The following is a 72089-nucleotide window of genomic DNA, read 5'->3' on the forward strand; positions in this document are numbered from 1 at the left end:
CATGAATGATCTGAATGAGTGGTCTTCCATGTCTCCACTGCAAATAAAAGGCAATGTCAGTCCCCCTCACACCTGCTAGTCCTGCATTCATGCTTGGAGCCTCTGTCTTGGTATCAACATCAGGACCCTGGGATCTTTCCTGGGACCCAAACAAGCATAGGAAGCTTATTCAAAATTGCTCTGCTGTTAGAAGCTGGCTAGCACTAGAGAAGTCCATGATGTAAGTGCGTCAGAAATATTCTGCACTTCTACAGCCTTTTGTAGGGCAAACCATGGAATAGAAATGGAAGCCCATTTATTTAGGGTTTATCTGTTTACCCACGCCTCAAATAGGAACTAGCATGAATGCTCTCAGCAACCAGTTGTTGGTAAAAGGAGAACCAGATAAAACAGTCATTAAAGTAATCAATAAAAGATTCAATTGATCCCACTTAGCAAAGTGATTAACTGAATCCCCTTAACTGAAGTGTGTATGCCTAACTAATTACACTTGATATCTTTCTGATGCTAACTCCATTTGTTGACACAAAGGGTAAGGTGGGCTTTAAACACTTTCTTCTATATGTGTTAGGTATTAAGAGGAGATGACCTCAGCCAGTTCTCTGAAGAATCAGGGGTTGCTGAGAGTACAAAACCATGCTTTATGCATAAAACTGAGCTACAAAATCTAATGTAGGCCAAGTATTCACCATATTAAGGGCTATATCATTCCCATAGGGTAGAGTGAAAAGATGGTTTTCTGCTCTTAAATTTCTATGGTTTCCTGATCTTGAGGTCTTCACTTCATAATTGAGCTGTATTTGGCTGATCTCCAGTGCAGAGTGGAGCAATATCAAAAAGACAGAAAGATGAAGATCTGTCATTGTCTTCATTAGAAGAAATCTGAAAATTAGGAGTCCGAGCTGATAGTAAAGACTACCCAGAGGGATGGGATGACCATAGGGACTGTGCTGAGGATGCATTATAATGTGTGATAAACACTGTGAAGCAGTGTTGCTCCAGGAAATGGTCCAATACAACATAGAAGCAACTTTTAATGTCTTCTAGTCACAAGCTGTTCATATCTAATGTATATTTTACCCAGTGTTTTCCAGTTCCAGAAGCAGAGGATGCCTTTATCAACAAGCAGAAGGTGCAGAAGGAGGTGAAGGCTGCACCAACAGAAAATGCCACGCTGAGCTGCGAGGTGACCCAGGAGAAGACGGAGGTGAAGTGGTACAAGGAGGGGAAACTAATCACCTCGAGCAAGAAGTTCAGGGTGGAGTCAGAGGGCAAACAGCGTCGGCTGGTGGTGAGCCAGGTGGAGAAGAAAAATGCAGGGGAGTACAGCTGCGAGGCTGCTGGCCAGAAACTCACCTTCAGGATTGATGTAACAGGTGAGAGAAATTGTTTCAACTGTATTGAACCCCCCAACAAAGAAGGGGGGGGAAAGTTAAGTGGTTTGACACATTCAACCCCAGCATTCAGTGATGTAGACTGTCCTTAAATTCTGTTTAATTTGTGTACATTCCTCTTTGCCTTCTGAAGCAGAAGACTTGGGTAGCCTCAGCTTAAGACAGGCTGGAAATAATTCGGGAATTTCCCTGGGGATCTCAAGTAGATGCAATGATAGCAAAATGAGAAGTCAATAATTACAGGGGAAATTGAAGAATATTAAAGGTATCTTCAGGGCACAAGCACACCCCTGCAAATGCTTCTTCCTAAATAGTGTTAGAGACAGCATTTGGTCACAATGCTAGAAGACGGCACTGGTGGTTTCTATTAAATTAATGAAACCTGCAATTAAAAAGGTTTTCCTGTATTTTCTTTTGTTTTCTTCTCTATAGCAGGTACAAAAGAAATGCTTAAAAATAGAATGGCTTCAAGCTGGTGCTTTTCTTTCCAGAAATGGAGGAAGGCATTCTATTTATTAGGAGAGTCTGATAAGAAAGTGGAAAAAGGCTTTTTACCAGGGTCTATAGCAACATAAGAAGGGGCAATGGTTTCAAAAGTGAAGAGGGTAGACTCAGTTTGGACATGAGAAAAGTTCTTTATGATGAGGGTGGTGATACACTGGAACAGATTGTCCAGTGCAGGTTGTGGGTGACTCATCATTGGAGTGTCCAAGGGCAGGCTGGATGGGGACCCTGGGCAGCCTCATTTAGTGAATGATGTCCCTGACCACGGCAAGAGGTTGGACTGGATGATCTTTAAAGCTTCCTTCTATACCCAAACCATTCTATGATTCCATAGGGGAAACCATTTTATTACTGCCTCTGAAAACTCAGGAGATATTAGAACTGTTTTCAGAAATAAGTAGGTGAGAAAAATACATTTCCTCACTATGACTTAATCACAAACAGAATTTAATATTGACCCTCACCTGGCTTTTGTTGGCAAAGCAACTTACAGCTGTCAGCTTGTTTGGACAATTTAATGCCTGTCCCCTTGTATGAAACAGACTTTTCAATGACTGCGTATGCTGGTGTGCTGCTGGACAGTGGGGAAAGGGGTGTTGTTTTCTTTTTGAAGATTTTGGAACATGATACTGGTGGAAATGAAAACAAGTTTAGGGCTATCTAAGCTGTTTTGGTCTGGCAGGGAGGAAGTTCTTCACTGGCAATTGATATAGTTCAGATGTTAACATTCAGTTCATAGCACTGTCAGGAAATGTGAGTGGGAAAGCTGTCCTCAACGGTACAGTCCAAAGACTAATTTGGGCACTTGGGGAAGGCTGTGTAGAAAAGATTCATGTCTTAAATGTGCCCATTTGCCTTCAATTCCAGAAGCAGAAGATGCTTTTATCAACAAGCAGAAGGTGCAGAAGGAGGTGAAGGCTACACCAACAGAAAATGCCATGCTGCGCTGCGAGGTGGCCCAGGAGAAGACAGAGGTGAAGTGGTACAAGGAGGGGAAACTGATCACCTCGAGCAAGAAGTTCAGGGTGGAGTCAGAGGGCAAACAGCGTCGGCTGGTGGTGAGCCAGGTGGAGAAGAAAGATGCAGGGGAGTACAGCTGCGAGGCTGCTGGCCAGAAACTCACCTTCAAGATTCGTGTCACAGGTAAGACAGGTGTTGTCTGAAATACAGCAGAGAACAGTAGAGTAGAATCTAGTTTCCATTATACAGTGATCCAGTTGCAGTAGTCTGTGCTGAGGTTTTTTCCCCTATACTTGATTGCCTGGGTTTGTAGAAAGTATTTGGTTTTAGTATGGCACAAAGACCTGTTTCAGTCTGTCTGTAGAATAATAACTACTGATATATGTACAGTGGAAGCAATATTCAAGATATTATTCAAATCTCTCCTGTGCCTGAGATCCCAAACTGTAATTCTTGTTCACCTAAACATTTGACTAAGATAAGTATGTGCAGTGAGGCTGGAGTGCATGTTCTACGTGCAGCCTTTCATGGCAGGAGAAGCAGGAACTTCTCCTAGTAGTACACTGCCTTTTTACTATGCCTTTTGTTGGAGGCTGCATCTGGATAGGTGAGTCTGCTACTCACAGTAAGAGACCTGGTAGAGCTGACTATTGCCAGAGCTCAAAGTAAGATAGATATCTGCAAATCACACACAAAGAACAAAGGACTGCGTTGGTGAGCATATTTCCATTGTGCCTTTGACAGTCACAGTTGTGGCAATGGTAGAGGCCATGAGGAGTCTGTTCAGGAAGCCAGGAGTACTGTTCTGGGTCATGAAAAGGCAGCCAGTGGTTTGACTATCACATGTTTATGTGTTTTGATGTTTCACAGTGGGTCTTAAGTAAAAGGAACTCAGGTTTTGGTTGCCTGCAGGACAGATGTTCTTTTGGGTTCAATATGTTTGCATAGTGACTTGCAACCATGGGACTGGTGTTCAGGACCCTCTTGGTTCCTTCAGTTCCTAGGTTCTTTCTTGCCTAGATTTGACACTTTGTTTCAACAGAAGAGCTGATATTCTCTATGAAGGCTATTAGTTTGGGCACAAGTGGTAACCTAAACCTGTTCCAACCTGTACATACAAACCTGCAAGATGGTCTCATTTCAGTCCTTCTGTTTTTCTTTTCTTCCCTCAGAGCCAAAACCTGTGTTTATAAACCAGGAGCAGGTGCAGAAAGAGGTGAGTGCTGCCCTGGCAGCAAGTGCCTCCCTCAGCTGTGAAGTAGCACAGGATCCAACTGGAGTAAAATGGTTCAAGGATGGAAGACTGCTTGCCTCCTCCAGAAAGTTCAGAATGGAATCTGTGGGCAAAACACGGCGTCTGGTTGTGGAGCACCTGGAGAAGAAAGATGCTGGAGAATACATCTGCGAGGCTGCTGGCCAGAAGATGACCTTCAAGTTGGAAACAACTGGTGAGCATTCGCTTTGGGAGCACTAAGCAGCTTTTTATGTGGCTTAGAGGAAGACTGGCTGTCTTCTACCCTGTGGGCATGGAACAGCCACAATTCCCCCCGGAACAACATCAATGACCCACACCACAAGTTGGATTCTCCTTTTTAATGTAGTGGTAGCGAGGTGAAAATCTGGCTGTGGAATATTTTTGACTAAGGAACTTCTACTTTAATTTCTAGATGCGCTGAATTACCCTCTGGAGTGTCTTTCTGAATATATAAGCAACCATGGGTGACTATGATCCTGATTTATATCTAGGTTCAGGCTTACTTTTTCAGTTAGGTTAGATCAATAGCTCCAGAGAAGATAGGGAAATACAGCAGTTCACTGATACCATGTGTCAGAAGAATGCAGCTCAGTGCTGGGCAGTTTGCTGCTTCATTCCCTCTTACAAGTTGCACCCAAGGCTGGAAAAGACCACTGAGATAGCTGAGTCCAACCCAGCCCACCCTCACTGGACTTACTAACCACGTCCCCAGTGCCACATACCCGTGGCTCTTGAGCACCTCCAGTGACTGCGGTATATCAGCGTGGTTGCTTCAGTTGTGGGAGTTTTCAGACACTGGCTGTTGTTCTAGCGAGACAAAAAACCAAAACTGATGGAACAGTGTCTATACAGGAAGCAACTGGCTGTCCTGATGGCTGCCAACAGTTTTACACAAGGTGTGTCATGCAAGCTTGCATGAGTCTGGTTTAAAAACTTGCTGTTCTGATGGAAGGAGAGGATGTTGGTACAGGATAACTGCGGGATTTGTGCTCTCCCGACATCCAGTTGCAATCACAGCTTATTGTTGCTATAGAAAACAGCTTCTCTGTAGACAAATTGAGTTAGTTCCAATAAGTGGCTGAAGCCCTAAGTGATCCAAGGTGAAGCATGATCCAAACTGGAATTTAACTAATTGTAGTAGGGAATCCAAGCCTTAATGAGATGAGTTATTTAAAATATGAGTCCTCTGTGATAAAATGTTTGCTCATTAAGACCGGGATGTGGTAGCATTGTGGTGGAGTGCTTGTTCATTAGGACCGGGATGTGATGGTGGAATATGGAGGCCACAAGGGTTGCAGAACACTCTAATTTTATGGGTAGATTGTGTACTCTGCATAGTTACAGGCAAAGCGCGCCCCGATGGATACAAAGTTTCACGGAAGGACCAACCAAGGAACGACACACCAAGTGGAACGATCACGACCGACCAATTAAAGGACAATACACTCGGGATGGACCTTACAAAAGAAGTTGCAAGGGGCGGGAAGGCGCGGCAGTTGGAGGAACGAGGATTCCCCTGTCGCCCAGCGCTGAATTGCCTTTTTGTTTTACCCGCTACAATTAATAAAAGTTTCTAATTGGAACATTATCGGCTCATTGCTTGTAAATTGATGACAATTTGGCGCCGTGACTCGGACGGGAATACTGGCGTGGGTACGAGCCTGAGGGGGCGCCCCGCCTAAATAGGCGGCCTCGGCTCCTATCCTCCCGCCCTACTCCTGCCGACGATCCGAAATTTAAAACACAAAGGCAAGGAAAAACCGGTTAACCCTTTAAATTTCGTGCACGAAAGTCCGGACGAAGACGCAGGACAGGTGAGTATAGTCCGGTCTGGGTTGGGAATCCGGCGTGTGGCGAGTGTTGTGTGCTTGTGAAGGGGGGCCGGCAGCCGGCACTAACCCGAGCGAGTGTGGACCCCACAGTAGTGCGGTTCCCATTGCCCGCGAGGGCGTGGGCCACGACCTGGGGGAAGCGAGTGAATGCAACACTGAGTGAGGGCACGCCGAAGGGTGGGTACAGGGTATAAGCGGGACCCTTTCACCACCACAACCCCTAGGGCTATGGGCTCTATGGAGGGTTATTCTTTGGTGTTCCCCTAGAGCTACGAGCACTAGGGATGATTATTATTCAGGTGTTCCCCTAGAGCTACGAGCACTAGGGATGATTATTATTCAGGTGTTCCCCTAGAGCTACGAGCACTAGGGATGATTATTATTCAGGTGTTCCCCTAGAGCTACGAGCACTAGGGATGATTATTATTATTTAGGTGTTCCCCTAGAGCTACGAGCACTAGGGATGATTATTATTTAGGTGTTCCCCTAGAGCTACGAGCACTAGGGATGATTATTATTCAGGTGTTCCCCTAGAGCTACGAGCACTAGGGATGATTATTATTTAGGTGTTCCCCTAGAGCTACGGGCACTAGGGGGAGCTACAGACGTTGAATAAAACAAGAGAGCAAGAAGTAAAGAACGAGATGGGGCAGTGTAAAACTAAACCACCCACCCCTTCTAAACGACCATCCATTCCTAAGGACTCACCTTTAGGGTTCATGCTAATTGCCTGGACGCACTATCCAGGAACAAGAAATAAAGATAAAGCAAAGATGATTTATTATTGTATAGAAATTTGGAGCGGACAACAAATTGGCCCGGCAGTATGGTGGCCTAAGTATGGTTCTAATGAAGATTGGGTACAACAGCAATTAAATTTTTGGGTAAACTCCAAAACCCCTTTCAATCAAGAAGAAAGTGACTATGCAGCAGTATGGGTCACTCGCCCAGAGGGTTTAGGAGTCCCCATTTTTAATTTGACACGAAAAGAAAAAGATGTCGAAAAACGTAAACCTCGAAGGGAAGAGGAGGCCTTAGTGGGACCCCCACCATATGCTGTACCACCAGCAATTCCCCTACCTTCTCCTCCTCAGTTGGATCATGGGCAGATGGATTCGAGAGAGGGAGAAGTACAAAAGATAGAAGGGGGAGGGCCTGTGACACGGGCAAAGGCACGACAAAATAACCTCTACCCTTTAAGAGAAATGCCCATGGGAGGTCCACAACCTCAGATGGGGTTTATATCAGTGCCCTTAAATTCAGGGGATGTTAGAGATTTTAAGAAGGAAATGGGTAATATACTAGAAGATCCCCTGGGGGTGGCAGACAGAGTAGATCAGTTCTTAGGGCCAAATGTTTATACCTGGGAGGAACTACAATCTATTCTAAGTATACTGTTCACAGCAGAAGAGAGAGGTATGATTAGGCGTGCAGGGATGCGCATTTGGGATGCTCAACATGCCCACGGGCCTGCTGCGGATATTAAATGGCCCTTACAGAATCCGCAATGGGACCATCAAAATCAACATCATAGGACTCACATGCAGGACCTGCGAACTATCATTATCCAGGGCATTAGGGAGGCAGTCCCAAGAGGTCAGAATATAAATAAAGCTTTTAATGAAAGACAAAAGAAGGAGGAAACACCCACTGAATGGCTAGAAAGGTTACGCAAGAATTTACAACTATATTCAGGATTGGATCCCGATACACCGATAGGCCAGGCTCTGCTCAAAACACAGTTCGTAGCTAAGGCTTGGGAAGATATCCGCAAGAAACTAGAAAAGATAGAAAATTGGCAGGATCGGGGGCTTGATGAACTTTTGAGGGAAGCTCAGAAGGTATATGTAAGAAGGGAGGAAGAAAGACATAATAGGCAGGTTAGGATGATGGTAACAGCGGTCAGAGAAAGTAGGGAATTGGAAAGGAAAATGGGGGGATGGACGCAAAATCGAATTCCAGGACAGCAAAAATTTAGGAAGCCTGAAAACAGGGAGGAGGAGAGAATATAAGATGGACTGTACTCCCCCAAGGCTTCACAGAATCCCCTAATTTGTTTGGGCAAGCCCTAGAACAGATCCTGCAAGAGTATCAGCTAGATCCTGATACCAAATTAATACAGTATGTAGATGATCTATCAATTGCTGGAGAGGATGAGGGAAAGGTTTGGAAAGAAAGTATTAAATTGCTGAACTTTTTGGGACTGAAAGGACTTAAAGTATCAAAAAGGAAATTGCAATTTGTGGAAGAGGAGGTTAGATATCTAGGGCATTACCTGAGTAAAGGAGAAAAGAAGATAGATCCTGAAAGGATACAAGGAATATTGTCCCTGACGTCGCCAAGCAATAAGAGACAAATAAGACAATTGCTGGGATTAGTGGGATATTGTAGACAATGGATCGAAAATTATAGCAGTAAAGTAAAGTTCCTATATCAAAAGCTCAGTACCGATGGATTAATAAAGTGGGATAGACAAGATGAAGAGAATCTACAAAAGCTGAAGGAGGATCTCATCAATGCCCCTGTCTTGAGCCTGCCTGACTTAAAAAGACCCTTTTATTTATTCGTTAACATAGACAGTGGTACAGCGTATGGGGTTTTAACACAGGATTGGGCAGGGAAGAAGAATTAAGAGAAGGGGAAAAATTATTTGTGGATGGATCCTCTAGAGTAGTGGAGGGAAAGAGAAGATCAGGTTATGCAATAGTAGATGGAAAGACCCTCCGGGTATTGGAATCAGGACCCTTGAGTAACACTTGGTCAGCTCAAGCTTGCGAGCTGTATGCTGTTTTACAGGCACTAAAAAGATTACAGGGAAAAGAGGGCACTATCTATACCGAATTTCCTAAAGTAGGAAGATATAAATATGTATTAGTCATAATAGACCACCTCACACATTATGTAGAGGCATTCCCCACAACTAAAGCAACAGCTCAGGTAGTAACAAAAATATTACTCGAACAAATCATCCCTAGGTATGGGGTAACAGAAGTAATAGATTCAGATCAAGGACCACACTTTACATCAAGAATCACTAGAAATATAGCTGAAGCCTTGGGAATAAAATGGGAAGAACATACTCCCTGGCACCCACAGAGTTCAGGGTGAGTAGAGAGAATGAATGGGGAACTAAAAAAGCAATTGGCCAAATTAACACTAGAAACTAAGCTCTCATGGATAAAATGCATTCCCCTTGCCCTCTTAAACCTTAGGGCCCAGCCCCGGGCTGACATAGGAATATGCCATATGATGCGGGAACCCCTAAAGATCACCCGGGGGTGTTAGATAAGAACATTCAAGCTTATATCACGGAATTAATGAAGTATAAACAGGAATTGTGGAAAAAGGGACAATTGACTCAAAGACCCCCTCTTGACATTACCCTCCATCAGATAAAGCCTGGAGATTGGGTTCTGATAAAGACCTGGAGAGAAACCACACTGCAGCCTCGCTGAGAAGGTCCCTGTCTGGTATTATTGACTACCAATACTGCCATCAGAACTGCTGAAAAAGGATGGACACATGCTAGTCGTGTTAAGGGTCCAGTACAAAATCACGAATGGAGAGTCACTAGTCCAGCGGGTGATTTGAAAGTAAAACTGTCACGAAACCCTCCGTCAAGGAAAATGAGAACATGAATTAACAATGATTGTATAAACGTATCAGTATAGAATTTAATGTAGAAGGGAATATTTTGACTATTGTGAATGCAACTGTTGGGATATGTTTTAGAAAGGTAGTGGACCCACTGCGAAAACAGGAATACACAAATTGGTTATTAGCCTTCAGAGTGGCCGTGGAAATTTTAATAGAAGGGGGTAAACCTGGGGGTGAATTTGGATCCTTACCAGCATCACTTAAGTGTATAACCAGTGGGAAAAAGAATAGGGTGCAGTACCCCAAAGACCCACTTGAAAGGGAAGCAAAACCAGCCCCTCCTGAAGAATACTCTTGCTGCCGAGAAGATTATACACCCCATGGCTCGAGGCAACCGAGTCGATGGGCGAGGCAGAGGAGATAAAACATGTGGAGGAGTCTGCTCCATTATGAATGAATCCAAAATTTAGGATCCAGAAGATACCCCAAGACTGGAAATAACTCCCCCGAGCAATTAAAGACTCACTACTGCAGTGGGAAAACTGCCTATCTAAAACTAGCTCAATTGATAATAATATTAAGTCTCATTAATGAGGGTTGGGGTACAGAGGTACAGACACATGAGCCATTTAAGTGGTCCCTAATCAGAGGGGAAGATCAGAAGGTGATAAGCACAGACGTGACCCCAGGCGCTCCCATCCTTAAAAGTCAAGTATGTGACTTAGTACCAACACAACCATGCCTGAATCGCAAGGCAATCTATGCTTGCCCAGCATCAAATCCAGGGAAAAGTTATTGTAATTACCCAGGGGAATATTATTGTGCATACTGGGGTTGTGAAACGGTTTCACTGGGATTTCTGCCAGGGGGGGGACAAGATGAATATATAACAATTAGTTGGGGTCCCTCAGGTTGTACACCTCCGACTCATGGGACTCACTCTGGTGAAGTAACATGCCAACATTTAGAGATAAAAATCCTTAAAACAGAAAACACAGTGTGGTGGATAGGAAAGACTTGGGGGGTACGAATGTGGGAGCCTGGAAGAGACCGAGGGGGCCATTTCCTTATTAAAAAAGAAAGAGTTCCGCCAGACCCCCCAATAGGTATAGGACCTAACGTAGTAATAAATAACAATCAGAATAAGACAGAAGCTGTTACTGTAGGCCCGACCGAAGCAAGCCCTTATATTACCGAATATGGCACCCTTTGGAAAATAATTCAGTCTAGTTTCAAGGTGTTAAACAACACCTACCCAGAATTAACTAAGGAGTGTTGGCTATGCTATGATATAAGACCCCCTTTTTATGAAGCAATAGGGTCCGTAGCGAAGATTAGGAGAAGAAATGGGACTAACCCAGCAGAGTGCCTATGGAAAAAGGGAAGGCCTAATGTTCCAGGGATAACTCTAGCACATGTTACTGGAAATGGTGTGTGTGTGGGAACTGTACCTCTAGAAAAACGACATCTATGTAATAAAACTATAGAAGTACAAAGTCAGGAGAAACCCTCAGACTGGCTCCTACCCGCAGACAATGCTAAATGGATATGTGCCAAATTAGGGGTCACTACATGCTTATCGACTAAGATATTTAATCAAACCACCAATTACTGTGTACAAGTAATTATAGTTCCACGAATCATATATCACCCTAAAGATTATGTGATCAGTCAACAAGAAACCTCTGAACATCACCTGATTAAAAGGGAGCCATTCACAGCCCTAACCGTTGCAATGCTATTAACTATAGGAGGGGCCGGGCTGGGGACTGGAGTAGCATCTTTAATAAACCAGCCACAGGGACTGAAAACCCTTAGACAATCTGTGGATGAAGATCTACAGAAAATAGATGAAGCCATCAATGCGCTTACAAAATCGGTACGGTCTTTATCAGAAGTAGTGTTACAAAATCGAAGGGGGTTGGATCTTCTCCTATTGCAGCAAGGGGGACTATGTGTGGCTCTTAAAGAACAATGTTGCACCTACGTTGATCAAACGGGGGTAGCAATAGATACAATGGCTGAACTAAGAAAACAGTTAGAACAAAGAAAAAGAGCCCAGGAGTCTCAAAGAAGTTGGTATGAGAGTTGGTTTAATGGTTCCTCCTGGTTCACTACATTATTATCCACAATAATGGGACCAGTTATTATGATAATATTAGGTTTGACCTTTGGACCCTGTATTTTAAATAGACTAATCGTTATCGTTAAGAACAGGCTAGAGGCAGCCCACCTAATGGTAATTAGAGAAAGATATGAACCCCTTGATGGGGAACGAGAAGAGGATGCTCTAGAATGGAGTCGACAAGAACTAAAACGGTTTAATGAGCAAAACAAAATAGTACAATAAAAGAAAAGGGGGGACTGTGATAAAATGTTTGCTCATTAAGACCGGGATGTGGTAGCATTGTGGTGGAGTGCTTGTTCATTAGGACCGGGATGTGATGGTGGAATATGGAGGCCACAAGGGTTGCAGAACACTCTAATTTTATGGGTAGATTGTGTACTCTGCATAGTTACAGGCAAAGCGCGCCCCGATGGATACAAAGTTTCACGGAAGGACCAACCAAGGAACGACACACCAAGTGGAACGATCACGACCGACCAATTAAAGGACAATACACTCGGGATGGACCTTACAAAAGAAGTTGCAAGGGGCGGGAAGGCGCGGCAGTTGGAGGAACGAGGATTCCCCTGTCGCCCAGCGCTGAATTGCCTTTTTGTTTTACCCGCTACAATTAATAAAAGTTTCTAATTGGAACATTATCGGCTCATTGCTTGTAAATTGATGACATCCTCCATCTAAAACAGCATTGAACTCTTACTCTGGTTTATGATAGAAGTGAGAGTTTAACAGCAGAAGTCTGAAGTTATGCTCCATATTTCTCATCACTCAAGAGAATATTTGAATATATGAATTCCTTTGGCTATGTTAGAGCTCATAATGAGGTCAGCTGATGTTCTTTAAATGCTCGGAGTCTAGCAATGTGGGGAAGTGGACTGCTATTTGCTGTTGAGCTTTAGGCTAAGAAGCCTGATTTTAGAGGACTGTGGACTTCCCCTTTCCCTTCCCCTCTCCTCCCCTTCTCCCTGGACTGATCCCACATGGTTTGAGAATGATTTCAGATCAAGGTAAATGAGGAATCGCTGTGTGAAAACCTGTTGTTTTACTGCACTATAAGAGACACTTAGTCAAAAGACAAGTGTGTGTTCCAAGCTTGAGATTGCAGGAGATCCTAGAAACAACTCAGCTGCTCAAACCTGTAGTCTGGCTGAATCTTTTATTGTCAGTTTTGGTCAGGAGGAGATGCTTGAGTAAGACAAATAAAAGGTCACGGGTAAGTTGGTCCTTCTTGTGATATACTTCTAGGCTTTCATCAGGGAGAAGCTTAATTAGTCCAAATAATCATAGCAGAAACCACACCAAGAGCATGAGAGTGAAATTTATACTTTCTTGACGTGAAGGAAAATTTTACCTGGTTCTGCCATTCCCCAAATATTTGTTTCCTTATGACAAGAAGAACTTTGCAGAAGTAATTTTTTTTTTCAGTCTTGCGTGCAACACAAAAAGGGGTAAAATCTAGGAGGCCACCTGAAATGTTTTTTCCATCTGGAAGGATCCATTTAACAGCACCCATGGACCTGGTTATGAACAAAACTAAGTTCCCAACTAAATCCACATTCTTCTTTCTCCTTCTCAGAATTGCCTGTGAAAATCAGCAAACCATTGGCAGACAGTAGCGTCATTGAGAAGGACAAGGTCACATTTGAGTGTGAGCTGTCCAGGCCCAACATGGACGTCAAGTGGTTCAAGGTATGGCATGTAATGGTATTTTCCTTTCTGACTTCTCTGGAAATGAATGAGAGCCTTTAATTTCACTTCCAAGGGATGCGAGTCTGAGCTTTTCCTTGATAGCTTTTTCACTGCTCTCTTTTCTTTATGCTCTTTTATTTGCCCAGATCAGCACTCTTTGTTATTATGTCCTGAGTTCATTTATCAAGTTGAAATTGAAGTTTGTTTTGGTTTTATTGTGAACTTTTTAGGTCATGCTGCACAAAATATTGTTGGTTGAACTACAGTACAGTCTTGAGCTTCAAGTCTAACACAGAAATTCTCAGCCGGGATTTTGTAGCCTTGTTGTGAACTGGGTTTTTGGGGTGAAATCTCAGTTTTCTTTGCACCTGACAGTGTGAGAATTTGCTCTGGCACTTTGTGTACCTCCCTGGTGCTCAGCTGTTCCTTCCCTTACTTGGGGATAACGTCATTTATTCAAGGTGATGTCCAAACAGGCTTGTTAACAGTCCTCCGCAGTGCTTTAAGCTGTCATATGTCAGCCAGAATTTATGCATGTTCTATAGCCATTCCTTCATGTTGAAAACACTGCACTGTGCTTAAGCTTCAGCATATGTTCCAGTAAGCACAGTTCCATTAATTCTAGGGGAGTGGGTGAATTAAGCATAGATCTGAAGGCTCCCTTTGCTCAGTGCAGAGATGGAAGGACTAATGGAGATCTGACTTGATATTTTCCCTTCTAGGATGGGAAGGAGCTCTGTCAAAGTAAAAAAGTGGGCATTACTTCCCAGGGAAATAAGAGAAGTCTCATTATTCACAAGTGTGAATATGAAGATCAGGGAACATCCACATGCTGAGCAGCCTAAGACAAGACATCAGCTACCCTAAAGGTTCATTTTATGTTTAACTGAAAGAGCAAATAAATCCTCTTGTGGTATTTTGCACCACGGGAAGAAATGCTTCATGGGCAGTTTGGGCATTTCTTGGTTAGTCCTTTTGGATACCTTTCTCTTTCTTCTTTATGCTCAAGACAGATTTTCCCTCCATGTGTTGCATTGGTTAAACCCCAGTTTGTAGCTCATCATTGGGCTCTGAAGCATCAGACTTGTTACTGAACACATGGGTCTGCTGTGCCCTGGTAGATGCCACCTTCCCAAGGGACGTATGAAAGGATGCTTTTTTCTGATTTCCTACTAGATGCTGTCCTCATGTGGCCACTTGGGTTCAGTGTTAGCATGAACATGAACATGTGTCCTGTCCCATGACTTTGGTGAACTCTCATTTTCTCTCTCATTCTGCAACCAGGTTGGGTTGCTGTTTCAGTACTGGCTGTTTTATGTAGCCATTCCATTTGTTCTGGTTTACGTTCTTTTTTATTTTCTTCTTTTCAGGCATCATTTCTATACAGTAGACAAAGCCAGCCTATTACATTTGATTTACAGTTTTTAGCTTTTGCTGGTAAGCATTTCAGCTCTCAGGCAGTTTTACCAACAGCTTTGAAGAGCTGAAATGAACCAGCCTGGACACGATGGTCTGTTTTTGTTGGTGTAATGAATTTATGAAGTTAAACTGATTGACCCCATAAGGTTTTACAGTGTATGACTCACGTCTGGCAGAGTTATCACAGCAATGAGTTTATATACTTAGCATTTCAGGAGGCAAATGGTTGGGGATACTCTTTCATTTGCTTGCGTCTCAGAGTGAATCACTAGTATGTGAACCATCCTTCATCTCCTTTGTATTGCTTTTGTGTGTGTCTGTGTGTGGTTTCCCCTGTGAATTTCATTCTTTCCAGTTATATGGAAGTTCTCTTTTGAGCAGTGAAATTAGATGTTCCATCATCAGTCATAATGGTAAAGCTGAGTTGCCACGTTATCTGTGTCCTTTCTGTCTGGCGTCTCAATAACTGCTGCCCCACCACAATATCTGCCTAATACTTCAGCTCCATGGATGCCTCCTTGTGCAAACTGAGAGCCTGTATTTGGTGTGCATAGATCTGGGCTTACATCTGTGCTGGTAAATGCACTAGTGCATGGGCTAAGCAGTCCTGCCTCCTGTGCTGTGGGCATTGAGATGGGGCTCCTACAAGCTGCCCATTGCAAGATATTTAGAAACTAATTGCTGCGGAGGTTTCCATCCTCTTTTCAGACTAACTAAAATTTGGTTAGTGGGATCAAAACAGAAGGGGCAGGGAGGGAGAGCTGACCAAGGACTACTGATGGAACAACTATGAATCCTTGGTTCCTCAGGATTCCCTGCATCAGCAGTTGGCAACAGGAGTAAGGGGGCTCAGGAGGACACTGTGGAGTAGTGTGAAAAATGAGCGAAGAGAGTTACTAATTGATGCCTCTTGGAAAGTAGTCCAAGAGTGGTCCTCTTCCTAAACTCTCCTCTTGTGTGTGGTTTTATCTTTATGAGGTGTTCATAACAAGTGATGTGTAGATCTCCCTTATCTCATAATGTCTTTTCCTGCCTGCAGTGAATATGCAGGATACTGGATCATATACCAGCTTCTTTGAATTACTGCTCATGTCAGGAGATAAAATCTGCCTATTCTTTGAACTAACACTGGCGAGGGTTAGTTATTCTGGCTACCGAGAGAATGACACAGCAGATTAAACTCTTTCATTTCCTTCTTTGTCAAATGCCTTTTCATCTAACTGTGTGTCCCATAGAAATTCAGAGCAGTGTTGGCTGAGGGAAGTGGAAATATTTATCTCCTGTGTGTATCTGCCACCCTATTTAGACATGCTGGCAGAGCGCAGAGATTGGAGGAGTTGGATTAGGCAGTAGTTTCCCTATTGCTCACAGAACCACTTTTTCTGTGGTCTCCCAGCTACCCTGTGCCCAGTGGCCTATGCAAGATGGAGCGGAAAAGGCTCATTTTATGAACAAACAGGAACCTTTCTGGTCAGATTAATACCTGTGCTCTTTTAGAGAGATTTAGATACTAGAGATTTTAGGTACTGGAATAGGCTCCCCAGAAAGGTGGTTGAATCGCCATCCCTGGTTGTGTTTAAGAGCCTTTTGGATGTGGTACTCAGGGATATGATTTAGTGTAGGGTTTTTAGAGTTAGGGTACTGGTTAGGCTGCGGTTGGACTTGATGATCTTCAATGTCTTTTCCAACCTGGGTAAATCTATGATTCTATGCAGGAACTCTTCTCCTGAGGTTAATCCAAGTTGTATCCAGGCCCTTCAGAAGGAAAGGGATATAGCAGCACAGAAATATGGCCTGATTCTGACATAACTAAATGCAGACCTGGAGAGTTAAAAGGGATTGTGTGATGTTCAAAGGATTTTGAAGCAAAGATGTCCCCTAGGTAAGATTTGTGGCTGACATTCCCCATACATTGTTTGTAGGCACACAAGCTAAGGAGAGACTAGTGATGAGCATGCAGAGAAGCCAATGATTCAGACAGGTTTGTAGTGACACGACATTGTAGAGTTCTGTCTAGTTCTCCTTGGCATAGTTTGGAAAATAAAGATGAGGTAATTGGTGGTAACCAATATGGCTTCATCAAGGTCAAGCCATGTCTGACAAACTTGGTGGCCTTTCATGATGGAGTAACAGCATCAGTGGATAATGGGAGAGCAACTGACATCATCTACTTGGACTTGTGCAGAGCATTTGATCCCGTCCTGCATGCCATCCTGGTCACCAAACTGGAGAAAAATGGTTTTGATGGATGGACCAGTTGCAGGATAGGGAACTGTCTGGATGGTCACACTCAGAGAGCTGCAGTCAATAGCTCAGTGTCCAGGTGGAGGGTGGTGTTAGGACCAGTGTTATTTAACATTTTTGTAGGCAACATGGAGAGTGGAATCAAATGCAGCCTCAGCAAGTTTGCAGATGACCCCAAGCTGAGCGGTGCTGTTGATGTGCTAGAGGGAAGGGATGCTACTCAGAGGGACCTGGACAGGCTGGAGAGGTGGGCCCTTGGCAGCCTCATGAACTTGAGTGTGGCCAAGTACAAGGCCCTGCACCTGGGTCAGGGCAATCCCAAGCACAGGCACAGGCTTAGAGGAGAATGATTTGAGAGAAGCCTTGACCCTGAGGAGAAGAGTTGGTGTGGAGGGAGGTGTCCCTGCCTATAGCAGGGGGACTGGAACTAAATGACCTTAAAGATTCAGTCAGTTCTATTGTTTTTCTACCCTTAATTTTGCTTGAAAGGTTTTAGAATAAATGAGATTCTGGTTTCCATGAAAACTGTTTGCAGGGAGCTCCATTGTAGCTAGTAGGTCTGTCTTTAAGTTCAAGGGCAATAATGCATTGACTGTGTTGAAGAGAGAAATGACTCAGGAATGGATGATGGTTTAGAATAAAACATAATCCTACTTATTTTCTATGCAAATATGTGTAAGGAAAAGATGCTGCACTCAGTTCTGGAAATACCCTGACAAATATATCTCTACTGTTTCACAGCTGGAGATATCAAGATTGTTAAAGCACTGGAAGATGTGGAAGTGAATGAATATGGGAGTGCATCTTTTGTCTGTGAGATTTCACACGATGAGGTTCAGACCCAGTGGTACAAAGAGGACAACAAGCTGAAGGCTGATGACAACATCAGAATGCAACAAGATGGTAGGGTGTAAGCGGGGGGTCTTTCTCCTGAGTGGGGGGTGGGTTGGAGATCAAGCATATAAGACATCTGAAATGAAGTGAAGAAGGTTCAGAAGCGAGTTCCCCTTTTGTTTTGGGACTGAGGTTTAGGTGGAACAAGTGACATGGTGGGATGCTTAGTGTGGGAAGTGTGATGCTATCCCACCATCCCACACTGCTGGGAGCAGGTAGGAAATGAGTGCAGTTATTTCCAATGTGGGGGTGAACAGGGCAGTCAGTTCACCTCTCCAAAGAGGTTTTGTCTGACTGTGAGTGTGATCCTTCTGTATCAGATACTTTGAATTTGACGGTGGCCGCATTTGATCAGTCCTTGTAGAAGCCATGTTTAGATTCTGCTTTGGTCTGCTCCATTTCCAGTTCAAAGTCGTTGGACACTAAATGAGACAGCTGCATCTCAGTAAAAGATGTGTTTGAATAGCTGTGATGTGCTTACTATTCAGATTTACAGAGCTGAGGTTTTGTCCTTGGCTATAGCAAAGAAGTCAAATCAGGTGAAATTAATTGTATTTCTGAACTAGACAAGTTTAAGTTTGGTAGCACCTAAATTTGGTGCGGTTTGTCATTGATTTCATCTGAAAGAAACTTGCAGGCTTTTTATCTGCTGTTGTCCCCAGCGTAAGATTATCCATTCACATCCTAAAGTACTTGTTATATTTTCAACTCACTCTTATTTGAATAAAAGCCTCAACAATTGGGAGCAATTTAATAAGCACAGAACAAGAGCTGGACCTTGCATTTGGTAGATACTGTACAGTATTACTTCATAGAAATGTAGTCAATGGCATTCCCTATAGACAATCGTTTGTTTTATCTTTAGAGTCGTTCAAAGAACCATTGTGAACTTGACATTAATTGGAATGGAATACACGCAAGAGACTTTCCTCTTCTTCCAATTGTCCTCATCCTTTCTTCTCTTCCACCCCTGCTTTGCAGATTACCATATAGAAATCACCAGGAAGTTGGAGGACAAGACAGCTTTGGAACGTCATTCTGTCATCCTGTCCTGTGACTTCAGGCCTTCTCCAAAGGTTGTGAAATGGTTCAAGGGCCGCACACCCATCGAGCCCTCTGAGAAGTACAAGATCAAGAGGGATAAGCATTCAGTAGAGCTCAGAATTCTGAAGCTGAAGCCCGATGATGCTGGTGTGTACAAGTGCAAGGCAGGAATTGCAGAGACTGAGGCCACGCTGACAGCTGAAGGTATGAGCAGGGAGGGTGGCCTCTTCCATGTCCTATTTCACCTCAGATTTCTCTTCTTGAGGTTGACTTCTGCCGTTCTCTCCTGCTAACTTTATACATGTATTATCTTCACATAGATGATTACACAAAGATCATCTAGTCCAACCATTCTACCACATCCCAGTATGATTTATAGTAACAGTGGTAACAGTTCACCTTGTTTCCCCACAGCCCGCAATGTAGAAGTAACGAAGCACCTGCAGGATGTAGAAATTGAAGAAGAGAGCTCTGCTGTCTTCTCCTGCGAGCTGTCCCATAATGACGAGGACGTGGAATGGTTCCTGAATGGCAACCTCCTTTACACCAACAATTACAATGACATCAAGAACGTTGGCAATTGCTGCACACTGACAATGAAGCAGGTTAAGCCTGAGGATGCTGGCACAGTGACAGTGAAGTCAGACAAGGTGTCAGAAAGCGCACCTGAAGGTGATAGGTGGGTCTGATCACACCCCTCCTGGATGTAAGAGATGCTAAGGAGCTCCAGTTCATTCTATTGTGCAGCAGTCCTGCTTCTAAAGCTGACCTCTCTGGGGTGACAAGTCATCAGAGGCTTTCTTCCAGTGGAAGGTTCCATTGCAGCAGATATCAACGAAGGAGGATGGTTTTGGTGTCCTGCCAAAGCATTCCATTGCTTTTTATCATCATTTTACTTAACACAAGGAGAGTTACAGGAGCAATTTCTTTTACTGCTTCAGTAACATGCAGTGTCAATGCTGTTGTCTCCAAGGATTTATGACTGAAGGAGAGATCATTCAGTGTGTGTTTTGCCTCTGGGATGACTAATGACCAGGCTGTGAGCAACCTGATCTAGCTGTGAATGTCCCTTTTTATTGCAGGGGAGCTGGGCTAGATGGCCTTTAAGGGTCTCTTCCAATTCTAAGGAACTTGTGCCTGAAGTGCAGAAGTGGATGAATTATACCACTTCTTCATATCCTCCCCATGATTACAGAGGAAATACAACAAAACAACATGCATGGTCTTACTGTTGTCATTTGCTTGAATACGAAGACGTCTCTTTTTTATGGTTGAGATTTTTGTTGATATGGGTCAGGAGGAACTCACACTTTTTAGCTTTCTCAATAGGCAAAAAGTTCCAGTTGCTGCAAGCCACCGAGGTAACCAATAGAGGGGCCCTGATCCCCCTTGTGCCATCGGGATGCTCTGGCACGGGATGTGCCTCAAATTCAAAGCTCCTTCCCACCTCCCAAGGAAAAGCAAAGCAACTCAAGCATCTCCAGCAAAGCTGCCCAGCAGACAGCAGGGAATGCAAACAGCTTCTGGCTGCTCCCCTGCACTCCTGTCCTAAGTAAGTGACCCCTCGAGGACTGGATGGGAAATCAGTGCATGACACACGTGAGTGTGCACAGCATTGTGCAAAGCAGTGGGGATCCATGTGTGTGTGTGTATTTGTGCATGGATGGTGTTGTACACACATTTGTGTCCATGAGTGTACAAACCAGTGGTGTTGCTCAGGTGTGTGTAGGTCTGTGGGTATGTGTGCAAGGACGAGCATGCACATATATGTACGTGCACAGGGGTGTGCAGAGTGTTGGAGCTGCACAAGGACATTGTGGTACCGGTGTGTGCGTGCACTTTGGGAGTGAAAGGAAGGGGTTACACATGTGTGAGTGTGTGTGCGCACAGGGCTGCACTAAGGGATGTGGTTGTGTGAGTGTGTGTGAGCACATAGATAGTGCGTGGATGCGGTGGCACAAATGTGTGCTTGCACAGGGCTGTGCTGAGGAGTTGGGCTGCACACAGGTGCACACAAAGGGATGTTTGAACCCTTTGCCCCTAAGAACAGTTTTCCAGTGTCCCTCGTCCAAGAATTCTTTGAACAGCCTGCAGCTGACTCTCCTGAAGCTCAGGGTCCTGACTTTGCTTTTTGCCAGGCCCGCATTCCTTGAGATGAGGAACTCTAGGAGGGCATGGTCACTACAGCCCTGACCACCTCCAGTCTTAACCCCTGCTGTGCAGCATGTCCAGTAATGCTTCCCTTCACAGAATCACAGAATTACCCGGGTTGGAAGGGACCTCAAGGATCATGTAGTTCCAACCCCCCTGCCTAGCAGGGCCACCAAACATACACATTTACTAGATCAGGTTGCCCTGGGCCCTGTCCAACCTGGTCTTGAACACCTCCAAGGACGGGGCATCCACAACCTCACTGGGCAGCCTGTTCCAGGACCTAACCACCCTCTAGTAAAGAACTTTCCCCTAACATCCAACCTAAATCTTCCCTCCTTCAACTTAAAACCATTTCCCCTAGTCCTGCTATTATCAGCCCTTTCGAAGAGTTTACTCCCCTCCTGGGAGTAAGTTCCCTTCAGGTATTGAAAGGCTGCAATGAGGTCACCTCGCAACCTTCTCTTCTCCAGGCTGAACAAACCCAACTCCCTCAGCCTGTCCTCATAGGGGAGGTGCTCCAGCCCCCTGATCATCTTTGTGGCCCTCCTCTGGACCCTTTCCAAAATTTCCATATCTTTTTTGTACTGAGGGCTCCACACCTGGACACAGTACTCCAGATGGGGCCTCACAAGAGCAGAGTAGAGAGGGACGATCACCTCCCTATCCCTGCTGACCACCCCTCTCCTGATGGAGCCCAGGATCCCATTTGCTTTCCGGGCTGCCAGAGCGCACTGCTGGCTCATGTTAAGTTTCTCATCTATCAGGACCCCTAGGTCTTTTTCAGCCGAGCTGCTCTCAAGGACAACTCCTCCCAGCCTGTACAGGTGCCTGGGGTTCTTCCGGCCCAAGTGCAAAACCTTGCACTTTGCCGTGTTGAACCTCATTAGGTTCACCCGAGCCCAGCTTTCCAGCCTGTCAAGGTCCCTCTGAATGGCATCTGTTCCCTCCACCGTATCGACTGCACCACTCAGCTTGGTGTCATCAGCAAACTTGCTGAGGGTGCACTCCATTCCCTCATCGATGTCATTAATAAAGATGTTAAAGAGCACCGGTCCCAAGACAGACCCTTGAGGGACGCCGCTCGTTACCGGCCTCCACCTGGACATAGAGCCATTGACCACCACCCTCTGTCTGCGGCCTTTCAACCAATTGCTTATCCATCTAGTTGTCCACCCATCAAATCCACCTCCCTCCAATTTGGAGATGAGGATGTGATGGGGGACCATGTCAAAGGCCTTGCTCAGGTCCAGGTAAATGACATCGGTCGCCTTCCCTTCATCCACCAACGCCGTCACTCCATCATAGAAGGCCATAAGATTAGTTAAGCATGACCTTCCCCTGGTGAAGCCATGCTGGCTGTCTCGGATCACATGCTTGTTCTTTATGCGATCAAGCATGTTGTCCAGGAGGATCTGTTCCATAATCTTCCCAGGCACAGAGGTGAGACTCACCGGCCTGTAGTTACCCGGGTCGTCCCTGCTCCCCTTCTTGTAAATGGGAGTGACGTGACCCTTCCTCCAGTCATCCGGGACCTCACCTGACAGCCACGACTTCTCAAATATGATGGAGAGCGGCTCAGCAACCACCTCAGCCAGCTCCTTCAGGACCCTGGGATGCACGCCATCTGGCCCCATAGACTTATACTCATTCAGTCTAAGGAGGCACTCTCGGACTTGCTCTACCCTTACAGTGGGGAGGGATTTACCTCCTTGGTCCCCACATGGAGGTATGGGGGTGCAAGACTTAGGGACGTGAAAAAGACTAGAATCCTGGCCACCAGTGAAGACCGAGGTGAAGAACTCATTCAGCACCTCAGCTTTCTCTTCATCTGTTGAAGCCATTTCTCCTTTTAAATTTACCAGAGTAGGCACGCCCATTTTGGCCTGTCTCTTCTGGCCAATGTACCTGTAGAAGGTTTTCTTGTTGTTTTTCACATCCCTCGCCAAGTTCAGTTCTGCCTGAGCCTTGGCTTTCCTGATCCCACATCTGCAAGTTCGGACGGCATCCCTGTATTCTTCCCGGGTGACACAGCCTTGTTTCCAGAGCTTGTACACCCCTTTCTTCACCCTCAGTTCTCTTAGCAGGTCCTTGCTGAGCCATGCCGGTTTTCTACCTCTCCTGCCCACTTTCTTAATCAGGGGAATGGAGACCTCTTGTGCTGCCAGGAGGGCATCCTTGAACAGTAGCCAGCTCTCCTCAACGTCCTTATCTTTGAGGGCAGCGCGCCAGGGGATCTTGGCCAGCATTCCATTGAGTAGCTTGAAGTCTGCTCTTCTAAAGTTGAGCATCCTGGTCCTGCTCTTTGCCAGGCCCACATCGCTTGAGATCACAAACTCAACCAGGGCATGATCGCTGGAGCCCAGGCAGCCTCCAACCTTGACGCCTTTGATGATCTCCTCAGCGTTGGTGAGCAGCAGGTCCAGCAACGCTTGACCTCTGGTCGGTCTGTCCAATACCTTCCCTTCTGCTTGGTGTGCTTAATGCTTGGCCCACAAAGTTATTCCCAGTGCAGTCCAGCAGTCTCTCAGACAGCTTGCAGCCAGCCATGCTGATTTCCCAGCCTGACTGGAATCCCCCATCAAGTTGAGAGTCAGTGAGCGCGGTGCTTCTGGTAGCTGCAGTAAGCAGGGCCCATCAACAGGCTCCCTTGACCAGGCGGCCTGGAGCAGACCCTCACCTCCAGAAGCCCATTATTGGTTCAGTCCCGAATTTTACCCGCAAGTTCTCAACGTGATCGTGGCTGTTCTTAGTCCTTTGCAGTCAGCTTCTTCATAAAGAGGGCAAATACCTTGCCCTCCGGAATTCCATAGTAACAATCATGTCTCCTTTATGTCAGGTGAGGTGTTTTTTGTTGTTGTTGTTTTTTGTTTGCTTGTTTGTTTGTTTTCCATTTTCTAGGTAGAAAATTTAATTTCTGAGCCAGGAGAAGAAGAAGTGCAACATGTAACAATCTTCCTGGCACTGTGCAGTTTGCATGAGTAGCCAAGTGCTCCTCAGGTAACGTGTGCTGCAGAGCTGACCTTGGTGGCAGGGGTTGTGTCTTCATTTTCTTCCTGTCATGTGGGAACATAAGAAGACTCTTCAGAGCAGGAGCTGCAGAGGAAGATGAACGGCATGAGAAGGTAAGGCTAGGAACCAAGGACACCTCCAGAAAGAACAGAAAAACTAAGTCATTTAAGATGCATGATGGCCGTGTGATACTGTCCGTGACTGGAGGGGAAGCACATGGCTAGGAATGACTGATGGCTCTGGTGGGATGAGTGCCTACGTGCGCCGTAAAGGAGAGTTTGTGGGATGTTCTGTGGACATGTGAAGGCTGTGGGAAAGTTAAGAGAGAAAACGTGTGAATTCACAGAAGTGGTATTAGAACCTGGAATAAACCATTTGGATCACTCACATCTGAGTCCGTGCCAGATTGTCGCACTGTCAGAACCTGAGGCCTGGGATTTTCCTTTAGTAGTGCCAACTGCCTGTTGTAAATGAGAAAAGATATTACTAAACATAGCTTCCCTCCTTGTAGTTTTGATATTTCTGTCTTTGCATTCCTTTAGCACCCAGGGTGTTGATGCAGCTGCACAAATCCGCTGTACTGTCCTCCTGTTTTGCATGGAAGAATGGTAAAATAGCAATCTCTGGGTGAAATTTTGTTCAGGCGTTTTCCTTTCTGTGCCCCTAGGAAGCAATGGCTTGGAAATGGCAGTGCCGCCTGGGAACCCACACAGCAACCCAGTATCTCATTGTCTGGGTCTGTGAAAAACCACAATGATGACAAAAGATGTTTCAATTCTGTCTGTGCTGTCAGTGCAGCCCTGAGGAGCGGTGTGGGCATGGCATGGCAGGGAGAAGGGATTTCCCTTCCAATGGGAAAGTGCCTGTTCATGTGTTGGTATGTAACCGCTCGATGGCCTGCTCCATGTGCTTCTGAATGGGCAGCTCAACTTTTGTGTCACTCAGCCACCTGTGGCAGAGGTCAGGATTAGTGCCTTTCAAGGAGCTGAGAAGCATTTCTTGCTCAAGTCCTGCTTCCAAGCTTAACCACCTACAATGAAGTAGATGTCGTTTTTCTGGTGTCCTTCAATTCCGTGTCCGCATTTTCCCAAAAGCAAAAGAATTTGGAGTTAACCAGCTGCAGTGAAGTGAGCGATTTCAGTGCCTATTTCTGATGGTGGCAATGAGTTCAGAGGTCACACTTAATTGACGGTGCCTGTTTCCATTCTGACAAAGGCTGTAGTTTCAGCTGACTTCCCGAGGCTGCCATGTGTGGTGGTGACACAGCCTTGGGCTTGTGCGTTTGCATGACTCCCACCTTTCCTTTCTGTGTCTTGCAGGTCAGCTGGTGCTGGAAGCGGCCGGTATCTGAGTAGGAATGAAGGTGAGTGCAGGAGCAGCTGCTGAGGGGAGGAAGGAAGTCCATGCTAATGAGCTCTGAAGCATCTGCGGGTCCGGTACCAGAATAGGCAGCAGTGATGCAGGGGGCTCCTCGGCAGGAAGCTGGCTGATCCAAATGCTTGCTGAGAGTTTGGAAGCCCAAACCCTTATGGTCTCTGTAAGGGTGGTTAATAAAAAGATATTAACCAAGATGGTGGTAAATAGCCTAAGGTTATTAGCAAAGGGAAACTCACCAATATCGATACCTTGACTAGAAAGCTGAGGCAGCCTCAACTAGGGAGCAATCTCTAAGACATGCTGTCTCAGTGGTGGTCAGCCTTTAAATGAGGTCTCAGAGGAGGTTGAGTCGAGGTCCACCCCTTCTGGGAGCACAGCTAGATTACTCTCACCTGTGCTCCCGCAGCTGACCCAATACTTGCCTCAGCTGATTAATCAGAGGTTCAAGCTGTGATTTCCCATACAGTCTCTAAGCTGAAGGCAGCATCTCCTTGATCTGATGGTGGTGTGCCTGAGTGAGGGAGTGATCCAAGCTGGATGCAGAAGAGTCATCTTAATTTCTCTGCTATTTTACTTCAGATGACACCTATTGGGTGTTGGTTTCTTAAAATTTGGATCTAGGAGGTGGTCTCTTCCTTTGCTTCTGATGAAAGCACAGAAGTGCAGCAGGAGTAGAAGACAAAGAGGTTTTCTTGGTGACAGGAACACCAATTATTTGATTCAAATGTGTAACTGATGTAGATGGTGAAGAACAGATCTGCCTCAAAGACATGCTTGATCACATAAGAAATGAGCATGTGATCCAAGACAGGCAGCGTGGCTTTAGCAGGGGAAGGCCATGCCTAACCAGTCTGGTGGCCTTCTATGATGGAGTGACGGCATTTGTGGACAAAAGGAAGGTAACAGATGTCATTGACCTGGACTTGAGCAAGATCTTTGACATGGCCCTCCACCACATCCTTATCTCTAAACTGGAGGGATGTGGATTTGACAGGTGGACCACCTGGTGGATAAGGGATTGGTTGAAAGGCCACAGACAGAGGGTGGTGATTCATGGTTCTATGTCCAGGTGGAGGCCGATAACAAGTGGTGTCATCCAGGAGTCTGTCTTGGGACCAGTGCTTTTTTACATGGTTATCAGAGACACCAATGATGCAATGGAGTGCACCTTCTGCTGTTTGCTGAGTGGTGCGGCTGACGCAGTGGAAGGAAGGGATGCCATTCAGAGGGAGCTCAACCGAGAGGTTGGCCTAGGTGAATCTAATGAGGTTGAACACAGCAAAGTGCAAGGTTTTGCACTTGGGCTGGAGGAATCCCAGGCATTTCTACAGCCTGGGAGGAGCAGTCCTTAAGAGAAGCCCCGCAGAGAAGGACCTGGGGGTCCTGGTGGATGAAAAACAGAACGTGAGCCATCAGCGTGCTCTTGCAGCTCAGAGAGCAAATGGTCCCCTGGGCTCCATCAGAAGAGGGGATGGCCAGCAGGGACAGGGAGGTGATTGATCTTCATGATCCTTGAGGTCCCTTCCAACCCGGGCCATTCTATGATTCTGTGATTACACTCGCTGTCAGAAAGAATGGCAGCTGTACAGAAGCTGGATATATTTTGGGACAGTTCTTGTAACCAGTTGATTTTAAGACCTTGCCCGAGTCAAGAGTCTAAATTGAGTGTCAGAAGAAAGCTGGTAAAGTGGCTATTGCTCATTCTTTTTCATTTGCTGATTCTTTCATTCGGGTTCCTTTTCCAAAGGAGATTCTGGTGATGGAAGCAATTGAAGAAAGAACCAAAGCAGCTCTTGCCAAGAGTGCTTGAAGTCCCTGTGGAGAGAAGCAAAGAACTTGGGCTTCCTCTGGGATGCTCCCCACCATGTCTCAGGAAGGAGACAACTGCTGTTCCACTTTCTGCTCTGTGTGTGGAAAGGTACGTCTGGGTTTTCTTCTACCTGTTTTTCTTTTTCTGGCTTTGAAGGAGAAGGGGTGGAGCAAGAGGAGACCCACTGGTCATTTGTTACCTCAAGAACAGGATGGATTCTGCATTGACTGTGAAAAACCTGGGCTAGTAGCATGGGCATGTTTCAGGCTGGACTCTACTTTTGCTACTTGGTTTCCTTTTGGCTACAGGGAGACAGCTGTCTAAAGGTGTGTTTTCAGACCCACTCTCCAAAACCATGTTTCATTGTTGCAGGTGGTTCAGTGTGCTCTTGCAGGGTAGATGCTGTAGTTTGCTGTAGAATCTAAATGTTTTCTGTTCCTAGGGGAGGACTGGGAGGAGGTAGTGAGAAGAGAATTCAATGCCTTAGGTGTATCTTAGTGAGAAATGTTGGCATGAGGTGCTGAAAGTCTTGAGTTGTCAAAGGCCAGTGATGCTCAGACTCCTTAACCTGCTGGAGCAGGGTGGAAGCAAGGAGTGGGCACTGCCGTCCCACAAGCTGCACTTGGTTCTGGTCTGCCAGGTCTGTGCTGGCCTGGATTTCTTCTGAGAAGTTTGTTGGAGCTGCTTGGAGTAGTGAAGGGTGGGGAGGAAGTGCTGCTCAAGAGCTAAGGCTCTGCATGATCATCTTGGATGGTTTTAACCATGATATCTGAAGACATAGTTTCCATCAGAATGATCCCAACATTGTGCGAGTGTCTCAGATGTATGAGAGCACCCGCCTCCTCCAGCTGAGCCATAGGAAAGCTAACTGTGCCCAGTAATTACAGCTTCTGCAGATTGAATATGCTTCCAAGTGTTTTCCTTAGTGATCAATAATGTCCCAGCACTCTGAGATTCCATCTCTGGCACAGTCTGGAGCATCTCTGCAATCCTTGGTTGCTGGAGGGCACGTGGTGAGTGCATGGACAGGGTGGCACAAACGCGTGCGTGTGCTGAGGAGTTGGGTTGCACACAGGTGCACACAAAGGGGTGTTTGTGGAAGGTGTAGGCACGTAGGTGTTCCCAGGGATGGTTTGCACACGTCTGTGAATGCAAAGGAGGGCACACGATGCAGAGTGTGCATGGGGGTGTGCAAAGCAGGCAGGGTGGTGAATGGGTGTGCGTGTGCACATGGATAGGGGAAGGTTGGGGTTACAGGTTGACCTGTGCTGAGGTGAGTGGGGACTCACGGTGTTGCTCAGTGGTAGATTGGTTCACACTGAGTGCTAACAGGAAACTCGCACACCCTTTTTGTTTCAGCTGTGCCAGCGCTGTGATCCCTTGCTGCAGGGATGGGGTGTTGGAAGGATGGTGTGCGTGCCGAGCTCCCATCTCTTGCAGGAATCAAGTGTAGAGCAAAAGGGATGTTTGGGCCAGGTGACTGTAAGAAGGCTGGCTGCTTTGGATGGTGGTAGCTGATGGAAACAGGTGCTCTGGGGACCGTTCAGCTTTTAACAGAAGACAGGGGTCCTGCAGCAAGAACGACTAGGTTCTCAAATGGCTTCAGACGTGCACACCGAGTACATCCCCGCAGACATTTACCGGTAGGTGGCTCTTGCAGAAGAAGATTCAAGCAGCAGAACCTTTTGCTCAGCTACAGCACACAAATGCTACAAAAGCAGGAACAACCTGCAAGCTCTGGGTCTGTTTGTCTTGCACAGGCATGCACTAACTGCGTTTGATGGTACCCCCCATCCTTGATTTCCTTCCCTGCTTCTTGTCTGATGACGCTGCTGAGCCAGGAACAAGCTGCCCAGTGTGGCAGAGCATGGTGCAGAGCTGTGCTGGGACCTCCTCCCCTTCATCTGCTGCAGATCAGTGCCCCACACGTGCCATTGGGATGCTCTGGCACGGGATGTGCCTCCAACCCAAAGCTCCTTCCCACCTCCCAAGGAAAAACAAAGCAACCCAAGCATCTCCAGCAAAGCTGCCCAGCAGACAGCAGGGAATGCAAACAGCTTCTGGCTGCTCCCCTACACTCCCGTCCTAAGTAAGAGACCCTATGAGGACTGGCTGGGAAATCAGTGCATGACACACGTGAGTGTGCACAGGATTGTTCAAAGCAGTGAGGTTCCACGAGTTTGTGTGTGTGTGTATCTCTGCTGTTATGAAAGCATGGGAAGACTTACTGAGTCCCAGATAATTACTTATCCTCAAATGATTTTTCCTGGCCAAAGTTAGAGCCTCTCACAGGTAATCGAGATCAACAGGCTGTTGTTGCACAATCAACAGACACAATCTAGATGATCAGCTGAGGAAAATAAAGCATCATGCGAAGGGTACTAGATAAGTGAGCAGCTTGAGATCTGCGCATTTATGTGATGCTCATGGTCTTAGACAATATTTGCCTAGAGAGGTCACATTGAATGAAAGCAAACTCTAAGATGAATGAAAATATGCACAGGAGAAGAAGCCTCTGAGGCTTCTCAAGTGTTATGACCAGAAGACATAAACTCTGTTAAAGCAAACGTTTCTCTCTATTTTTTGTGTTATTCCAGGCAGGCCTTGATTACCGCCTGAACACATGCTCTGGAAGCCCAGCTTATGCAGCACCAGAGCTAATCCAGGGCAAAGTGTCTATTGGCTCAGAGGGATGTAGAGCGGTGTTTGTTTTCCCCTCTTTCCCTTCCCTCTCCACAGAGCATTTAAAGGCAGTGGAGCTTAGGTAGGCTCTCTTGGTTTCCCTTCTGAATTCTGCTAGGTTGCATCGCTTGGTAGCTCTCAGAAGCTGTCAGTGGCCACAGACTAGAAAAGTGCAATTGGTCTCAGTTCACACAGCTGGCTGGTTTGTCTCAGGCTAATCCTGAACTGCCTCAAGCGACTGCTTTGGGGCTCTACAGAACAGCAACTTCAGAGATCTCTTTCTATTACTAAGTGTTTGAAAGAGCAATTTGCTCTGTTAATTATCCATCATTTCTGTGCAGTCTGTTTTGTCAGACTTGTCTTTAGCTTCCAAGTTGTATGTGAAGAATTGTTTCCGTTGTAATGCACAATGAACTAAAAACTGAGAGATGAAAATGTGAAGAGTTTTTCCAGCTTTGATTTCATGTCTGGAATTTTGGAACCCACTACTTGCAGTTGTTAATCTGTCCAAACTGGTCTGGTTTGGGATGCCCTCGTACTTCTTGAATCGCTGTTAAAGGCGGAGCAATTCCTACAAGTGCCATGGCCCCACTGTTGTTCTAATTCTTGTTTCTTTGTTTTCCACACGCTGCTTTTCAAGCCTCCTTTTTCTTTACAGTCAAAGTGAGAACTGCACTGTGTCTGAACCTTGTTGTGCCTCTACATAAAGAGAACCGAACAGCAGCAAAGCCTGACAGGTGACTGTGCTGACAGCTCTCGTAGCCAGTAACACGTAACTGTGCTAAATCCCTTGTGACGGCTTTGATTTCATTTTTGCCAGTGAAATCCTTGTAAAAGGAACTGCAGCAGTGTGATGAGCTAAGGTGAAGATGCTGGTTTTAGTAGTGCTCTAAGCTGAGTGGAAGGGCAATTGAATGAGGGTTATATGCTTTCTCTGGGACGATAAGGTTTTATTTCCTGAGGGAAAGAGCCAGCTTTTCATGGGCTATATGTGGGCTTTGGCAAGGGCAGACAATCCAGTCTGTCAGGAAGCCATTTGAGGTGCTTCAGGTTTGTAAGCTTGTCTTTTTGTTTCTCAGGCGGATATTTGGAGCATGGGTGTAGTGCTGTATGCTCTGCTGTGTGGGTTTTTCCTTTGGATGATGACAATATGATGGCACTCTACAGGAGGATACCAGTGGGTATCAGTGGTGCTAGAATACACTGAGAAGGGAAATAGCTGAGCTTGACAAGAGGCCTTGCTTTTCGGATGGCAGAACATGCTGAGCTGTGGGTAGAAAGGCCACAGCACAGTCTGCTGAATATTGTCCCTGTTTTTGCTGCTTTGTCTACCAGTATTTTGTGGATTTGGTTCTACGCTTGGTTGGCCTATGTGGCACTGTAGCCTAATTCTGTACCATGATAGCATACAGAATTTAAGGAGAAGTATTTTCCTGCCAATGGGCTGGATTTTTTTGTATCTGGTTCTTCAACTGGCTGCTCCCTATACTATCTGTAGTAAAAATATAGACACATCATTTGATTTCCCTGAAATGAATGTTCCTAAATGCCAGCTCTTCTCATGTCTACAAAGATCAAAGTTCTGCATTTGCTATTAGAATTTCCTCTTCCAGAATCAGGAGGTAATGTAGGACCCCACAGATTGCCTTCAGAATCCAACAGTTAGTTCTGTTTCCTTTCGGAGTGCATAACAACCTGAGCACATGAATTGAATGACGTGGCTTGTTAGTCTGGTACAAACTCTGCTGTACACTGAAACCTGGTCCATTTGTAAGCAGGACTTTGTCCATCTCTGCAGGACAGCAGAAAACCCTTTGTGCTAATCATGATGCCAAGAAGCAGAATGCGGCAAATGGCAGATGATCCAACTGCTTCAGGTGTTCATTTCCTTAAAACTGTGAATAGTTTTGGACTGAGAGTTTGTAAGCAGAACAGAGCTCTTAAAGCTGTCAGAGATTATTTCTGCACTGTTCAATTGTATCTGCCTAACATACACCGGATCTCAGAACTGCATTGCTTGAACTGGTGGAACTTGTTGAAGTGAACTGGGATGAGCAAGTTTTAGAACTTAGTCAGAATGCTGTAAAAAATGGATAATCTCATGAGTATTAAGGTACAGGCTTGCTATTTCTGCACTGAATTTGTTTTTATTTTACATGGCTGTGATCTGAAAGTTGCTTGAAACGCAGGCACCTAGGCACTGTTGTGTAACTGAATTTCACACGATAGGTCCTGAAATATCCTGGAATCAAAAACTCTGACTTGTTTTAAGTCTGCTGCTTGAATCTAATCAGGGTCATAGTGTCTGTGTGCAGTGTTTCTTTCCCTGTAATGCTCCACATCATTTCATTTTGGGAATATTGAAGGAAATGGACTATGTGCCATAACTGTTGTTAGAACAAAGTATGTCTGGTGTGATCTTATGCATAGGTTCTGTAACTGCTCTTCACAGCTCAGGTGTTTGACCTTCCTTTTGGTGAAGTGATGAAATACTGCTGGTTTCTATTTGTGCTTCTAGGCACCTTGAAGCTCTTAGGAATAGAACAATTGTCTCCAGTTCTTTTCAATGATATCAGTAACAGCTCGAGTGTTGCTGCCCACTAGGTAGACCCAAAGAAGCAGATTACAGTGAAACAACACACGAGCTGGACCTGAATGAGGATCACTTTCAAGACAGTGGCTATGCTGCTTCAAGCCTACTTGCTTCTTCCTGCCGCCACTCTATTACCAAGTATCAACAACCTTTCATGATTCAACTTGCAAATGTTTGAAACTAACCCTTGTGTTTCTATGCCTTCCTAGGTGATTCGAGCCCTTGTCAACCCCAAAGATCCAAACCAAGCAGTGTCTTTCCATCAATGGAGAGTTCTTATTAAGCATGAATCGCTGCAATTCGGATGACAGCCTTCCACATGGTAACAGTGATGGACACAAGGGGCTCATCCACGTTCATGCTCTCATATCTCCTGGCTCTGCTGAAGCTCCTGACCTGAGCCTGCCAGACACAGCAGTCACCTGCCTGGATTGTGACCCAGCGCCTTTGCAGTGCTGCCCATCCCAAGCACAGCCCGAGTGTCCCAGCAGCAGCACCACCATGCAGGAGCAGGGCAGCATCAGTGAGGTGAAGCTGAGCATCTTAGATGGGGACTTAGAGTCAGGCTGCCAGTCCCAGGCACCAGGCAGCAGCACCAGCTCTGAGCCACTCTCATCTTGACAAGAGGAGTCCCATCTTCACCCTTGACCTCTCAAGCCCTCCTGTCTTTTATTGAATAAAGTCACTCTCATGCTCAATCATCGCCTCGACTGCATTCTGAGTCTTCAATCACAGGGATTGGGATGAATGCAACAAACAGCAAGGCAGCTCAGCTTGCAATGCTATGGCTGTGGGGTTCGTGCAGGCAGAGCTCTGGGTTCCCATTTTGCCTGGCTTTGGGATGTCTGCAGCAAGATCTCTACCATTTTGTATGGGAGCAAATAATCTCTAGCATCCAGGTTGCTGCTCATGATAATCCCAGTCTTCCTGGCTGTCACTTTGTGATACTTTTCAAAGCCTTCTGATACTCTTTGATGCCTTGGCTGCTCCCTAACACCTCTGTCCTCCTGCCATGTTGACTCACGTCTCCCACTTTTAAGCTGGCTTTGCAGATCATCTCCAGCCCTGTCATCATCACGCTGCAGCAGGAGGTGCTCACCTGGCCCAATGTCTGGCAGTACTGCTTGTTCTGCAGATGAGCAGCTGCCTCCTCATCTCTTCAGCTACAGTAGTTTTTCTCAGGGCAGTTAGATGCAGTCATGCTCCTCTGGATTTGGTGTGTTAAATCCATGCTGCATGGCAGCAGTCAGTGCAATACAAAGGTGTTCTGTGTGCCATAGCATTTCTCCAGGGGCTGCCAAAGGTAGAAGCACAACACAGCACCATCCTTCTGACAGTAATGTCTGTGAGTGTTAGACATGTGAGCACTGCATCATCCCCAGCGTGTCAGTGCTTTTCCACACCAACCTGACTCTCACACTCTGCACTGAATGTAACTCTGCTCTTGTGGAGACAAATGCTTTCTGTCACATCCTCCATCCCTGCAACCATTTGCCGGTAGGCAGCTCTTGCAGAAGAATCAAGCAGCAGAACCTTGTGCTCACCCTACAGCATGCAAATGCTATGAAAGCAGAAATAACCTGGCATGCTCTGGGTCTGCAAGGCTGCACAGATGGGAGAGGTAGATTGTGTTTTTGCAGTGGAAGTTTCCAGTATTTTCAGTACATAGTGTAGGCCCTAACTGAATGTATAACCCTCTTGTAAAACAGCTGTATAAGTAGTTTTTCCACCAAGAAAGTTGCTGAACAGAATTAAGTTCAGACTGGGGGCATTCTGACATGGGGAGAATTGAGACAAGCACAAGATAAATACAGGGTGGGTAGAGCCCAGCACAGGACAGAATGAATGTACTGACTTTTGGAAACATTGCCCTTCTCTGTCCGCAGAAAAGTACAAGGCAGACCTAAAAACAAGAGGTTGGTAATTGACCTTCTATGGAAATGAATCCTAGCCACAGTCTCGAGGAGTCTGTGAGCCTGAGATGCTCAACCAATGAGAGCCATGAGAGCATCACCTGCATTGGGTTTAGGGCATACAACAGAATTGATTTCACTGACTGGTGTGCAGTTTCTCCCTTGCCAATAGGGGATGTGCGCGCAGTATTGCAATAATGAATAAGCACTGCTGCTATCGCTGCCATCTTTGCCTAACTAGAAATCTTTGACTTTGAGAGTTTCTCACACAAGGGGAGAGGGTAAGAAAGTAAAGAGGCACAGAAAACTAAGGGAAACTGCTCTTCTTTATCTTATCTATAAAAATTGATACGATGCTGTTGTGCATTTTTTTTAATTTTATTTTTAATTTTTTGCTAATGTCAGTTAGATTGTTTTAAAATATCCACACACCAAAATCTGACTACCAAGCAAATGTAATGAAAATGAAATGAAGGTGAGTTAGTGGAAAGCACAAGGCCATATTATATTAGGCTCCAGCAAATTTACAGGCAGTCACTGCACGAAGAGGTAGATCTGAGTTGCACATTATATGATTCCCACAAAGATTAAGGAAATCTGAAGCTTTCAATATATTTTTTTAATTCTTTTTTCATTTCATTTTTAAACACCTGACCCAGACCCCAACCCTCACAGGAGCTGTAAAGATAACAGCAATAACCCGCAATGTAACTCTAATCCTAACCCTTACCCTGATTCTAAAATGGTCTCTAACTCCAAATGTAACAACAAAAATGATGCTACAAGTTTGTAGCAAAAGGAACCTTAACCCTGATCATAATCCAAAAAACAATCATTATGGTAACAATAATCTTTACCTTAAAAGTAATATTAATCAGAGCCCAGATGATGCCTGCATCCAATCAGAAGCATGCTTTGTATTATTTAAGAGTTGTATTTTTTCCAATGAACTCTCTCTATTATCACGTTTATAAAGTAACAGAGTCTGTTCTTTTTCTCCTGACACTATGCCTTACTCCTGACATCCCCTGGAAATGACCCAGATAGGGCACCATCAAAGTAATGCTAATAGTAATGTCAATCCTAAGGGTATCTCTAGCCTCAGTGTTAATGGGACGCTAACAACAATCCCAACAGCCTTAAACATTCTGGTGGTGTGAAAGAGGTGCTGCCTTGCACATGCTGGGCAGTCCCATTGCCTGTTAAATGCAGGCGGCAGCGTAGAAACATGATGCCCGTGGTCAGAATGCCCTGTGGCAGATCCTGGCACCGGAGAACTGACCGGAGAACCATGAGAGAACTGACAACAAATCACTCGACATCAGAACCGACCCAGTGATTATTTACAAGCCTTGGGTGACCCAGACAGGATCTCAGAGTGGTGAATGTAGGTACAGAAGTTGTTACTACTCTGTTTTCTTCTAAAAGCTGCTCAGCTGCTTTGCGTTTCAGACCATCCCTGGCTTCACTGTGTGCATCTGTCCAATTGATACCAGGTGGTTTTTTTTCATCTCAGAAGTTGGGGGGGGGAGAGAGGGGGAAGGGGAAACGGACATCAATTCAATTACTCATTTATTTATTGACAGAGATTCACGTTTGCTACGTTTGGAGAAGTTTTTATTTGTTTGCTGTGGTTTGTTTTTTTCTTTTTTTCTTTTTTTTTTTCCCCCTTCCCTCCTCTTCCATCTTTGTGTTCTTCCCCTATAATCAAAAGAGAACGGATCCCCAGGGTCTGTCCCGCAGACGTTCTTTCCGTGGTCTCTGCTGCCACCTGCTGGCCAATACACGGAACTGCCACTGTTGGGCGTTTGGTGCCGGAGGAAGCACAACGCAGATCTGAGTTCTGACCGGTCTACGCAGCAAATCCGCCAATCTTTATTGCGATAAACCCTCCACATGGCATTGCGCATGCACTCGAACACGCAACAGGCATAGATTTCTCCAAACTCCGTGAGGAGCAGGCAAGCAGAACAACTGAGCGCACCACTGCTTGTGATTGGGCCACCCCCATCATAGAGATGTGTGTTAGATCTTTTATCCACCCCTGGACTGGCCTTGTTGTTTAATGATAACCTCTGAAATCTGAGTTACTGGTTCTACCACCTGTAGTGTAGAATAGGTAGCCAATAAATGCTTTTCAACTGTGATGTATCTTTATTCTGCTCCATGCCAAACCTGTGACCAAAACCTCATAGGGGTTCACAAAGAACTCTGGCTCTGCCAGAGCCCCCATCCAGACCCTTCTTGAGTTACATTCACATCTAGTTTGGCTGAAAAGGTTGGACTGAAAATACTCAGTGCTTGGGCCTGTTTAACAGATATTTTTTCCTGATTATGCTGTCCATTGTTCTTTTTAAACTGAACTCCTGCTCTAATCTGGTCTTTAAACATTTGTTGTCTCAAGACCCTAATGGGTCCAGACTGGATTACCTTAGGGGCTGGACGCCTAAGTCATGGCAGCAGATGGTTCTCTGTCCTTTCCACCACCATTCAGAGCCTGCATCTGGCCGCAGGCACTCTTGTCTCCCCATCAATTGGGCAGCCTGTTGTATTACAGCACCTGAGGGCCACGGGGGGGTTCAGTATGGATAACATAGACCCATCCTGATGTAAAGGTGATGGCTGTAGGATGAGATCCCTCGTTCCTGATGAAAAATTTATTGACTGGGCTCTCAAAATCATCTTCATAGATTGCCTCTTTCATGCCTAATTCTCTAATATAATTTTGTTAGTCCTCCATAGAGGACCACAGGCTGATATTTAATGGTATGTCATTCTTATTTGGCCATGTTATATGACACACAGCCATAAATCATTCACTGATCAAATGGCTATTCTCATTATGTTGGACAGAGCATACAGTCTTTGCCTGAGGGCAGGGTGAGTAGTAATGGATGTCAGTTTTGAAATTTCCAGTCCGTTCACCACAGCGCTTTCTGCCTCCATGTCCCATAACCAGAGCAGCTATGCTGGCATGCTCTCTTGGTTTCTGTCTAAACCACTGTACTATATCCATCAGTTCAGCTGCTGTATTATGGGCAGCAGGGTTTGGGGGGTTGGACACTGGTCAGGGCACTCCCACCAGCCTATCCTGCATTTATTTTTTCATTTTTGGGTTACAATCAGTCAGATCTCAAATAGATCTAGTCCAAATGGAACCTCAAAATCTGACCTTTTAGTGCCTTCACTTACAGAGTCCATTTTATACAGATTCCCTTGTACAGGGTCCCCTTGGTCTTCCAGAGAGATGTTCCTGATCTTCCATAGGAGAATGATTGAATTAGGTTTTTTCCCCATCAAAACTGCCACCTGTCTTTCCAGTTTTTCAACACTGTCATTCAATAGCTGATTTGCATCAGCCTGAGCCTCTTCAGTTATGTTCAGACAGTTCAAGATCATCAGCAGTGGCCATGCCACCATGAACGCAGCTAACTGTCATTCTCAAGTTGTACGTATGTCTTTGCTAAGACCATGGAAATACTCAGTCAGGTGGGCCAGGGACTCATGGACCCTCCCTCCGTCCCACACAGGGCCCCATTTTTCAGTGACAGAAGCAATGCTGCATTTTGAGGATCCTAGGAATCCCAGGACATGCCCTGACAAAAGGTCATTCAAAGGGGTAGTCTTTCCCCATCCAAACCACCCCATGATATTCACAGAATCACAGAATTGTAGGGGTTGGAAGGGACCTCCAGAGACCATTGAGTCCAACCCCCCTTCCAAAGCAGGTTCCCTACACCACGTTGCATAGCTCGGCATCCAGGCAGGTCTTGAATATCTCCAGAGAAGGAGATTCCACAACCACCCTGGGCAGCCTATTCCAGTGCTCTGTCACTCTCACCGTAAAGAAGTTATTGCGCACATTAATGCGGAACTTCCTATGCTGAAGTTTCAGCCCGTTACCCCTAGTCCTGTCCCCACGCACTACTGAAAAGAGACCAGACTCACCACTATGGCTCCCACACCTCAGGTATTTATAAACCTGGATCTGGTCCCCTCTCAGCCTTCTTTTTTCATGGCTAAACAGACCCAGTTCCCTCAGTCTCTCCTCATAGGGGAGATGCTCCAGGCCCTTCACCATCTTAGTGGCCCTCCGCTGGACTCTTTCCAAGAGATCCCTGTCTTTTTTGTACTGGGGAGCCCAGAACTGGACACAGTATTCCAGATGAGGCCTCACCAGGGCAGAGTAGAGGGGGAGGATCACCTCCTTCGACCTGCTGGACACGCTCTTTTTAATACACCCCAGTATGCCATTGGCCTTTTTGGCTACAAGGGCACACTGCTGGCTCATGGTTAATCTGTCGTCCACCAGGATGCCCAGATCCCTCTCAGCAGAGCTCCTCTCCAGCAGCTCTTCCCCCAGCCTGTACCGGTGTATGCAATTATTTCTACCCAGGTGCAAGACTTTACACTTGCTTTTGTTAAACCTCATCCGGTTTCTTACTGCCCAGCTCTCCAGCCTGTCCAGGTCTCGCTGAATGGCAGCACAGCCTTCAGGCGTGTCAGCCAATCCTCCCAACTTCGTGTCATCAGCAAACTTGCTGAGGGTGGTCACTATCCCCTCATCAAGGTCGTTGATGAAGATGTTGAACAAGACCGGACCCAGCACAGACCCCTGGGGGACGCCGCTAGTTACAGCCCTGCAGCCAGACACTGCACCGCCAACGACAACCCTCTGCACTCTGCCAGTCAGCCAATTCTCGACCCACTTCACTGTCCAATCACCTATCCCATACTTCCTCAGCTTTGTTATAAGGATGTCATGGGAGACTGTGTCAGTTATAGAGGTTATAGAGTTCAATTCCTGTAGTCAATTTGGCGGCCCAGGTGGGACCAGCTCTGTTCGCTGCAGGACCAGCTGAGAGGGAGACACTTTTGGCGCACCCTGAGATTTCTCTGAAGGATTCCCTTCCTCACCTGATCACTGCAGGGACAGACAACGACCACCCGTAGGTGGACCAGGTATGTGTATGGTAAGTGGAGCCCATATGTCTTGAGGAGACATCCTACACAGTTTACAGCCATACGTGCTGCTCCCAGGGAGGTGAGCTCATGGCTTTGGTTGCCAACTGGGGTAGGAAGACTGCTTGGGTGAGTTCCTATGAAAGGGAACTGTATGTCGTATGAAGGGAAACAAGAACAAGTACTCTCTCCCAGGTGGTTGGCAATAGGAGGGACCTAGGTTGGTCTCTCCTACGGGTATGGGATATAGTGGATAGCCTGTCAAATGGTAGCCTGGGTTCTCCAAGTTGTAATCACGGGGCTTATAGGTTGTATGTTCAATATTATCATCTGCTTTAAGTGTTTGGTACCGTGTGTCAAGCCGACTCTGGGAAAAACATTAACGTTTGCAACTGGTCGACCAGAGTATGAGTGTTATTAAGATTCCAGCTAGAAAACGTTGTCAGCATTGTGTAGTATGAATAAACCATGGTTTTTGATCTAAATGTCAGAGTGAGTGTGGTGTGAGTGAGACACAGAACAGCTGCAGGGTGAGTGCCGAGTCCCGATCCATGTTTCCTTCCTCCTGTGAGGGAAATGGCCAGACACGGACAAAGTGAAAGACTGTGTTGTCTGTCCACTCATAAGTACTTTCTGCTTGTATGTAAGAAGACAGGAGTTTGTACTCTGTAGATTAGTAAGATTGTCCTGAGGAGAGGTGTACATTCCACCTGACCAATGAGTGTCAACCCATTTATGTAATACTATGTACTGCTTGCGAGGAAGTGTGTGAGGGAGGTGGTTCAATCAGTGCTGGTTCTGTGGCACAGTGTTTATAACTGAAGAATACAGACTGTATTAAGGGAGTTTATGTGAACTGAAGAACTGTATTGTTTGACAAACTGTTTTGATGGTATAAGAAAGTGTAATTTTTAATGATGTTTGCCTTTTGGTACCATGGCAATCACCTAACAGACTATAACTAGTGATTGAAGGGAAAATGAAGGAAAAAGGGTTGATGGATAGGATGGCAGAAAGTCCTTAAATACACTGTCGGTCAGGTTGCACCTTCAGGAAATAAAAATGCAGAGAGGCTTTTATTGTAAAAGTGAGGCTGTAGGGATAATATAACAGAAACTATCAGTGCCTTGATTTGTTTCCTTTGTACTTGCTGTGCTGGAGTCATTTCTGAAAAAAAAAAAATGATGTCTTTTATTTTTATAGCACTCCCTTCCCTTGTAGCCTGGTGTAAAAGGTGCAGCCAACACCAAGGTCATCCCTTCCCCTTCTTGACCAGCAGGAGACAGGGTAGACTGTAACAAGATTAGTGTCTCAGCTGCTCTGTCATTTTGTAGTGTTGCAGGTCACCCCATCGGAGCTGGGGAATTTGTATTGCGTCAGAGTAGGAGTGTGTTTGGTAGAGCAGGCGTTGAAGGCCGTTCTTGAAACGCAGTCCTGTAAATCCTGGCCTCTGGCAGCCCAAGCTGTTTAGTTATGTTTTATGAATCAGGTCATATCGTGTCTGTCACAGCTTCCAGATGCCGAACTCCTTCTGTGACAGCTTTGTCAAGTGTTTTGAAAGGGCAAAAAAAAAAACAACAGCTCGAGGGTCACCGTGGAGGGTAATGCAACGTGCAGGAATTGTTTTTCACAAAGAGCGACTGGCCAGGGGCAAAAGAAGAGTGAGAAATATGAAGAAAGAGGGGGCCTCGGTGGCTGTGGTGCCCTCACTATCCATCATCTCCCGTGTTTAGCACTAACAGACTGTGAATGAGCAATCCACGTAGTGACGTGGAGTCTCTGTACTAACATAGGTGGCGGGCCTGCAAGCAATGCAGAATGTGGATAGACTTGAAACAGCATCCCTGCTCTTAAGTGGTGACTTGCTGCTTAATTTCCTTTACATCTTCCCCTTGCAATCAGAACGCTCTCTGGGCCCACCTTCAAGCTTGTCAAGTGTCTTTCCCACCAGTTGGGATATTACTTGCAATGCAGATACTGTGACCTTATTTGTTAGCTTGTCAAGATATAACTTGAAATTGGGCTCAGCTAAGATACAATAATTGCTGTTTGCACAGGGGGTGATGCTGGCGAGATGCTCCCCATGAGGCCATCTGCTAACCTGTCTCAAATGTAATTTAATAGAAGTCAAATAAAATAAATCAAATTAAAGCATGCAGCTAATGCATGCAAGCTCTGAAATGAATTTGGATTACAAGCAGGCAGTGAGACTAAATAGTTGGTTTCTTCATCCATGAAGAAGGCATGCTGGATAAGACAGTAAACAGAAATAATTGAAGGAGACTCTCAGATTTTGAGGTTGATGGGATATTAGATGACAGGGAGAGATTACTGATATAAGAAGGTTTTTGTTACTAGTATATTCTTGTAGTTAGAAATCGTGAGTTAGAAGTCTTTACAAACAATGTGTTGATGTGCGAAGCTTTGTTAGATGTAGCAGGAAGATAAATCATCTTTGCAGTGCTTGCTGTTAGCTTGTCACGACTGTGATTTACAGGGATTTTCTTTTATTTAAATAAGTGTTTCCTTTAAAAGCATTCCGATAGTTTACAGAGCGGAAGATGAAGTGGCAGCGAATGCTCTGAAATAGAACTGTTTCATTGCAAGTGCTTCATTTCAAGTAAGGATTTGTTCAGACTGTGAAGAATGGCTGAGCTGCAGTGGAAGGATTCCTTGGCAACATAAATTGGAAGAGTTCTGCTAGGAAAATGTTGGGTTGAATATACAAGGAGGCACCAGAATTGGAGAAACATATCAGGCAGTATCAGCTTCACAAACATATAGTGTAAGTCTGCATTGTTTGTAGTAGGCATCAGAAATTCAAACTGATCAGCAGCCATCATTCATGCTGTTAAATTATTTGACAAAAAAGAACCTTCTGGAGATTGTATTCAAAACAGAATATCACTTATGAAGATAGGAATTAAAGAACAAACTGATCTCTTGTGTGAAAACTCCCACTTTAATGATACATAGCGTGTTATTAAGGAAAAGCAATTGGGTGCTGGACATTGTGTTCACTTCTGTTAGTTTTCCTTCTGGAGCTGATAAGACTGTTTCACAACCTGACTCCTTTATTCAGGTATACCTTTATTCCATGCTTTGTAGCAACTTCTGGGGCAAAAAATTATATATATATATATATATATATTTCATTTGTCCAACCTTCCTACTAGTAGACCTAAGAGGAGACAGTTTTCCTCTGCCCAGTAGTCTTCCTGGCTTGATGTTCCACTCCCAATAGTGATTGATGTAGAAAGGTGTGATTCATCAGAAATCTCTTCACTGAATGGAAGATCTTCCTGATCTCATGGTGGCTGCACAGTGTCTTGGCATACACACACTGGTTGAAATTTCCTCATGCTATCTACTTTATTGCAATGGCGAATCTTGCTTTATCTATCTTTCTGCCAAGTATGCTGAGATTCTGATTATGCCATAGGATCTCAGTTGCCTGATCATCTTGATGATATGTAAGTATTGCTTAGTTCTGAGCTTGCCTGTGAGCTCCAAGGTTCATCCGTGTTCTCTTGGAAAACTGATGTTCTGTCCATGATCTAAACAGCTACTGAGGAGCCTTTGATTTGAGGGTTTGAACACAAGCTGTTAAAACACTGCAGTGTTTCCAAGTCGCTCTTTAGCCAGGGGAATACAGATTAGGAGCAGCCACTAACATTGAATTGACAGTTCTCCTAAACACTTTTTTTTTTTACGTGCGTGATCAAGTTCCATTAATCATGTTTTAGACACAAACACTGGCTCATTCCACTTAATTCTTTATCAAGACAACACTGTATATCTAGAAGTAAGCTTGTCCAGGCTGAAGGATACATCAGTCCTCACCATTGGAGGGTGGGCAGCAGGACTCCCTGAAAGACCTTCTACGTTATTCCCCTACTTTCAATTTCTTACTCAATTCTCTGAGTTCATCTGAGCTCTTGCTGTCAAGATAAGATTAATTGTTATGAACTGGGAGACAGTTCTTGCTTATTAGTCTCTTTATATGGGAAGAGAGAATTGCTTTTGGGATATTCTACAATATGGGGTAGGTAGACTTGGACAGCAGTGATTCCCCAATTGAGGTCCTTTATTGAGAAGCTCTTGGTGAAATGAAGTGTTAGAAGGTGTATTTTCTAGACTTTGTTTTCTTTCCTTTTTCTCTTTTCCTATGAGTTTTTTAGGTGTAACAAGACACACAAGTTCATACTCTCCCAGCTTGCTAACTGAGGAGAAATGCAGGATAATATTTTAAGAAACATTCCCTGTCAGAATATTTCTAGAGCGGTGGAGTGATAAATATCAAATCAACTGAAGACCAAGAATTTAATTTTTCCCATCTGAGCCAATCTACGATGCTTTTTATCTTGACAAAAAATTGATATTTTATCCCTTTGATAATGGGAGGCTCTGATTTCACTTCCTTTTAATATATCTCATTTCTTATGAGCCATTCCCTGAGGAAGACCTCAAGTCAGAGGCAGAGATGGATCTGTACCTCTTAAAGACACAACCCATGTTTAAGAATGAGCACTGCTTTATGCTGCTGGTGGGATTAGGTGGGTTTAAATTCTTCTCTTTACTACAGAATGTGTCTCACGTAGAGCAGAAGAGCTCGAGGGACTACACAACACAGCTTGTTTCCCTGTTAAATTTGGCTGGTAGTCCCAATGGTGAAAGAAATAGTGACAGGTGCTCTGTTTTCCACGCCCATCGTAGGGCCAACAGGTATCATTTCATGTCCCACGCTGATCTTAGCTTCATGGAGTAAAGAAACACTGGGCAAAACATTGAATCATTTGCACACCGTTCCTCACCTGCCCAGATTCCCACAAGGTGCTTTTCCAGAAAAAAATAAGGGCTTCAGGGGTAGATCCATAGGAATGAGTAAGAAAACAAATGCCTGTCGGGTTATCTCTGTCTCCAGCCTCTGTGAGGCTGTTATGTACAGAATGGCTTCTAGTGCTCAGGGCAATGTATATTTAATGTTAACTTCTACTTCTCCACGGGGGAAACTCTTCCATATAATTCACTGATATTCAACTTCTGCAAAGTTTCGTCCTGTTAACCCTGGCTTCGCCATAGTTGAGTGTTCTAAGCAACTACTTTTGGTACTGTGCCTGTTCTCTGAGTGATGGCAATGAAGGGCAGGGGAATGCTGCACTGGGGTGAAGGCTGTCTCTCATAAGGAGAAGAAATGGGTTGAGGTGTAAGTCAGCGTGAGAGACGTTTACTCCTGGAGTGTGCCCTGGGTGCATCCTATTGTTTGTGATCGCTACTGCAGACTGTCCATCTGCTACCCTTGATTTCTACAGAGAAGCTATTAATGACATCCACAGAGCTGGGGATGTGGCCCATGGGCAGCTTATGGCTCAGAATTCAAAGCTCTGCTGCTCTGCCCTGAAGATGCAAAGTCAGCTTGATCCCTTTAGGGATCTCAGATAGGCAGAGGTTTCTCTAGCTGAGAATGTCACCAGAAAGTGCAGAGGAGTTGTTGTTCTCACAATATAGAAATATGCCCTGCAAATGAGATAGATGGGCTATGAGTGAGCAGTGTATGTGTAGGATAAAATGCAAAATAAAGGGTGAAAATATTGCTGTTTTGAGGCTGAAACCTTATTAAAGTCCTGTCTGTCCGATTTGGGCAAATTCTTTCTAAAGTATCATGTGTCACCAAAATCCCATTAAACTGTCACATAAATTATCAGAGTTTCCTTTTCCCATCAGCGTGGATTACCCAGGGAGATATTTTTATGACAATGGAAACTTTCTCAGTCTGCTTCTCCTGCCTGATTTCATTTCAGATGAAATCCTCTCAGAAAATAGCCAGTGGATTTCATAGCTCTGTGGATTTCTTTGCTTTGCCTTTGCAGCACTTATCCTGCAGGTCTCTGCTGCTCTCGTGTCCTGCCTATACTTCATTTTACGTATGGGACAGTTTAGGGCAATGGTTCCACTGCTTTGCTCATCCTGAATGAGCATATTGTTGCAGTCTGTTTTATGGATCTCCAGTGTCTTCTGCATCTGCTGACTGCATCTTCTACTGTTTCTACAAGGCAATCTATGTTTTTCTCACATAGACTGAAAAACATATGGACTGATGATTAGTAGTAGAAAATACATGCTAGTAGGAAATACTTGGATACCTGAAATTACCTGGTGCTGCAGGAAAAAAAATAATCTCAAGCCAATCTCAGGATCCAAGAGTTGGTTTCAGTGGTATAGAGGGCATTCTTGGACCTAATTTCTAAACCTGTAGCTAGGATGACCTATGTGATAATAGACTTAGCACTGATTCTACTCTGAGCTCTGTGGTGGAGTATCTTCATACAGAACTTTTATAGACAAAGACTAGCGGGAGGGTAGTGTAAATATGGAGGCACACATGAATGCAGTCAAGTTACTGTAGATAGGTTTAGCAGATAGACAATAACACTGTTGTTTCTTCTCTGTTCATCTTTCCTTTTCTAGCTTAAAATCCATTTTCCCTAATTTTCTTAATACATTGTTAACACCAAACATGTTATCGTTCCTTAATGGCTTTTTCACCAGTTTAAATTTTTAAACTTTGGTGGCCAGCAGTAGACACCATACTTAAGCAAGTTGTTTTTGTTCATTGGGTTGAACAAGGTGGGGAAAAAAAGACCAATAGAACAGCATTACTTGTGTTAGCTGAGACATTGATGTTAGTGTGTCCCAGAAGGAGAAATGTCATTTTTGGGAATTTATTTACATCATCAGCTCATCCAGTATAATCCCCAGTTGTTTTTGGCAGTAATCCTTGCTAGCCAGCTGTCCTCCGTCTTAATTTGATTCCGATGGAATTTGTCTCAATACTCTGTCTCTGGATATTGCCGCCAGGCTAGACTGAGAATGTGTGGCATACAATCGTGGATGGGAACGTTCTTACCCTACAGTAAATGCAAGGTTAGTTTGTGATGAGTACCTGTGAAGCTAACATTAGCAGCAATATAATAGGTATGCAGTTTAAATTTTGAAACTCAGTTGTATATGCATAGCTCAGAGGACTGACAGAGTGAGATAAAGAATGCCAATGAATGTTGAGTTGCATATCTGGTTCAAAATGCAGTGGTTGTAATATCATGCTATACTAATGCAGATGCAACTGCTTAGATGGAGATGTTAGTTAAAAACTTAAACAGTATTCAAAGCATTGAGGACTTTAAGCACTGTGGTTTCTCAGCAATGAGGTTCCTAAGCATTGAGGTTTCTAACCAATGAGGATTCTAAGCTAAGCATTGAGGATTCTACGCATTGTGGTTTCTAAGCATTGAGGATTCTAAGTTAAGCATTGAGTATGCTGAGCATTGAGTATGCTAAGCATTGAGGATTCTAAGTATTGAGGTTTCTAAGTGTTGAGGATTCTAAGCTAAACATTGAGGAATCTAAGTACAGAGTATTCTAATCATTAAGGATTCTAAACATTGAGGATTCTAAGCTAAGCATAGAGAATGCTAAGCGTTGAGGTTTCTAAGCATTGAGGATTTGAAGCTAAGCATTGAGGATGCTAAGCATTGAGGATGCAAAGCACTGAAGATTCTAAGCTAAGCATTGAGGATTCTAAGTATTCTGTATTCTAATCATTAAGGTTTCTAACCATTGAGGATTTTAACCACATAGGTTTCTAAGCAATGAGGTTCCTAAGCATTGAGAATTCTAAGCAAAGCATTGAAGATTTTAAGCATTGAGGTTTCTAAGCAATGAGGATTCTAAGCATTGAGGTTTCTAAGAATTAAGGTTTCTAAGCAAGGAGGATGCTAAGCATTAATGTTTGTAAGCATTGAGGATGCAAATCATTGAGGATGCAAAGCATTGCGGTTTCTAAGCAGGGAAGTTTCTAAGCATTGAGGTTTTTAAGCTAAGCAAACAGGTTGCTAAGCATTGATCTTTCTAAGCATCAAGGATTCTAAGCATTGAGGATCCCAACCTAAGCATTGAGGATGTTAAGCATTGAGGTTTCTAAGCAATGAGGATTCTAAGCTAAGCATTGACGATACTAAGCATGGAGGTTTCTAAGCATGGAGGATTCTAAGCATTGTAGATTCTAAGCTAAGCATTGAGGATGTTAAGCATTGAGGATTCTAAGCATTGAGGATGCTAAGCATTAAGGCCTTTAAGCATTGAGGTTTCTAAGCATTAAGGATGCTAAGCATTGAGGATGCAAAGCATTGTGGTTTCTAAGCAGGGAAGTTTCTAAGCATTGAGGTTTTTTAGCTAAGAAAACAGGATGCTAAGCATTGAGCTTTCTAAGCATTAAGGATTCTAAGCATTGAGGATTCTAAGCTAAGCATTGAGGATGTTAAGCATTGAGGTTTCTAAACTTTGAGTATGCTAAGCATTGAGGATTCTAAGCACTGAGTAAGCAAGGAGATTTCTAAGCATGGAGGAATCTGAGCATTGTGGATTCTGAGCTAAGCAATGACGATTCTAGGCATTGAGGTTTCTAAGCATTGAGGAATCTAAGCATTCAGGTTTCTAAGCATTGAGGTTTCTAAGCTTTAAGGACTTTATGCATTGAGATTTCTAAACATTAAGGACGCTAAGCATTGAGGATTCTAAGCATTGAGGATGATAAGCAATAAGGACTCTATGCATTGAGGATTCTAAGCGTTCAGGTTTCTAAGCATTGAGGTTTCTAAAAATAAAGGACTATAAGCATTGAGGTTTCTATGCTTTAAGGGCTCTACGCCTTGAGGATTCTACGCCCTGAGGATTCTACGCCCTGAGGATTCTACGCCTTGGGGATTCTACGCCTTGGGGATTCTACGCCCTGAGGATTCTACGCCTTGGGGATTCTACGCCTTGGGGATTCTACGCCTTGAGGATTCTACGCCCTGAGGATTCTACGCCTTGGGGATTCTACGCCCTGAGGATTCTACGCCCTGAGGATTCTACGCCCTGAGGATTCTACGCCTTGAGGATTCTACGCTAAGCATTGAGGACTCTAAGCATTGACGTTTCCAATCATTAAGGATACTAAGCATTGAGGTATCTAAGCCATGAGGATTCTAAGCATTGATGATTCTAATCTAAGCATTGAGGATGCTAAGCATTGAGGATGATAAGCAATAAGGACTCTATGCATTGAGGATTCTAAGCGTTCAGGTTTCTAAGCATTGAGGTTTCTAAAAATAAAGGACTATAAGCATTGAGGTTTCTATGCTTTAAGGGCTCTACGCCTTGAGGATTCTACGCCCTGAGGATTCTACGCCTTGGGGATTCTACGCCTTGGGGATTCTACGCCTTTGGGATTCTACGCCTTGAGGATTCTACGCCTTGGGGATTCTACGCCTTGGAGATTCTACGCCTTGGGGATTCTACGCCTTGAGGATTCTACGCCTTGGGGATTCTACGCCTTGGGGATTCTACGCCCTGAGGATTCTACGCCCTGAGGATTCTACGCCCTGAGGATTCTACGCCTTGAGGATTCTACGCTAAGCATTGAGGACTCTAAGCATTGACGTTTCCAATCATTAAGGATACTAAGCATTGAGGTATCTAAGCCATGAGGATTCTAAGCATTGATGATTCTAATCTAAGCATTGAGGATGCTAAGTTTTGAGGTTTCTAAGTTTTAAGGACTCTGTGCATTGAGGTTGCTAAGCACCGAGGATTCTAAGCATTGAGTATTCTAAGCTAAGCATTGAGGATGCTAAGCATTGAGGATGCTAAGGATTGAGTGGTTTAAGCATTGAGGATTGTAAGCAAAGCATTGAGGATTCAAAGCTTTAAGGTTTCTAAGCATTGAGGATTCTACCCAAAGCATTGAGGATGCTAAACATTGAGGATGCTAAGGATTAAGGATTCTAAGCATTGAGGTTTCTAAGCATTGAGGATTCTAATCTAAGCATTGTGGATGCTAAGCATTGAGGATGCTAAGCATTGAGGATGCTAAGTATTGAGGCTGCTGAGCTTTGAGAATGGAAAGCAATGAAGATTCTAAGCATTGAGGGTTCTAAGCATTGATGATTCTATGCTATGCATTGAGCATGCTATGCCATGAGGTTTCTAAGCATTGAGGTTTCTAAGCTGAGCATTGAGGATTCTAAGCATTGAGGTTTCTATGCATTAACGACTCTATGCATTGAGCTTTCTAAGCAGTGAGGTTTCTAAGCATTGAGGATTCTAAACATTGACGTTTCTATGCTTTAAGTATTCTATGCATTGAGGTTGCTAAGCATTAAGGACTCTATGCATTCTGGTTTCTAAGCTTTGTGGTTTCTATGCAATAAGGTTTCTCATCGTTGAGGATTCTAAGCAATGAGGTTTCTAAGCATTGAGGTTTCTAAGCTTTGAGGTTTGTAAGCATTGAGGATGGTACACATTGAGGATTCTAAGCTAAGCACTGAGGACTCTATGCATTGAAGTTTCTAAGCATTGAGTTTTCTAAGCATTGAGGATTCTAAGCATTGAGGGTTCTAAGCATTGAGGGTTCTAAGCATTGAGGACTCTATGCATTGACGTTTCTAAGCATTGAGCTTTCTAAGCATTAAGGACTCTTTTCATTGAGGATTCTAAGCATTGGGGATTCTATGCATTGAGGATACTAAGCATTCAAGATGCTAAGCATTGAGGATTCTAAGGTAAACATTGAGGGTTCTAAGCATTGACGATTCTAAGCACTGAGGATACTAGGTTAAGCATTGTGGGTTCTATGAATTGAGGTTTCTAATCATTAAGGATGCTAAGCATTGAGGATGCTAAGCATTACGGATTCTAAGACATAAAGATTCTATGCATTGAGGATTGCAAGGTTTGAGAATGCTAAGCACTGAGGATTCTAAGCATTGAGGTTTCTAAGCATTAAGGACTCTAATCTTTGGGGATTCTAAGCATTGAGGATTTTAGGCACTGAGGATTCTGAGCATAGCATTGTGGATTCAAAGTATTGAGGATTCTAAGCATTAACGACTCAATGCATTGAGGTTTCAAAGCATTAAGGGTGCTGAGCAATGAGGATGCTAAGCAATGAGGATTCTAAGCTTTGAGGTTTCTAAGCCTTAAGAAGTCTAAGTACTGAGCTTTCTAAGCATTGAGGATTCTAAGCATTAAGGACGCTATGCAGTGAGGTTTCTTAGCATTAAGGATGCAAAGGATTGAGGTTTCAAAGCAAGAAAGTTTCTCAGCGTTGAGGATTCTAAGGAATGCGGATTCTACGCATTGAGAATTCTATGCATTGAGGTTTATAAGCTAAGCATTGAGGATGCTGTGCATTGAGGATTCTAAGCATTGAGGATTCTAAGCTATGCACGGAGGTTTCTAAGCATTAGGGATGCTAAGCATTGAGGTTTCAAAGCAATAAGTTTTCTCAGCGTTGAGGATTCTACGCATTGAGGATTCTATGGAATGAGGTTTCAAAGCAAAGGATGGAGGATGCTAAGCAATGAGGTTTCTAATCATTGAGTATTCTAAGCTAAGCATTGAGCATACTAAAGATTGAGGATGCTAAGCATTACGGTTTCTAAGCATTGAGGATTCTAAGCTATGCAGTGACGATGCTAAGTATTGAGGTTTCTAAGCTTTAAGGGCTCTAATCATTGGGGGGATTCTAAGCATTGAGGATTCTAGGCATTGAAGGTTCTAAGTTGAGCATTGAGGATGCTAAGCGTTGAGGATTCTAAGCATTGAGGATTCGAAGATTAAGGATTCTAAGCATTGAGGATTCTATGCATTGAGGATTCTAAGGTATGAATTGAGGATGCTATGCATTGGGGTTTCTAAGCATTAAGGACTGTACGCATTGAGGTTTGTAAGCATTAGGGATGCTAAGCATTGAGGTTTCCAAGCAATAATATTTCTCAGCGTAGAGGATTCTAAGGTATGAGGATTCTACGCATTGAGATTTCTAAGCAATGCATGGAGGATGCTAAGCACTGAGGATTCTAAGCATTGAGGATTCTAAGCTAAGCATAGAGCATACTAAGGATTGAAGATGCTAAGTATTGAGGTTTCTAAGCATTAAGGACTCTGTGCATTGAGGATTCTAAGCATTGAGGATTCTAAGCATTGAGGATTGTAAGCTAAGCATAGAGCATACTAAGGATTGAGGATGCTAAGCATTGAGGTTTCTAAGCATTGGGTATTCTACGCATTGAGGATGATAAGCACTGAGGATTCTAAGCATTGAGGTTTCTAAGCAGTGAGGATTCTAAGCTAAGCACTGAGGATGCTAAGTATTGAGGTTTCTAAGCATTGAGGATCCTGAGCTTTGAGGATTCTAAGCTAAGCATTGAGGATGCTAAGCATTGAGGACGCTAAGCATTGAGGATGCTAAGCATTGAGTATTCTAAGCATTGAGGATTGTAAGCTATGCATTGAGGATTCTAAACATTGAGGATGTTAAGCATTGAGGATTCTAAGCATTCAGGTTTCTAAGCTATGCATTGAGGATTCAAAGCATTGAGGATTCTAAGCATTCAGGTTTCGAAGCAGTGAGGATTCTAAGCTAAGCACTGAGGATGCTAAGTATTGAGGTTTCTAAGCATTGAGGACTCTGTGCATTGAGGATTCTAAGCATTGAGGATTCTAAGCATTGAGGATTCTAAGCATTGAGGATTCCAAGCTAGGCATTGAGGATGCTAAGCATTGAGGATGCTAAGCATTGAGGATTCTAAGCATTGAGGATTCTAAGCCAAGCATTGAGTTTTCTAATCTTTGAGGTTTCTAAACATTAAGGCCTCTATGCATTGAGGTTTGTAAGCATTGAGGATGCTAAGCATTGAGGTTTCAGAGCAATAAAATTTCTAAGCAATGAGGATTCTGCGCATTGAGGTTTCTAAGCAATGCATGGAGGATGCTAAGCATTGAGGTTCCTAAGCAGTGAAGATTCTGAGCTTTGAGTATTCTAAGCTAAGCAATGAGGATGCTAAGCATTGAGGATGCGAAGCAATGAGGATTCTAAGCATTGAGGATTCTAAGCTATGTAATGAGGATGCTAAGCATTGAGGATGCTAAGCATTGAGGATGCTAAGCAATGAGGATGCTAAGCATTGAGGATGCTAAGCATTGAGGATTCTAAGCATTGAGGATTCTAAGCTATGCATGGAGGATTCTAAGCATTGAGGATTCTAAGCATAGAGGATTCTAAGCCAAGCATTGAGTTTTCTAATCTTTGAGGTTTCTAAGCATTAAGGCCTCTATGCATTGAGGTTTGTAAGCATTTGGGATGCTAAGCAATGAGGTTTCAAACAATAAAATTTCTCAGCATTGACATTTGTAACCATTGAGGATTCTAAGCATTGAGGATTCTAAGCTAAGCATAGAGCATACTAAGGATTGAGGATGCTAAGCATTGAGGTTTCTAAGTATTGGGGATTCTACGCATTGAGGATGCTAAGCACTGAGGATTATAAGCATTGAGGATTTTAAGCAGTGAGGATTCTAAGCTAAGCACTGAGGATGCTAAGTATTGAGGTTTCTAAGCATTAAGGACTGTGTGCATTGAGGTTTCTAAGCATTGAGGTTTCTAAGCATTGAGGTTTCTAAGCATTGAGGATTCTAAGCATTGAGGATTCTAAGCATTGAGGATGCTAAGCATTGAGGATGCTAAGCATTGAGGATTCTAAGCATTGAGGATTCTAAGCCAAGCATTGAGTTTTCTAATCTTTGAGGTTTCTAAACATTAAGGCCTCTATGCACTCAGGTTTGTAAGCATTAGGGATGCTAAGCATTGAGGTTTCAGAGCAATAAAATTTCTAAGCAATGAGGATTCTACGCATTGAGGTTTCTAAGCAATGCATGGAGGATGCTAAGCATTGACGTTCCTAAGCTGTGAGGATTCTGAGCTTTGAGGATTCGAAGCTAAGCAATGAGGATGCTAAGCAATGAGGATGCTAAGCATTGAGGATTCTAAGCTATGTAATGGGGATGCTAAGCATTGAGGATTCTAAGCATTGAGGATTCTAATCTAAGCATAGAGCATACTAAGGATTGAGGATGCTAAGCATTGAGGTTTCTAAGCATTGGGGATTCTACTCATTGAGGATGCTAAGCACTGAGGATTATAAGCTTTCTGGTTTGTAAGCAGTGAGGATTCTATGGTAAGCACTGAGGATGCTAAGTATTGAGGTTTCTAAGCATTAAGCACTATGTGCATGGAGGTTTCTAAGCATTGAGGATCCTGAGCTTTGAGGATTCTAAGCATTGAGGATGCTAAGCATTGAGGATTCTAAGCTAAGCATAGAGCATACAAAGGATTGACGATTCTAAGCATTGAGGATTCTAAGCATTGAGGATTCTAAGCTATGCATTGAGGATTCTATGCATTGAGGATTCTAAGCATTGAGGATTCTAAGCATTGAGGTTTGTAAGCATTTGGGATGCTAAGCAATGAGGTTTCAAACAATAAAATTTCTCAGCATTGAGGTTTGTAAGCATTGAGGATTCTAAGCATTGAGGATTCTAAGCTAAGCATAGAGCATACTAAGGATTGAGGATGCTAAGCATTCAGGTTTCTAAGGATTCGCGATTCTACGCATTGAGGATGCTAAGCACTGAGGATTATAAGCATTGAGGTTTCTAAGCAGTTAGGATTCTAAGCTAAGCACTGAGGATGCTAAGTATTGGGGTTTCTAAGCATTAAGGACTCTGTGCTTTGAGGTTTCTAAGCATTGAGGATCCTGAGCTTTGAGGATTCTAAGCTAAGCATTGAGGATGCTAAGCATTGAGTTTTGTAAGCTAAGCATTGAGGATGCTAAGCATTGAGGATTCTAAGCATTTAGGATTCTAAGCATTGAGGATTCTAAGCATTGAGGATTCTAATCTAGGCATTGAGGATTCTAAGCATTGAGGATTGTAAGCTAGGCATTGAGGATTCTAAGCATTGAGGATTCTAAGCATTGAGGTTTCTAAGCAAAGCTTTGAGGATTCTAAGCATTGAGGATGCGAAGCATTGAGGATGCTAAGCATTGAGGATTCTAAGCATTGAGGATTCTAAGCATTGTGGATGCTAAGCATTGAGGATTCTAAGCATTGAGGATTCTAGGCATTGAGGATGCTAAGCATTGAGGATGCTAAGCATTGAGGATGCTAAGCATTGAGGATTCTAAGCCAAGCATTGAGTTTTCTAATCTTTGTTGTTTCTAAACATTAAGGCCTCTATGCAATGAGGTTTGTAAGCATTAGGGTTGCTAAGCATTGAGGTTTCAGAGCAATAAAATTTCTAAGCAATGAGGATTCTGCGCATTGAGGTTTCTAAGCAATGTATGGAGGATGCTAAGCATTGAGGTTCCTATGCAGTGAGGAGTCTGAGCTTTGAGGATTCTAAGCTAAGCAATGAGGATGCTAAGCAATGAGGATGCTAAGCAATGAGGATGCTAAGCATTGAGGATGCTAAGCATTGAGGATTCTAAGCATTGAAGTTTCTAAGCTAAGCATTGAGGATGCGAAGCATTGAGGATTCTAACTATTGAGGATTCTAAGCTATGCATGGAGGATTCTAAGCATTGAGGATTCTAAGCATTGAGGATTCTAAGCCAAGCAGTGAGTTTTCTAATCTTTGAGGTTTCTAAGCATTAAGGCCTCTATGCATTGAGGTTTGTAAGCATTTGGGATGCTAAGCAATGAGGTTTCAAACAATAAAATTTCTCAGCATTGAGGTTTGTAAGCATTGAGGATTCTAAGCATTGAGGATTCTAAGCTAAGCATAGAGCATACTAAGGATTGAGGATGCTAAGCATTGAGGTTTCTAAGGATTGGCGATTCTACGCATTGAGGATGCTAAGCACTGAGGATTATAAGCATTGAGGTTTCTAAGCAGTTAGGATTCTAAGCTAAGCACTGAGGATGCTAAGTATTGAGGTTTCTAAGCATTAAGGACTCTGTGCATTGAGGTTTCTAAGCATTGAGGATCCTGAGCTTAGAGGATTCTAAGATATGCATTGAGGATGCTAAGCATTGAGGCTGTTAAGCATTGAGGATGCTAAGCATTGAGTTTTGTAAGCTAAGCATTGAGGATGCTAAGCATTGAGGATTCTAAGCATTGAGGATTCTAAGCATTGAGGATTCTAAGCATTGAGGATTCTAATCTAGGCTTTGAGGATTCTAAGCATTGAGGATTGTAAGCTAGGCATTGAGGATTCTAAGCAATGAGGATTCTAAGCATTGAGGTTTCTAAGCAAAGCTTTGAGGATTCCAAGCATTGAGGATTCTAAGCATTGTGGATGCTAAGCATTGAGGATGCTAAGCATTGAGGATTCTAAGCATTGAGGATTCTAAGCTAAGCATAGAGCATGCTAAGGATTGAGGATAATAAGCATTCAGGTTTCTAAGGATTGGCGATTCTACGCATTGAGGATGCTAAGCACTGAGGATTATAAGCATTGAGGTTTCTAAGCAGTTAGGATTCTAAGCTAAGCACTGAGGATGCTAAGTATTGGGGTTTCTAAGCATTAAGGACTCTGTGCATTGATGTTTCTAAGCATTGAGGATCCTGAGCTTTGAGGATTCTAAGATATGCATTGAGGATGCTAAGCATTGAGTTTTGTAAGCTAAGCATTGAGGATGCTAAGCATTGAGGATTCTAAGCATTGAGGATTCTAAGCATTGAGGATTCTAAGCATTGAGGATTCTAATCTAGGCATTGAGGATTCTAAGCATTGAGGATTGTAAGCTAGGCATTGAGGATTCTAAGCATTGAGGATTCTAAGCATTGAGGTTTCTAAGCAAAGCTTTGAGGATTCTAAGCATTGAGGATGCTAAGCATTGAGGATGCTAAGCATTGAGGATGCTAAGCAATGAGGATGCTAAGCATTGAGGATTCTAAGCATTGAGGATTCTAAGCATTGAGGTTTCTAAGCTAAGCATTGAGGATGCGAAGCATTGAGGATTCTAACTATTGAGGATTCTAAGCTATGCATGGAGGATTCTAAGCATTGAGGATTCTAAGCATTGAGGATTCTAAGCCAAGCATTGAGTTTTCTAATCTTTGAGGTTTCTAAGCATTAAGGCCTCTATGCATTGAGGTTTGTAAGCATTTGGGATGCTAAGCAATGAGGTTTCAAACAATAAAATTTCTCAGCATTGAGGTTTGTAAGCATTGAGGATTCTAAGCATTGAGGATTCTAAGCTAAGCATAGAGCATACTAAGGATTGAGGATGCTAAGCATTGAGGTTTCTAAGGATTGGCGATTCTACGCATTGAGGATGCTAAGCACTGAGGATTATAAGCATTGAGGTTTCTAAGCAGTTAGGATTCTAAGCTAAGCACTGAGGATGCTAAGTATTGAGGTTTCTAAGCATTAAGGACTCTGTGCATTGAGGTTTCTAAGCATTGAGGATCCTGAGCTTAGAGGATTCTAAGATATGCATTGAGGATGCTAAGCATTGAGGCTGTTAAGCATTGAGGATGCTAAGCATTGAGTTTTGTAAGCTAAGCATTGAGGATGCTAAGCATTGAGGATTCTAAGCATTGAGGATTCTAAGCACTGAGGATTCTAAGCATTGAGGATTCTAAGCATTGAGGATTCTAATCTAGGCTTTGAGGATTCTAAGCATTGAGGATTGTAAGCTAGGCATTGAGGATTCTAAGCAATGAGGATTCTAAGCATTGAGGTTTCTAAGCAAAGCTTTGAGGATTCTAAGCATTGAGGATTCTAAGCATTGAGGTTTCTAAGCATTGAGGATGCTAAGTATTGAGGATTCTAAGCATTGAGGATTCTAAGCATTGTGGATGCTAAGCATTGAGGATTCTAAGCATTGAGGATTCTAATATAGGCATTGAGCATTCTAAGCATTGAGGATTCTAAGCATTGAGGTTTCTAAGCAAAGCATTGAGGATTCTAAGCATTGAGGATGCTAAGCATTGAGGATTCTAAGCATTGAGGATGCTAAGCATTGAGGATGCTAAGCATTGAGGATTCTAGGCATTGAGGATGCTAAGCATTGAGGATGCTAAGCATTGAGGATGCTAAGCATTGAGGATTCTAAGCCAAGCATTGAGTTTTCTAATCTTTGTTGTTTCTAAACATTAAGGCCTCTATGCAATGAGGTTTGTAAGCATTAGGGTTGCTAAGCATTGAGGTTTCAGAGCAATAAAATTTCTGAGCAATGAGGATTCTGCGCATTGAGGATTCTAAGCAATGCATGGAGGATGCTAAGCATTGAGGTTCCTATGCAGTGAGGATTCTGAGCTTTGAGGATTCTAAGCTAAGCAATGAGGATGCTAAGCAATGAGGATGCTAAGCATTGAGGATGCGAAGCATTGAGGATTCTAACTATTGAGGATTCTAAGCAATGCATGGAGGATTCTAAGCATTGAGGATTCTAAGCATTGAGGATTCTAAGCCAAGCATTGAGTTTTCTAATCTTTGAGGTTTCTAAGCATTAAGGCCTCTATGCATTGAGGTTTGTAAGCATTTGGGATGCTAAGCAATGAGGTTTCAAACAATAAAATTTCTCAGCATTGAGGTTTGTAAGCATTGAGGATTCTAAGCATTGAGGATTCTAAGCTAAGCATAGAGCATACTAAGGATTTAGGATGCTAAGCATTGAGGATTCTAAGCATTGAGGATTCTAAGCTATGCATTGAGGATTCTAAACATTGAGGATGTTAAGCATTGAGGATTCTAAGCATTGAGTTTTCTAAGCTAAGCTTTGAGGATGCTAAGCATTGAGGATTCTAAGCATTGAGGATTCTAAGCATTGAGGATTCTAAGCATTTAGGATTCTAATCTAGGCATTGAGGATTCTAAGCATTGAGGATTCTAAGCCTTGAGGATTCTAAGCATTGAGGTTTCTAAGCTGAGCATGGAGGATTCTAAGTATTGAGGATGCTAAGCATTGAGGATGTTAAGCATTGAGGATTCTAAGTATTGAGGATTGTAAGCTAGGCATTGAGGATTTTAAGCATTGAGGTTTCTAAGCAAAGCATTCAGGTTTCTAAGCATTGAGGATGCTAATCATTGAGGATGCTAAGCATTGAAGATGCTAAGCAATGAGGATGCTAAACATTGAGGATGCTAAGCATTGAGGATGCTAAGCATTGAGGTTTCTAAGCTAAGCATTGAGGATGCGAAGCATTGAGGATTCTAACTATTGAGGATTCTAAGCAATGCATGGAGGATGCTAAGCATTGAAGATTCTAAGCATTGAGGATTCTAAGCTATGCATGGAAGATTCTAAGCATTGAGGATTCTAAGCATAGAGGATTCTAAGATTTGAGGATGCTAAGCATTGAGGATTCTAAGCATTGAGGATGCTAAGCATTGAGGATTCTAAGTACTGAGGTTTCTATGATAAGCATTGAAAATGCGAAGCATTGAGGATTCTAACTACTGAGGATTCTAAGCAATGCAAGGAGGATTCTAAGCATTGAGGATTCTAAGCATTGAGGATTCTAAGCATTGAGGATTCTAAGCTAGGCATTGAGGATTCTAAGCATTGAGGTTTCTAAGCAAAGCATTCAGGTTTCTAAGCATTGAGGATCCTAAGCATTGAGGATGCTAAGCATTGAGGATGCTAAGCAATGAGGATGCTAAGCATTGAGGATGCTAAGCATTGAGGTTTCTAAGCTAAGCATTGAGGATGCGAAGCATTGAGGATTCTAACTATTGAGGATTCTAAGCAATGCATGGAGGATGCTAAGCATTGAGGATTCTAAGCATTGAGCATTCTAAGCTATGCATGGAAGATTCTAAGCATTGAGGATTCTAAGCATAGAGGATTCTAAGCCAAGCATTGAGTTTTCTAATCTTTGAGGTTTCTAAGCATTAAGGCCTCTATGTATTGAGGTTTGTAAGCATTTGGGATGCTAAGCAATGACGTTTCAAACAATAAAATTTCTCAGCATTGAGGTTTGTAAGCATTGAGGATTCTAAGCATTGAGGATTCTAAGCTAAGTATAGAGCATACTAAGGATTGAGGATGCTAAGCATTGAGGATTCTAAGCATTGAGGATTCTAAGCTATGCATTGAGGATTCTAAACATTGAGGATTCTAAACATTGAGGATGTTAAGCATTGAGGATTCTAAGCAAAGCATTGAGGATGCTAAGCATTGAGGATTCTAAGCATTGAGGATTCTAAGCATTGAGGATTCTAAGCATTGAGGATTCTAATCTAGGCATTGAGGATTCTAAGCATTGAGGATTCTAAGCATTGAGGATTCTAAGCATTGAGGTTTCTAAGCTAAGCATGGAGGATTCTAAGCATTGAGGATGCTAAGTATTGAGGATGCTAAGCATTGAGGATGCTAAGCATTGAGGATGCTAAGCATTGAGGATGTTAAGCATTGAGGATTCTAAGTATTGAGGATTCTAAGCTAGGCATTGAGGATTTTAAGCATTGAGGATTCTAAGCAAAGCATTCAGGTTTCTAAGCATTGAGGATGCTAAGCATTGAGGATGCTAAGCAATGAGGATGCTAAGCATTGAGGATGCTAAGCATTGAGGATGCTAAGCATTGAGGTTTCTAAGCTAAGCATTGAGGATGCGAAGCATTGAGGATTCTAACTATTGAGGATTCTAAGCAATGCATGGAGGATGCTAAGCATTGAAGATTCTAAGCATTGAGGATTCTAAGCTATGCATGGAAGATTCTAAGCATTGAGGATTCTAAGCATAGAGGATTCTAAGATTTGAGGATGCTAAGCATTGAGGATTCTAAGCATTGAGGATGCTAAGCATTGAGGATTCTAAGTATTGAGGTTTCTATGCTATGCATTGAGGATGCGAAGCATTGAGGATTCTAATTATTGAGGATTCTAAGCAATGCAAGTAGGATTCTAAGCATTGAGGATTCTAAGCATTGAGGATTCTAAGCATTGAGGATTCTAAGCATTGAGGATTCTAAGCTAGGCATTGAGGATTCTAAGCATTGAGGTTTCTAAGCAAAGCATTCAGGTTTCTAAGCATTGAGGATGCTAAGCATTGAGGATGCTAAGCATTGAGGATGCTAAGCAATGAGGATGCTAAGCATTGAGGATGCTAAGCATTGAGGATGCTAAGCATTGAGGTTTCTAAGCTAAGCATTGAGGATGCGAAGCATTGAGGATTCTAACTATTGAGGATTCTAAGCAATGCATGGAGGATGCTAAGCATTGAGGATTCTAAGCATTGAGGATTCTAAGCTATGCATGGAAGATTCTAAGAATTGAGGATTCTAAGCATAGAGGATTCTAAGCCAAGCATTGAGTTTTCTAATCTTTGAGGTTTCTAAGCATTAAGGCCTCTATGTATTGAGGTTTGTATGCATTTGGGATGCTAAGCAATGACGTTTCAAACAATAAAATTTCTCAGCATTGAGGTTTGTAAGCATTGAGGATTCTAAGCATTGATTATTCTAAGCTAATTATAGAGCATACTAAGGATTGAGGATGCTAAGCATTGAGGATTCTAAGCATTGAGGATTCTAAGCTATGCATTGAGGATTCTAAACATTGAGGATTCTAAACATTGAGGATGTTAAGCATTGAGGATTCTAAGCAAAGCATTGAGGATGCTAAGCATTGAGGATTCTAAGCATTGAGGATTCTAAGCATTGAGGATTCTAAGCATTGAGGATTCTAATCTAGGCATTGAGGATTCTAAGCATTGAGGATTCTAAGCATTGAGGATTCTAAGCATTGAGGGTTCTAAGCTAAGCATGGAGGATTCTAAGCATTGAGGATGCTAAGTATTGAGGATGCTAAGCATTGAGGATGCTAAGCATTGAGGATTCTAAGCATTGAGGATGCTAAGCATTGAGGATGCTAAGCATTGAGGATTCTAAGATTTGAGGATTCTAAGCATTGAGGATTCTAAGCATTGAGGTTTCTAAGCAAAGCATTGAGGATGCTAAGCATTGAGGATGCTAAGCATTGAGGATGGTAAGCATTGAGGATTCTAAGCTTTGAGGATGCTAAGCATTGAGGATTCTAAGCATTGAGGATGCTAAGCATTGAGGATTCTAAGCATTGAGGATTCTAAGCTATGTAATGAGGATGCTAAGCATTGAGGATGGTAAGCATTGAGGATGCTAAGCATTGAGGATTTTAAGATTTGAGGATGCTAAGCATTGAGGATTCTAAGCATTGAGGATGCTAAGCATTGAGGATTCTAAGCATTGAGGATTCTAAGCACTGAGGATTCTAAGCATTGAGGATTCTAACCATTCAGGTTTCTAACCAGTGAGGATTCTAAGCTAAGCACTTAGGATGCTAAGTATTGAGGTTTCTAAGCATTAAGGATTCTGTGCATTGAGGTTTCTAAGCATTGAGGATTCTAAGCATTGAGTTTTCTAAGCTAAGCATTGAGGATGCTAAGCATTGAGGATTCTAAGCATGGAGGATTCTAAGCATTGAGGATTCTAAGCTATGAGGATTCTAAGCCAAGCATTGAATTTTCTAATCTTTGAGGTTTCTAAGCATTAAGGCCTCTATGCATTGAGGTTTGTAAGCATTTGGGATGCTAAGCAATGAGGTTTCAAACAATAAAATTTCTCAGCATTTAAGTTTGTAAGCATTGAGGATTCTAAGCATTGAGGATTCTAAGCTAAGCATAGAGCATACTAGGGATTGAGGATGCTAAGCATTGAGGATTCTAAGCATTGAGGATTCTAAGCTATGCACTGAGGATTCTGAACATTGAGGATGTTAAGCATTGAGGATTCTAAGCATTGAGTTTTCTAACCTAAGCATTGAGGATGCTAAGCATTGAGGATTCTAAGCATTGAGGATTCTAAGCATTGAGGATTCTAAGCATTGAGGATTCTAAGCATTGAGGTTTCTAAGCTAAGCATGGAGGAGTCTAAGCATTGAGGATGCTAAGTATTGAGGATGCAAAGCATTGAGGATGCTAAGCATTGAGGATGCTAAGCATTGAGGATGCTAAGCATTGAGGATTCTAAGCATTGAGGATTCTAAGCATTGAGGATTCTAAGCATTGTGGATTCTAAGCATTGAGGATTCTATGCTAGGCATTGAGGATTCTAAGCATTGAGGATTCTTAGCATTGAGGTTTCTAAGCAAAGCATTGAGGTTTCTAAGCATTGAGGATGCTAAGCATTGAGGATGCTATGCATTGAGGATGCTAAGCATTGAGGATTCTAAGCATTGAGGATTCTAGGCATTGAGGATGCTAAGCATTGAGGATGCTAAGCATTGAGGATGCTAAGCATTGAGGATTCTAAGCCAAGCATTGAGTTTTCTAATCTTTGTTGTTTCTAAACATTAAGGCCTCTATGCAATGAGGTTTGTAAGCATTAGGGTTGCTAAGCATTGAGGTTTCAGAGCAATAAAATTTCTGAGCAATGTGGATTCTGCGCATTGATGTTTCTAAGCAATGCATGGAGGATGCTAAGCATTGAGTTTCCTAAGCAGTGAGGATTCTGAGCTTTGAGGATTCTAAGCTAAGCAATGAGGTTGCTAAGCAATGAGGATGCTAAGCAATGAGGATGCTAAGCATTGAGGATGCTAAGCATTGAGGATTCTAAGCATTGAGGTTTCTAAGCTAAGCATTGAGGATGCGAAGCATTGAGGATTCTAAGTATTGAGGTTTCTATGCTAAGCATTGAGGATGCTAAGCGTTGAGGATGCTAAGCATTGAGGATTCTAGGCATTGAGGATGCTAAGCACTGAGGATGCTAAGCATTGAGGATTCTAAGCATTGAGGATTCTAAGCCAAGCATTGAGTTTTCTAATCTTTGAGGTTTCTAAGCATTAAGGCCTCTATGCATTGAGGTTTGCAAGCATTTGGGATGCTAAGCAATGAGGTTTCAAACACTAAAATTTCTCAGCATTGAGGTTTGTAAGCATTGAGGATTCTAAGCATTGAGGATTCTAAGCTAAGCATAGAGCATACTAAGGATTGAGGATGCTAAGCATTGCGGATTCTAAGCATTGAGGATTCTAAGCTATGCATTGAGGATTCTTAGCATTGAGGATTCTAAGCATTGAGGATTCTAAGCAATTAGGATTCTAATCTAGGCATTGAGGATTCTAAGCACTGAGGATTCTAAGCATTGAGGATTCTAAGAATTGAGGTTTCTAAGCTAAGCATGGAGGATTCTAAGCATTGAGGATGCTAGGTATTGAGGATGCTAAGCACTGAGGATGCTAAGCATTGAGGATTCTAAGCATTGAGGATTCTAAGCATTGAGGATTCTAAGCATTGAGGATTCTAAGCTAGGCATTGAGGATTCCAAGCATTGAGGATTCTAAGCATTGAGGTTTCTAAGCAAAGCATTGAGGTTTCTAAGCATTGAGGATGCTAAGCATTGAGGATGCGAAGCATTGAGGATACTAAGCATTGAGGATGCTAAGCATTGAGGATTCTAAGCATTGAGGATGCTAAGCATTGAGGATGCTAAGCATTGAGGATGGTAAGCTTTGAGTATTCTAAGCTTTGAGGATGCTAAGCATTGAGGATGCTAAGCATTGAGGATGCTAAGCATTGAGGATTCTAAGCATTGAGGATTCTAAGCTATGTAATGAGGATGCTAAGCATTGAAAATTCTAAGTATTGAGGTTTCTATGCTAAGCATTGAGGATGGTAAGCATTGAGGATTCTAACTATTGAGGATTCTAAGCAATGCATGGAGGATTCTAAGCATTGAGGATTCTAAGCATTGAGGATTCTAAGCATTGAGGATGCTAAGCATTGAGGATGCTAAGCATTGAGGATGGTAAGCATTGAGGATTCTAAGCATAGAGCATACTAAGCATTGAGGATGCTAAGCATTGAGGATGCTAAGCATTGAGGATGCTAAGCATTGAGGATTCTAAGATTTGAGGATGCTAAGCATTGAGGATTCTAAGCATTGAGGTTTCTAAGCTAAGCATTGAGGATGCGAAGCATTGAGGATTCTAAGCAATGCAAGGAGGATTCTAAGCATTGAGGATTCTAAGCATTGAGGATTCTAAGCATTGAGGATTCTAAGCTAGGCATTGAGGATTCTAAGCATTGAGTTTTCTAAGCAAAGCATTCAGGTTTCTAAGCATTGAGGATGCTAAGCATTGAGGATTCTAAGCTAGGCATTGAGGATTCTAAGCATTGAGTTTTCTAAGCAAAGCATTCAGGTTTCTAAGCATTGAGGATGCTAAGCATTGAGGATGCTAAGCATTGAGGATGCTAAGCAATGAGGATGCTAAGCATTGAGGATGCTAAGCATTGAGGATGCTAAGCATTTAGGTTTCTAAGCTAAGCATTGAGGATGCGAAGCATTGAGGATTCTAACTATTGAGGATTCTACACAATGCATGGAGGATGCTAAGCATTGAGGATTCTAAGCATTGAGGATTCTAAGCTATGCATGGAAGATTCTAAGCATTGAGGATTCTAAGCATAGAGGATTCTAAGCCAAGCATTGAGTTTTCTAATCTTTGAGGTTTCTAAGCATTAAGGCCTCTATGTATTGAGGTTTGTAAGCATTTGGGATGCTAAGCAATGACGTTTCAAACAATAAAATTTCTCAGCATTGAGGTTTGTAAGCATTGAGGATTCTAAGCATTGAGGATTCTAAGCTAAGTATAGAGCATACTAAGGATTGAGGATGCTAAGCATTGAGGATTCTAAGCATTGAGGATTCTAAGCTATGCATTGAGGATTCTAAACATTGAGGATTCTAAACATTGAGGATGTTAAGCATTGAGGATTCTAAGCAAAGCATTGAGGATGCTAAGCATTGAGGATTCTAAGCATTGAGGATTCTAAGCATTGAGGATTCTAAGCATTGAGGATTCTAATCTAGGCATTGAGGATTCTAAGCATTGAAGATTCTAAGCATTGAGGATTCTAAGCATTGAGGTTTCTAAGCTAAGCATGGAGGATTCTAAGCATTGAGGATGCTTAGTATTGAGGATGCTAAGCATTGAGGATGCTAAGCATTGAGGATGCTAAGCATTGAGGATGCTAAGCATTGAGGATTCTAAGATTTGAGGATTCTAAGCTAGGCATTGAGGATTCTAAACATTGAGGATTCTAAGCATTGAGGTTTCTAAGCAAAGCATTGAGGATGCTAAGCATTGAGGATGCTAAGCATTGAGGATGGTAAGCATTGAGGATTCTAAGCTTTGAGGATGCTAAGCATTGAGGATGCTAAGCATTGAGGATGCTAAGCATTGAGGATTCTAAGCATTGAGGATTCTAAGCTATGTAATGAGGATGCTAAGCATTGAGGATTCTAAGTATTGAGGTTTCTATGCTAAGCATTGAGGATGCGAAGCATTGAGGATTCTAACTATTGAAGATTCTAAGCAATGCATGGAGGATTCTAAGCATTGATGATTCTAAGCATTGAGGATTCTAAGCATTGAGGATTCTATGCATTGAGGATGCTAAGCATTGAGGATGGTAAGCATTGAGGATGCTAAGCATTGAGGATGGTAAGCATTGAGGATGCTAAGCATTGAGGATTCTAAGCATAGAGCATACTAAGCATTGAGGATGCTAAGCATTGAGGATGCTAAGCATTGAGGATTCTAAGATTTGAGGATGCTAAGCATTGAGGACTCTAAGCATTGAGGATTCTAAGCATTGAGGATTCTAAGCATTGAGGATTCTAAGCATTGAGTTTTCTAAGCTAAGCATTGAGGATGCTAAGCATTGAGGATTCTAAGCATGGAGGATTCTAAGCATTGAGGATTCTAAGCTATGAGGATTCTAAGCCAAGCATTGAATTTTCTAATCTTTGAGGTTTCTAAGCATTAAGGCCTCTATGCATTGAGGTTTGTAAGCATTTGGGATGCTAAGCAATTAGGTTTCAAACAATAAAATTTCTCAGCATTGAGGTTTGTAAGCATTGAGGATTCTAAGCATTGAGGATTCTAAGCTAAGCATAGAGCATACTAGGGATTGAGGATGCTAAGCATTGAGGATTCTAAGCATTGAGGATTCTAAGCTATGCATTGAGGATTCTAAACATTGAGGATGTTAAGCATTGAGGATTCTAAGCATTGAGGATTCTAAGCATTGAGGATTCTAAGCATTGAGGATTCTAATCTAGGCATTGAGGATTCTAAGCATTGAGGATTCTAAGCATTGAGGATTCTAAGCATTGAGGTTTCTAAGCTAAGCATGGAGGAGTCTAAGCATTGAGGATGCTAAGTATTGAGGATGCAAAGCATTGAGGATGCTAAGCATTGAGGATGCTAAGCATTGAGGATGCTAAGCATTGAGGATTCTAAGCATTGAGGATTCTAAGCATTGTGGATTCTAAGCATTGAGGATTCTATGCTAGGCATTGAGGATTCTAAGCATTGAGGATTCTTAGCATTGAGGTTTCTAAGCAAAGCATTGAGGATGCTAAGCATTGAGGATGCTAAGCATTGAGGATGCTAAGCATTGAGGATGCTAAGCATTGAGGATTCTAAGCATTGAGGATTCTAGGCATTGAGGATGCTAAGCATTGAGGATGCTAAGCATTGAGGATGCTAAGCATTGAGGATTCTAAGCCAAGCATTGAGTTTTCTAATCTTTGTTGTTTCTAAACATTAAGGCCTCTATGCAATGAGGTTTGTAAGCATTAGGGTTGCTAAGCATTGAGGTTTCAGAGCAATAAAATTTCTAAGCAATGAGGATTCTGCGCATTGATGTTTCTAAGCAATGCATGGAGGATGCTAAGCATTGAGTTTCCTAAGCAGTGAGGATTCTGAGCTTTGAGGATTCTAAGCTAAGCAATGAGGATGCTAAGCAATGAGGATGCTAAGCATTGAGGATGCTAAGCATTGAGGATTCTAAGCATTGAGGTTTCTAAGCTAAGCATTGAGGATGCGAAGAATTGAGGATTCTAAGTATTGAGGTTTCTATGCTAAGCATTGAGGATGCTAAGCATTGAGGATGCTAAGCTATGCATGGAAGATTCTAAGCATTGAGGATTCTAAGCATAGAGGATTCTAAGCCAAGCATTGAGTTTTCTAATCTTTGAGGTTTCTAAGCATTAAGGCCTCTATGTATTGAGGTTTGTAAGCATTTGGGATGCTAAGCAATGACGTTTCAAACAATAAAATTTCTCAGCATTGAGGTTTGTAAGCATTGAGGATTCTAAGCATTGAGGATTCTAAGCTAAGTATAGAGCATACTATGGATTGAGGATGCTAAGCATTGAGGATTCTAAGCATTGAGGATTCTAAGCTATGCATTGAGGATTCTAAACATTGAGGATTCTAAACATCGAGGATGTTAAGCATTGAGGATTCTAAGCAAAGCATTGAGGATGCTAAGCATTGAGGATTCTAAGCATTGAGGATTCTAAGCATTGAGGATTCTAAGCATTGAGGATTCTAATCTAGGCACTGAGGATTCTAAGCATTGAGGATTCTAAGCATTGAGGATTCTAAGCATTGAGGTTTCTAAGCTAAGCATGGAGGATTCTAAGCATTGAGGATGCTAAGTATTGAGGATGCTAAGCATTGAGGATGCTAAGCATTGAGGATGCTAAGCATTGAGTATTCTAAGCATTGAGGATGCTAAGCATTGAGGATGCTAAGCATTGAGGATTCTAAGATTTGAGGATTCTAAGCATTGAGGATTCTAAGCATTGAGGTTTCTAAGCAAAGCATTGAGGATGCTAAGCATTGAGGATGCTAAGCATTGAGGATGGTAAGCATTGAGGATTCTAAGCTTTGAGGATGCTAAGCATTGAGGATGCTAAGCATTGAGGATGCTAAGCATTGAGGATTCTAAGCATTGAGGATTCTAAGCTATGTAATGAGGATGCTAAGCATTGAGGATTCTAAGTATTGAGGTTTCTATGCTAAGGATTGAGGATGCGAAGCATTGAGGATTCTAACTATTGAAGATTCTAAGCAATGCATGGAGGATTCTAAGCATTGAGGATTCTAAGCATTGAGGATTCTAAGCATTGAGGATTCTATGCATTGAGGATGCTAAGCATTGAGGATGGTAAGCATTGAGGATGCTAAGCATTGAGGATGGTAAGCATTGAGGATGCTAAGCATTGAGGATTCTAAGATTTGAGGATGCTAAGCATTGAGGATTCTAAGCATTGAGGATGCTAAGCATTGAGGATTCTAAGCATTGAGGATTCTAAGCATTGAGGATTCTAAGCTAAGTATAGAGCATACTAAGGATTGAGGATGGTAAGCATTGAGGATTCTAAGCATTGAGGATTCTAAGCATTGAGGATTCTAAGCATTGAGGTTTCTAAGCTAAGCATGGAGGATTCTAAGCATTGAGGATGCTAAGTATTGAGGATGCTAAGCATTGAGGATGCTAAGCATTGAGGATTCTAAGCATTGAGGATGCTAAGCATTGAGGATGCTAAGCATTGAGGATTCTAAGATTTGAGGATTCTAAGCATTGAGGCTTCTAAGCATTGAGGTTTCTAAGCAAAGCATTGAGGATGCTAAGCATTGAGGATGCTAAGCATTGAGGATGGTAAGCATTGAGGATTCTAAGCTTTGAGGATGCTAAGCATTGAGGATGCTTAGCATTGAGGATGCTAAGCATTGAGGATTCTAAGCATTGAGGATTCTAAGCATTGAGGATTCTATGCATTGAGGATGCTAAGCATTGAGGATGGTAAGCATTGAGGATGCTAATCATTGAGGATGGTAAGCATTGAGGATGCTAAGGATTGAGGATTCTAAGATTTGAGGATGCTAAGCATTGAGGATTCTAAGCATTGAGGATGCTAAGCATTGAGGATTCTAAGCATTGAGGATTCTAAGCATTGAGGATTCTAAGCATTCAGGTTTCTAACCAGTGAGGATTCTAAGCTAAGCACTTATGATGCTAAGTATTGAGGTTTCTAAGCATTAAGGATTCTGTGCATTGAGGTTTCTAAGCATTGAGGATTCTAAGCATTGAGTTTTCTAAGCTAAGCATTGAGGATGCTAAGCATTGAGGATTCTAAGCACTGAGGATGCTAAGCATTGAGGATTCTAAGCTATGAGGATTCTAAGCCAAGCATTGAATTTTCTAATCTTTGAGGTTTCTAAGCATTAAGGCCTCTATGCATTGAGGTTTGCAAGCATTTGGGATGCTAAGCAATGAGGTTTCAAACAATAAAATTTCTCAGCATTGAGGTTTGTAAGCATTGAGGATTCTAAGCATTGAGGATTCTAAGCATTGAGGATTCTAAGCATTGAGGATTCTAATCTAGGCATTGAGGATTCTAAGCATTGAGGATTCTAAGCATTGAGGATTCTAAGCATTGAGGTTTCTAAGCTAAGCATGGAGGATTCTAAGCATTGAGGATGCTAAGTATTGAGGATGCTAAGCATTGAGGATGCTAAGCATTGAGGATGCTAAGCATTGAGGATGTTAAGCATTGAGGATTCTAAGTATTGAGGATTCTAAGCTAGGCATTGAGGATTTTAAGCATTGAGGTTTCTAAGCAAAGCATTCAGGTTTCTAAGCATTGAGGATGCTAAGCATTGAGGATGCTAAGCAATGAGGATGCTAAGCATTGAGGATGCTAAGCATTGAGGATGCTAAGCATTGAGGTTTCTAAGCTAAGCATTGAGGATGCGAAGCATTGAGGATTCTAACTATTGAGGATTCTAAGCAATGCATGGAGGATGCTAAGCATTGAAGATTCTAAGCATTGAGGATTCTAAGCTATGCATGGAAGATTCTAAGCATTGAGGATTCTAAGCATAGAGGATTCTAAGATTTGAGGATGCTAAGCATTGAGGATTCTAAGCATTGAGGATGCTAAGCATTGAGGATTCTAAGTATTGAGGTTTCTATGCTATGCATTGAGGATGCGAAGCATTGAGGATTCTAATTATTGAGGATTCTAAGCAATGCAAGTAGGATTCTAAGCATTGAGGATTCTAAGCATTGAGGATTCTAAGCATTGAGGATTCTAAGCATTGAGGATTCTAAGCTAGGCATTGAGGATTCTAAGCATTGAGGTTTCTAAGCAAAGCATTCAGGTTTCTAAGCATTGAGGATGCTAAGCATTGAGGATGCTAAGCATTGAGGATGCTAAGCAATGAGGATGCTAAGCATTGAGGATGCTAAGCATTGAGGATGCTAAGCATTGAGGTTTCTAAGCTAAGCATTGAGGATGCGAAGCATTGAGGATTCTAACTATTGAGGATTCTAAGCAATGCATGGAGGATGCTAAGCATTGAGGATTCTAAGCATTGAGGATTCTAAGCTATGCATGGAAGATTCTAAGAATTGAGGATTCTAAGCATAGAGGATTCTAAGCCAAGCATTGAGTTTTCTAATCTTTGAGGTTTCTAAGCATTAAGGCCTCTATGTATTGAGGTTTGTATGCATTTGGGATGCTAAGCAATGACGTTTCAAACAATAAAATTTCTCAGCATTGAGGTTTGTAAGCATTGAGGATTCTAAGCATTGATTATTCTAAGCTAATTATAGAGCATACTAAGGATTGAGGATGCTAAGCATTGAGGATTCTAAGCATTGAGGATTCTAAGCTATGCATTGAGGATTCTAAACATTGAGGATTCTAAACATTGAGGATGTTAAGCATTGAGGATTCTAAGCAAAGCATTGAGGATGCTAAGCATTGAGGATTCTAAGCATTGAGGATTCTAAGCATTGAGGATTCTAAGCATTGAGGATTCTAATCTAGGCATTGAGGATTCTAAGCATTGAGGATTCTAAGCATTGAGGATTCTAAGCATTGAGGGTTCTAAGCTAAGCATGGAGGATTCTAAGCATTGAGGATGCTAAGTATTGAGGATGCTAAGCATTGAGGATGCTAAGCATTGAGGATGCTAAGCATTGAGGATTCTAAGCATTGAGGATGCTAAGCATTGAGGATGCTAAGCATTGAGGATTCTAAGATTTGAGGATTCTAAGCATTGAGGATTCTAAGCATTGAGGTTTCTAAGCAAAGCATTGAGGATGCTAAGCATTGAGGATGCTAAGCATTGAGGATGGTAAGCATTGAGGATTCTAAGCTTTGAGGATGCTAAGCATTGAGGATTCTAAGCATTGAGGATGCTAAGCATTGAGGATTCTAAGCATTGAGGATTCTAAGCTATGTAATGAGGATGCTAAGCATTGAGGATGGTAAGCATTGAGGATGCTAAGCATTGAGGATTTTAAGATTTGAGGATGCTAAGCATTGAGGATTCTAAGCATTGAGGATGCTAAGCATTGAGGATTCTAAGCATTGAGGATTCTAAGCACTGAGGATTCTAAGCATTGAGGATTCTAACCATTCAGGTTTCTAACCAGTGAGGATTCTAAGCTAAGCACTTAGGATGCTAAGTATTGAGGTTTCTAAGCATTAAGGATTCTGTGCATTGAGGTTTCTAAGCATTGAGGATTCTAAGCATTGAGTTTTCTAAGCTAAGCATTGAGGATGCTAAGCATTGAGGATTCTAAGCATGGAGGATTCTAAGCATTGAGGATTCTAAGCTATGAGGATTCTAAGCCAAGCATTGAATTTTCTAATCTTTGAGGTTTCTAAGCATTAAGGCCTCTATGCATTGAGGTTTGTAAGCATTTGGGATGCTAAGCAATGAGGTTTCAAACAATAAAATTTCTCAGCATTGAGGTTTGTAAGCATTGAGGATTCTAAGCATTGAGGATTCTAAGCTAAGCATAGAGCATACTAGGGATTGAGGATGCTAAGCATTGAGGATTCTAAGCATTGAGGATTCTAAGCTATGCACTGAGGATTCTGAACATTGAGGATGTTAAGCATTGAGGATTCTAAGCATTGAGTTTTCTAACCTAAGCATTGAGGATGCT

General features: G+C 43.1%; 1 long non-coding RNA gene across 1 annotated transcript; it reads left to right on the top strand.

Moving 5' to 3' along the window:
- The first annotated feature begins 5596 nt into the window (after positions 1-5596).
- On the top strand, positions 5597-12303 carry LOC146759389 (uncharacterized). The gene is made up of 2 exons (XR_014932422.1): positions 5597-5927; positions 9338-12303. It is a non-coding gene; the product is annotated as an uncharacterized LOC146759389 (long non-coding RNA).
- Positions 12304-72089: the final 59786 nt, after the last annotated feature.

The sequence above is a fragment of the Coturnix japonica genome, chromosome 10, assembly GCF_054131305.1.
Source record: "Coturnix japonica strain WE chromosome 10, WE-NBRP24, whole genome shotgun sequence".
Lineage (NCBI taxonomy): Eukaryota > Metazoa > Chordata > Aves > Galliformes > Phasianidae > Coturnix > Coturnix japonica.